At 43.6% G+C, this 72,089-nt stretch overlaps 1 protein-coding gene across 1 annotated transcript; it reads right to left on the reverse strand.

The window, feature by feature from the left end:
• Positions 1-15,361: 15,361 nt before the first annotated feature.
• On the reverse strand, positions 15,362-30,496 carry LOC142742947 (solute carrier family 12 member 3-like). The gene is made up of 26 exons (XM_075853215.1): positions 30,083-30,496; positions 29,777-29,935; positions 29,609-29,684; positions 28,697-28,792; positions 26,955-27,094; positions 26,735-26,845; positions 26,509-26,620; positions 26,170-26,300; positions 25,975-26,059; positions 25,727-25,881; positions 25,481-25,588; positions 24,904-25,027; positions 24,327-24,428; positions 24,037-24,192; positions 23,827-23,926; positions 23,632-23,743; positions 23,319-23,441; positions 22,154-22,260; positions 21,454-21,536; positions 19,101-19,160; positions 18,901-19,005; positions 18,647-18,758; positions 18,438-18,524; positions 18,080-18,197; positions 17,029-17,096; positions 15,362-15,983 (listed from the first exon to the last, which is right to left on the reverse strand). Exons 1-26 carry the CDS (start codon positions 30,491-30,493, stop codon positions 15,842-15,844), a joined length of 3,183 nt encoding a protein of 1,060 aa, XP_075709330.1. The 5' UTR covers positions 30,494-30,496; the 3' UTR covers positions 15,362-15,841.
• Positions 30,497-72,089: the final 41,593 nt, after the last annotated feature.

Here is a 72,089-nt window from a genome sequence, read left to right on the forward strand (position 1 = left end):
AATACGATTGCGCTATCGATTTGGTACCAGGAGCTAAGCTCCCTAAGTGTAGGATATTTAATCTCTCTTGTCCCGAACGTGAAGCCATGAGAGAGTATATCCAGGAATGCATGGCCAAGGGTTACATTCGCTCCTCTACTTCTCCGGTAGGTGCTGGCTTCTTCTTCGTAGGGAAGAAGGATGGTGGTCTTAGGCCATGCATTGACTACCGTAACTTGAATAAGGTCACTGTAAGGAACCAGTATCCCCTTCCTTTGATTCCTGATCTCTTCAATCAGGTTCAGGGGGCCCAATGGTACTCTAAGTTTGATCTACGGGGGGCGTATAACCTTATCCGCATCAAAGAGGGGGATGAGTGGAAGACTGCGTTTAACACGCCCGAAGGTCATTTCGAATACCTCGTCATGCCCTTTGGGTTGTGTAATGCTCCCGCGGTCTTCCAGAATTTCATAAATTAGATTTTAAGAGATTACCTGGGGGTATTTCTTGTAGTGTACCTTGATGACATCCTAGTGTTTTCCAAGGACTGGTCCTCCCACATTGAGCATGTCAGGAATGTGCTCCAGGTCAATCGGGAAAACAAACTGTTTTCGAAGACCGAAAAATGTGTGTTTGGGGTGCAGGAGATACCATTTTTGGGTCAAATCCTCACTCCTCATGAATTCCGCATGGACCCCGCCAAGGTCCAGGCTGTGGCGGAATGGGTCCAACCTGCCTCCCTGAAGGCGTTACAGTGCTTCTTGGAGTTCGCTAATTATTACAGGAGATTTATTGCTAACTTCTCGGTCATCGCTAAGCCTCTTACGGATCTCACTCGCAAGGGTGCTGATCTCCTCCGCTGGCCTCCTGAGGCTGTCCAGGCTTTTGAGGTCCTTAAAGGAACAGTGTCATCACAAATAATTTTTTTATATGTTAAAGATGTTAGTGCTTTAATAAAAACGTTTATTTTCATTTGTGTGTTTGTGTTTTACTGTTTCTTATTTTTACACTTTTTCTTCCCTATGGGGGCTGCCATTTTTTGTTCCATTTCTGTGTGTGTCGATTAACGACACACACAGACATGGAATACGGCAGCCACAGTCCCATAGGGACTGCGAACGGCTCCCGTCCCATTGACTGCCGTGTACGGCGTCTGTGTGGGAACTGCGCATGCGCCGCTCCCACACAGTCCTATTCGAAATTGGCGCCGTCCGGCGCCATTTTCCTGTGGACCGGAAGTCGCGGCCGGACAGTAATATTACTACTTCCGGTCGCGGCTTCCGGACTTGTGCACATGGAACAGCGGCAGCAAAGGGAGCGGACGGGCCGGAGGGAGCCGCGGCGGCAGGAGCAGGTAAGAGATTTCAATGTATGTTAGTGTTTGTGTGTGTTTACTACTGTATGTAAACCTACTACACTGTGGGTTACCTCAAAAAATGGCGACACACAGTGTAGGAGGTTAAACCTTTCAAACCCCTCGTTTATCCCGGCACTAGTCAGGATAAAGGAGGGGGGGATGCTGAGAGCTCACTAGAGCGAGGGCTTTTAACCCAATGTTGCAATGCTGCAATTTTGGGAACAGCTCCATCTAGTGACCAAAAATGGGTAGTATTATAAATTAGAAATAATTTATAATATTACATGGACTCATGCAAAAAAATAAAAAAAATTTGAACAATGTTTAATCACCCACACACTAAATGTTTAATTTTTTTTAAAAAAACATGTTTTTCTGGCAACACCATCCCTTTAAGAAGTGCTTTATCTCGGCCCCGGTGCTGGTTCAGCCCAACCAAATGGAGCCATTTATCGTGGAGGTTGACGCGTCCGAGGTGGGAGTGGGGGCTGTCTTGTCCCAGGGTACCAGGTAAAATTCACTGAAGTGATAAATGAGTAAAATGTATAATTTTTATTTCATAGTTATCTAAAAACAGGGGTACAATCACCACTGTGAAAAGCCCAACCGTGTATTTAAAAACGTATTAAACAGAATACTCCCAGTCCTAGTTCGTTTGCGAACCCTTAATGACTGGGTATGTAAACAGAGATATGAAAATATGGAATCAGCGTATAACATTGGTAAAGCAGTGGTTTGGACCCTCGTTCACACAGGAGCCTGCGTTAACCGCACCAGATTCTCCCAATGTACAGATGCACAACAATGCCACTGCCCCCTACGCAAAATTCCCTCACTTCACCCGACCCTACGCGTTTCTATACTTATCATCAGGGGTCTGTCAGTCTGGCCAGGATGCCAGCGATATATCTTCAGCAGCAGATATTCTACTGCACAACACGGAAGCATGCACGCATAGATGTCAGCGGCATGCTTCACTCTGGGACTCTGAGTCACTATGAACTGAATACTCCGCCCCCTTGCTCCGGCAGCATACATCAAACAGCAAATCACACTGGCCCAGCACATCCATGATGCTAAACCATGTGACTCCCGGCTGTCAGCTGACATACCCGGAAGTAACAATGTAAACAACACAGAGCATGCGGACTCAATGGGAGGCTGTAGAAGTATCTATTTACTACACAAAGCCTCATGCTATTCAAGGATGGAGTATAACACTATAAGGTTGGATATATGTTGCGGATCAGCTCAGGGCCGCAATTGGACTACCACGATAGGAGCACCTACCCTGAAAATACATAATATATGGATAGAAGAACAACGTAATTGTAAACCTCACTTAAAACATTTGACACACTCCTGGACTCAATTGCCATACCTGCTACTTATTGATTGATATATTACAAGTGACTACACTGGGACTAGGAATGCATTACCATACCCCCACCCAGAGGACCAAAAAAGCCCTATGACTTGATATGGATAGCATATTAAATAAAACAGGTATAATTTGTTTGCTCGTTTAAACCTTCAGGATGTACGCAAGCCAGTCTGTAGATCCATTGGGCCTCTTTACGCAGAATGAGGTTATCCCAATCCCCTCCCCGTTTAGGAGGACGTACCAATTCAATTGCCTGAAATTTTAAACATTCTGCCCTGCCTTGATGTTTTGCATGCACATGTTTTGATATGGAAGTATCTCTTTCATTTGTAACATCTCCAACATGTTCCCTAATCCGGCGCCGAAACTGCCGTATCGTCTTGCCCACGTAATTCAGTGGGCACGGACATGTGATTAAATAGACAACTCCAGCCGTTTTGCAGTTCACAAAATCTCGGATATCATACTCAACCTTGGTGGTAACACTTTTGAATTTTTTTCCACTTTGAATGAAATCACAGGCTCTACAACTACCACATCTGTGTGTACCCGGTATCTGCCTGTCTAACCAAGTACCCTTTTGGATTATTGGATCAAAACAGCTCTGCATCACCCTATCCCTGATGTTTTTACCTCTACGGAACGTGGCTGAAGGCCATTGTGTTATCTGATCCGCCAAGTCCGCATCGGCTCCTAGGATACGCCAATACCTCTTGAGGATTTCCATGATCTCAGATTGTTTGGAGTCAAAAGTACCTATGAGCCTAGTGACCCTTTCCTCTTGACGTTGTCTAGGGACTAAAAGGCTCTGCCTATCTGCATCCCTCGCTCCCTCATAGGCCTTTCTAATTACCCCCTTAGGGAAGCCCCTCTCCCTCAATCTGTTTGTGAGGTCATGTGCCTGTGACTCAAAATCGTCCATTGAACTACAATTTCGGCGTACTCTCATGAATTGGCCTCTGGGAATCCCACGTTTGAGGGGATAGGGGTGACAACTGTTCCATTGTAGGAAACTATTGGTTGCTGTCTCCTTTCGGTGTACTTTAGTATGTATTGTGCCTTCCTTAGTTTTAATTATCTTAAGATATAGAGCCTGTGATTTCATTCAAAGTGGGAAAAAAATTCAAAAGTGTTACCACCAAGGTTGAGTATGATATTCGACATTTTGTGAACTGCAAAACGGCTGGAGTTGTCTATTTAATCACATGTCCGTGCCCACTGAATTACGTGGGCAAGACGATACGGCAGTTTCGGCGCCGGATTAGGGAACATGTTGGAGATGTTACAAATGAAAGAGATACTTCCATATCAAAACATGTGCATGCAAAACATCAAGGCAGGGCAGAATGTTTAAAATTTCAGGCAATTGAATTGGTACGTCCTCCTAAACGGGGAGGGGATTGGGATAACCTCATTCTGCGTAAAGAGGCCCAATGGATCTACAGACTGGCTTGCGTACATCCTGAAGTTTTAAACGAGCAAACAAATTATACCTGTTTTATTTAATATACTATCCATATCAAGTCATAGGGCTTTTTTGGTCCTCTGGGTGGGGGTATGGTAATGCGTTCCTAGTCCCAGTGTAGTCACTTGTAATATATCAATCAATAAGTAGAAGGTATGGCAATTGAGTCCAGGAGTGTGTCAAATGTTTTAAGTGAGGTTTACAATTACGTCGTTCTTCTATCCATATATTATGTATTTTCAGGGTAGGTGCTCCTATCGTGGTAGTCCAATTGCGGCCCTGAGCTGATCCGCAACATATATCCAACCTTATAGTGTTATACTCCATCCTTGAATAGCATGAGGCTTTGTGTAGTAAATAGATACTTCTACAGCCTCCCATTGAGTCCGCATGCTCTGTGTTGTTTACATTGTTACTTCCGGGTATGTCAGCTGACAGCCGGGAGTCACATGGTTTAGCATCATGGATGTGCTGGGCCAGTGTGATTGGCTGTTTGATGTATGCTGCCGGAGCCAGGGGGCGGAGTATTCAGTTCATAGTGACTCAGAGTCCCAGAGTGAAGCATGCCGCTGACATCTATGCGTGCATGCTTCCGTGTTGTGCAGTAGAATATCTGCTGCTGAAGATATATCGCTGGCATCCTGGCCAGACTGACAGACCCCTGATGATAAGTATAGAAACGCGTAGGGTCGGGTGAAGTGAGGGAATTTTGCGTAGGGGGCAGTGGCATTGTTGTGCATCTGTACATTGGGAGAATCTGGTGCGGTTAACGCAGGCTCCTGTGTGAACGAGGGTCCAAACCACTGCTTTACCAATGTTATACGCTGATTCCATATTTTGATATCTCTGTTTACATACCCAGTCATTAAGGGTTCGCAAACGAACTAGGACTGGGAGTATTCTGTTTAATACGTTTTTAAATACACGGTTGGGCTTTTCACAGTGGTGATTGTACCCCTGTTTTTAGATAGCTATGAAATAAAAATTATACATTTTACTCATTTATCACTTCAGTGAATTTTCAAATGTTCATATTTGTGGGAGCACAATATATATCGTTAAAATACAGTGAATTATCCCAGGGTACCAGGTCCCTCACCCATCTCCGTCCCTGTGCCTACTTCTCCAGGAAGTTTTCGCCCACTGAGAGTAACTATGATATTGGCAACCGCGAACTCTTAGCCATTAAATGGGCATTTGAAGAGTGGTGCCACTTCCTGGAGGGGGCTAGGCACCAGGTAACGGTCCTTACCGACCACAAGAATCTGGTTTTCCTAGAATCTGCCCGGAGGCTAAACCCGAGACAAGCTCGATGGGCGTTATTTTTTACCAGATTCAACTTCTTGGTTACCTATAGGGCTGGGTCTAAAAATATTAAGGCTGATGCACTGTCGCGTAGCTTCATGGCCAGCCCTCCTTTGGAGGAAGATCCTGCTTCTATTTTGCCTCCAGGTATAATCATTTCCTCTATTGATTCTGATTTAGTCTCTGAAATTGCTGCTGATCAAGGTTCAGCTCCCGGGAACCTTCCTGAGAACAAGCTGTTTGTTTCCCTGCAATTCCGGCTAAGGGTACTTAGGGAAAATCATGACTCCGCACTATCTGGTCATCCAGGCATCCTGGGTACCAAGCACCTCATTGCCAGAAACTATTGGTGGCCTGGGTTGCCTAAAGGCGTTAAGGCCTACGTCGCCGCTTGTGAGGTTTGTGCTAGGTAGGTCCAAGACTCCCAAGTCCCGACCAGCGGGCTTACTACGTTCTTTGCCCATTCCCCAGAGACCTTGGACCCATATCTCCATGGATTTTATCACCGATTTGCCTCCATCTCAAGGCAAGTCGGTGGTGTGGGTTGTAGTAGACCACTTCAGTAAGATGTGCCACTTTGTGCCCCTCATGAAACTACCCAATGCTAAGACGTTAGCTACCTTGTTTGTCAAACACATCTTGCGTCTCCATGGGGTCCCTGTCAATATTGTTTCTGACAGAGGGGTACAATTTGTTTCTTTGTTTTGGAGAGCCTTCTGTAAAAAGTTGGAGATTGATCTGTCCTTCTTCTTTGCCTTCCATCCTGAAACTAATGGCCAAACTGAGAGGACTAATCAGTCTCTAGAACAATATTTAAGGTGTTTTATCTCTGACTGTCAATATGATTGGGTCTCATTCATTCCCCTCATCGAATTTTCCCTTAATAACCGGGTCAGTAACTCATCAGGGGTCTCCCCCTTTTTCTGTAATTTTGGGTTTAATCCACGGTTTTCCTCCGTTTCACCTGGTAGTTCCAACAATCCCGAGATAGAGGTCGTTCATCGGGAACTGTGCACAGTCTGGGCCCAGGTTCAGAAGAACCTAGAGGCGTCCCAGAGCATACAAAAAGCTCAGGCAGATAGAAGACGTTCTGCTAACCCCTTGTTTATGGTGGGGGATCTGGTGTGGCTATCGTCAAAGAACTTGCGCCTTAAAGTCCCGTCCAAGAAGTTTGCTCCCCGGTTTATAGGACCGTACAAGGTCATTGAAGTCCTCAATCCTGTCTCGTTCCGACTGGAGTTGCCCCCATCTTTTCGAGTACACGACGTGTTTCATGCCTCCCTCCTTAAACGCTGCTCCCCATCCTTGGCTCCCTCGAGGAAACCTCCTGTCCCCGTTCTCACCCCTGAGGGGGTAGAATTCGAGGTGGCCAAGATTGTGGACAGCAAGATGGTCCAAGGCTCCCTCCAGTACCTGGTCCATTGGAGAGGATACGGGCCTGAGGAGAGGACTTGGGTTCCCGCCCGGGATGTTCACGCTGGGGTATTGGTCAGGAGGTTCCACCTTCGTTTCCCCAATAAACCAGGTTCATCCAGAAAGGGTCCGGTGGCCCCTCATAAAAGGGGGGGTACTGTTAAGGATCTGCCAGGCTCAGCTTCTATGTCTACGCCCATAGGTAATCAGTCTGCACCTGCTTCTATGTCTGTGAGACTGACTCCATCTTCCACCACTCAGGATGGCAGGCTTAGGAGTGGGAGAGCCTATCACTGCCTGGCCAGACGGAGCTAGCTCCCGCCCTCTGTCTATTTATACCTGCCTTTCCTGTTCCTCCTTGCTTGTTATTTTTCTCGTTTGGTTTCCTGGCCCTGCTGCAGCTTCCTGAACTATTTGTCCCTGCCTCATATTGATCCTGGCTTACTGACTACTCTTCTGCTCTGCGTTTGGTACCTCATACACTCCTGGTTTGACTCGGCTTGTTCACTACTCTCCTGCTCTGCGTTTGGTACCTCGTACACTCCTGGTTTGACTCGGCTCGTTCACCACTCTTGTTGCTCACGGTGTTGCCGTGGGCAACTGCCCCTTTTTCCTTGCTTCTGTGTACCCTTGTCTGTTTGTCTGTCGTGCACTTATTGAGCGTAGGGACCGTCGCCCAGTTGTACCCCGTCACCTAGGGCGGGTCGTTGCAAGTAGGCAGGGACTGAGTGGCGGGTAGATTAGGGCTCACTTGTCTGTTTCCCTACCCCCATCATTACAGTCATCAGTTAAAAAGAATTTGAAAAAGTCCATCTCACTGAGCCCTGCCATGTTAAATTTGATCCCTGGGCTGCCCGTGTACTCAGGGATTTGGGGTTCATAATTGTCTGGTGTGGGGGTCCAAATGGGGTCACTTCGCTCAGGGGTATCAATTGTTTCGGGGTCACTTGTCTCGGTGGTTTCAACTGTGGTGGTGGTCCTGGGGCGTCTCCTAAAGGGTCCCTCCTCTTCATCACTGGATGAGGAGGTCGACAAATAAAACAGTCTCACCATCCGACGAGTCTGTGTCGGAGGCAAGAAATGAAAACGCCTCTTCGGCAGTAAATGTCCTTTGGGACATGTTTGTTGTGCTTAGACAAAATGTATACAGCAAAAAAAATAAAAAAATACCTAACTGGGAGCAATAGACTGCTACCAAAACTAGCACAAAAGTGTGTTTTTTTTGTTTTTAGAGAACAAGTGGACTTCCCTGACACTAAAACTAACTAGGCGAACCCCTAACACTAAACATAACTAGATTTTATGTGAAATTCCCTAACGCTAAAGCTAACTACGGCGCCGATTCCCTGACACTAAACCTATCTAGTTTATTCCGAGCTTCCCTGACGCTAAATCTAACTAGATTATTCCGAACTTCCCTGACGCTAAAGCGAACTACGATGAAGGGTGCCTGACGCTAATCCTAACAAGATTTTATGTGAACTTCCCTGAAGCTAAACCTAACTACGGTGATGGATCCCTAACGCTAAACCTAACTACGGTGACGGATTCCTGACGCTAAATTCCCTGACGCTCTACCTAACTACGCTTTTTGAAAGTTCCGTGACACTAACTAACCCTAAGGGTATGTTCACACGGCAACGCCAATTACGTCTGAAATTACGGAGCTGTTTTCAGGCGAAAACAGCTCCTGAATTTCAGACGTTTTGACAAGCGCACGCATTTTTTGGCGGCATCTTTTACGGACGTAATTGGAGCTGGTTTTCATTGGAGTCAATGAAAAACGGCTCCAATTACGTCCCAAGAAGTGACATGCACTTCCTTGAGGCGGGCGTCATTTTACGCGCCGTCTTTTGACAGCGGTGCGTAAAAAAAAAGACGGTTTGGAGCAGTTTTTCCGGGCGTAATTCGAGGCGTAAAACGCCTGAATTACGTCTGTAAATAGGGGGTGTGAACATACCCTTACAATGTAGTATTTATGGATTCCACATCCAATACCAAGTACAGCTCTATCAGACTTTACACAACTTTCAAGTGACTCCTATTATAAGGCTGGAGATTTCCAGCCATCTTGATAACAAGGAGGACAAGGTTCATCAAAAGGACTTGATGCACGAGTCTTCCCAGGCAAACCAGACCTGACCGTTGTAGTTGAACTCTCAGATACTTTATACACATGACTTTGGTACACAACATTTGAAACAATTACAACCATGTCAGTGGCCTGAACAGGGCAGAAGGTATGACATTATATGGTCAGTGAAGCGTGACTACTTAGCCCGTGTACAAAGCCAGATAAACATTGACATGACAAATTTTAATAAAAAAAAAAAAAAAAGTGTACTACATAGATGAATTTCACACTGAACACCACAACTAGTAGGTAACATACTAAATAGTTAATGTTCTATACAGCTGAATGCTAAAATGTTACTTAACAAAACTTCTCCTAATAAAAAAACGAAATATATATATATGGGAATACCTAAAATTCTATTTCCAAACAATGGACTATAAAAACTATTTTTGCGTCGACATAGCTGTATAAGGTCTTGTTTTTTGCGGGACAAGTTGTATTTTTTTAAAAGGACTATTTTGGGGTACATATAATATATGGATTAACTTTTTATTGACTTTTTTTGGTGGGGTAGTGTAAAAAAAACGGAAATTTCAACACTTTTTTGCGTCTTAAATTTATGCCATTTGCTGTGTGGTATAAATAACTTATTCAGCAGGTCGTTACGATTGCAGCGATACCATATTTATATAGGTTGTTTATGTTTTACTACTTTTACACAATAAAAACACTTTTTTTCAAAATTATTTGTTTTTGTGTCGCCATAATTTAGGAGTCATAACTTTTTTTCCGCCGATGCAGTTGTATTAGGGCTTTTTTTTTTTGCGGGAAGACTTGTGGTTTTTATTGGTACCATTTTGGAGTGCATGCAACTTTTTATCAAATTTTTTTGAAGGTTGGATGAACTCACAACAGCAATTCCGGCATTGTTTTTTTATTTAATTTTTTTACGGCGTTCACCGTGCAGGTTAAATAATGTAATTGTTTCATAGTTGGGGTCGTTACGGACGGGCGATACCAAATATGTGTAACTTTTTTTCATAATAAAGTATTTTGTAAGGGGAAAAAGAGGGTTCTTCATTTTTTTTTAACTTTTTTTAGTCCCACTAGGGGACTTCACTGTGTGATCTTTTTTTTTTTTTTTTTTTTTTTAAACAATAAATTTTTAGAGAATTTTGCAAAGTTTTTACAAATCAAAGTACAAACTGATGACCTCTAAACAATGCGAGATCATCAAAGACCTAATGAAACATCACAAATATCATGTCACGAAATTATTGCATCACTGTATCAAGCAGAGAAAGGAAAAAAGAGAAAAATTTTTGACAATTCTCCTACCAACAAGGATAAAAAATTAGAGATAGTTAAAGAAGATATTTAGAAGTACTCCAAGGCCTCCAGGAGTTCACAATTTTGTCATGTCCCTTACACTGTGTGATCTTTTGATCGCTTTTATAATACACTGCAGTACGCCTGCATTGCATTATTGCCAGTCAATATAATTGCATGCCCTAACAGGGAATCCCTAGAGGCAGACCTGGGGGCCTTTGTTAGGCCCCCGGCTGCCATAGAAACCAATAACACCCCACGATTGCATCGCGGGATGCCAGTGGGGTGAGAGAGGGAGCCCCGCTAGTGGTCTCCGATCGTTGCCCTGAGGCCCAAGGCTGCTCGCATCACCCGGGTTTCAGGAGCTCACTGCCCGATGCGGCAAAAATTCTTCTGAAGTGCCGCCGTGAAAAGGCAGCACTTCAGAAGAACTACCACGAACGACGGTCGTTAAGGGGTTAAAGCAGGTAAGCCAACATTCTGGTGTAAAAAAAAAATGCTGGTTTTGATCTGCGAGATCACGCTATGAATGACAGCAGTAGTGTGATCTCGCGAGATCACGCTGTGCAGCGATTAAGTCCTACACAAACTTTAAAGTGTCGGGAGTGTGAATACACATTGCGTCCTGGCTGGAGGCGATGTCTATTCACTGTTAAGACACTTCAGTAAAGTCAATGTGGATATATGTGACAGTACAGCATGATCTCGCTAGATCACGCTGTGCTGAGTACAAATGGACATGAATGGAGAGAAGGGTATGACGCGGTTTGGTCAGGGTCATCCACTTCTCTTTACAACGCCCACTTGGTCAAAAGTTAAAAAACGCCCAGTTGGGCATTAAGAAAGTAATTAGCATAAATCTAAAATTGCTCATAACTTGCTAAAAAATTATCATTTTTCAAAATAAAAAAGTGTTGTTATCTACATTACAGCGCCGATCATATTATGTAGTAGATAGGGCAATTATAATGTGGTGACAGAGCCTCTTTAACCCTTTAACGCTCCAGGACATACTATTATGTCATGGTAAGTGCATCGTTCGCGCTCCATGACATAATAGTATGTCATGCATTAAACAGAGCGCCGCTCGCGTTCACGAGCTGTGACAGCTGCTGTTTCCGACAGCAGGCTATCACAGCTCAATGTGCCGGGACCAATCGAGATGGTCCCGCATTCACGATCGCCGCTATTGGTTAGTCACTGACGAACTGTCCAATAGCGGTGATCAGTGTCTAAACTTCCTCTCCCTGGCATCACATCCTGCACCCACCCTAAACGTCTCTGTTGGAGTTAGAGAGGCGTCCAGAGTGGTTGTGTGCACAAAGAGAGAGCAAAAAAGTTAATTTTTTTTAATTTAGTTTTTTAAAACTCACTTTTTTCTACTTCCCACTTTATCCACTACCCTCTCCTGTTCCCTTCCTCTTTGTGGTCCTTCCACGTTTTTGGTCAGTGATCTCCTATCACTGACCACTTCTTAGTCTTCAGGACCAAATGTCTTGGTCCCTGGGGAATATTTTTTTCTTTATAAAATATATAAAACCGAAAAAATATATAAAAATTTAAAAATCAAAGAAAAAAGTTAGATTAGACAATTTAACTGGTTAGTTTAGTATTAGGGTATATTCACACGGGATTATTTTCAGCTGTTTTTCAGGCCGTAAACGCCCCAAAAAAGCGGGTGAAAATACGGGGGCTGAACGCCTCCTAACATCTGCCCATTGATTTCAATGGGAAAAATGGCGTTCCGTTCCCACGTTTTTAAAAACGGCACCTAAAAAAACGCCCCGTAAAAAAGAAGTGCATGTCACTTGTTGTGCCGTTTTTGGTGGCATTTTTTATTGGGTCAATAGAAAAAAAGCTCCGAAAATGGCTGTAAAAACCGCATCAAAAAACGCTTGATGCATAACAAATGGTTGAAAATCAGAGGCTGTTTTCCCATGAAAACAGCTCTGTATTTTACAGCTGTTTTTTGTTAAGCGTGTGAACATACCCTTAGGCTCTCTGCAGTAATTGTTGTAACAAAGGTCAACTAGCATGTTGAGGGAGAGACTGATCGGGCATGTTGGATTTCAACATACCAGATCCTTTGTTCCCAGAGGAGATCAGCCACAGCTAGAGGAGTCTGGTAGTGGCTTATTTTTTAGCCGAGCATGCATGTGTATGGGGCAGTCAAGAGGAATAGCTGATGAGCGTTCTGCTGATAGCTATCTAACGTGTATGGCCACCATTAGGCTATATTCAGCCGAGAGAGATTTGCGCTCAAGAAATCACCAGCAAATCCACATAGAATATTTACACAATACACATTCAGATTTTAATTTGGGTTTGACCCTTTGAAATGGGCGAAATCCACCATTTTTTCACAGCAATTAAAGTTTATACCTGTTCCCGTGTAAATGAAAAGTGGGTTATATGGCCAAAAATGGCCACACTTCAAAGAGTAAATAAACATGCGGCAGATTTTTGCAGAGATTTCTGCAACTGAAAATCTATCTTATATATGTGATTACGGGATAGATTTGGGAATACTGCAGCATTTTCATGGATTTCTGCAAGAACCGTACAGATGAGTTGGACAGCCGCAGACATTTCTGCAACTAAACTGCCAAGTGGGAATATAGCCGAAAAAGCCCAACTGGAGTTTGCCAAAATACATGTTGGAAAGCCACAATCCTGAGAGAATTTTTTTTTTTTCAAATTATGAAAGCAAACTTGAATTGTGTGGTGAATTACAAATTTTCTTCCCAGAAAACAAAAGCAAAGCTTATAAGGAGAAAAGGTCACTATTAGGGCTGGGAGATTTACCCCTTGTAAACCGCAGCACCGCCCCCTCCCTTGTAGATCACGCCACTGTAGCTGCCACTAGGAGCTGAATCCCTGGCCAGAGGTTGCCGACGCTTTGGCCGGGGATTCAGTTCCTAGTGAGAGCTACATACGCGATCTATAAGGGGGGGGGGGTGCTGCGATGTACAAGGGGGGGGGGGTGCGATCAACAAGGGGGTGCTATCTACAGTGGGGAGGTATTTACAGGGCGCTGTGGCTATGTACTAGGAGTCCCTGCTTCCCCGCGGAACTGCTGTACCGTGCCGTGTAATTTTGTTCAGTACAGTACAGCAGTTCGTGGGGAAGCAGAGACAGAACGAGGCAGACCAGGAAGTGGCGGGGCAGAGCTTCCTCCTGCAGCTCGGTGCGATGGCACCACTAAAGAAGTTAAAAAACAAAATCATGAAAGTCCTTAAGGGCGAATTAATCAAATGAATTTGATTAATCGCCCAGCCCTAGTCACTATCCTTAAAGGGGTATACTTTAATTTTCAATTCTGTGCAGAAACACTGCCCGAAAGCCCAATCATGTGATGCAAGAAGCTGTGTAGTTTCCTTCTACATGATGATGCACCAACACAGCCCCACGTGACTTCTGCAATCCCTTCTCTTGTTGTTGTCAGCGCATCATCAATCAGGTGACCTAGAGGGGCTGGCACTGTGACTTCTACTTTCTTAAGCCAGCCCCCTCCTTAGTCTCAGCCGCATTCACAGCCTATCAGAGACAAGGAGTGGGCGGGCAATATGCTACAGTCAGGTAAGAGAAGCATAATGGGATATGTAGACTATCAGCGCAGGCTGAATCACTAAGGCTTCATTCACATCTGCACTAGGGCCCTGACAGACACAAATGGTGACGGATCCCGTGCCAATGGTTTCCGTTTGTATCCATCGTGCAAGGGTTCCGTAGTTTTAAAGTTAAAAAGCGGCTCGTAAAAAAAAACCCCCTTAAAAAGGAGCATGTCACTTCTATGTCAATGGAAAAAACGCTCAAAAAAACGCCTCAAAACACGTGTTCAGCTTCAAAAACGACTGAAAATCAGAGGCTGTTTTCTCTGAAAACAGCTGTCATTTTCAGCATTTTTTGACTTTGCGTGTGAACATACCCTAAAGATTTACCAGTCTGTGAGTTTTGATGACGTTTGGAGAGCTCCTTGGTCGTCTTGTTGCTTAGTGGTGTTGAAGACTCAGGGACCTTCCAGAACTGGTGTATTTATATTGACATCATGTGACAGATCATGTGACACTTTGATTGCACACATTATGAGACTTCTAAAGTTTTATTGGTTTGACCAGACCTTATTTAGTTTTTTCAGTTTTTAGTAATTTTTTTATATTTTTTTAAACAAGGTATTTTTTTATTATCCCCTTGCAATAATTTGGACTATTTGGTCAGGTCCATTACATAAAATCCAATTTCAAATCCATTTTAATTCCAGGTTGTAATGCAAAAAACAGACAAACAAACAAACAAGGGGGTTGAATACTTTTGCATGACACCTCGTGTACAAGTAAAGGGTTACTTGTAGGGTTACTGAAGAAGTTAACTGCCAGGATCATAGTATTCCCCAATCCCACCAGTGTTACCAGAAGTTTTACAGCCATGCTTCCACCAGCACTAATGTGGGCACAGTGGAAGTATCCGTGATCACCGTGATGTAATACTACGTCAATGTGTCTAAACTACCGAAGGCCCAATATGTACTATTATGTCAAGGTCCGGAAAGACGTTAATTTACTCTTAGGTAGAGAATACTGGCCATACAACAGCATAATTCTGGGGACCGCACAATCAACATTTGTGTATGCAACTGATCTAAAGATTGTTGTAATGGAAAATAATAGTATTCTACGTATTAATTACAAGGCAACTTTTATTTACAGGATATTTTACAGGTTTACATAAAAGACAGGACACCGTACTTCTACTCTACTGTTCTGTATTTCTCAAAGTATCTATAATAATAGTAATTTGTGGTACAGGATAGCTTTATGTCATATAGGCCCCAAAGGTAAGGTAAATTGATACCTTTTTTCACAGACGAGGAAAATTTTGGAAACCTATTTTTTCTTGTCAATTATAAAGGATATGTATTATACAGTACTCAGGTGTTATTACACACATATTCACTAATATATATTTCTTGGTTAAAGTGATACAAGATTCTTCTACAGTTATGAAACTTTGAACCACGGCTACATCTTTCATTTCTTTCTAAGTAGTATAGAATAATTTTATAAACTTACATCTACTGTAGTTAAGAAATGTCAATCATTTACGTAAAGGATGATTTAAAAAAAAAAAGCAAGTTCTGGCTCGCTGAGGTTTGCCAAGTGCTGTTTAAAATTCTGTCAGTTGCTTCGCACTGTCTCTTTACAAAAGGTACTAAATCTCCTTGCGGAGATCCAGCTAGTAGGGAGAATTTAGAGCAATGCTTCCTGGGAAAAAGTATGTAAACGAGCTGTTCTTCAGAAGTAAGAAATCACCGTCTAGGGAGAGTTTTCTTCCTTCAGGAAGAGAGCTTTTTTCATGCCGTCTCCTTGGTAACAGACTACGGTCAGCATTTACTCTAATGTAAAAAGGGACAGTTTGTAGTCTGTAGGACAGGATTTAAAACACCATTCTGCAAATCTCAGAAAGACTGACCTACTCTTTAAGATATGTAAACACAATTCTTATTACAAGTCAGGCATCCGCTTTATTCCAGGCTCACTGGCAGTATATTGTGAGAGTGTCCTGCTGATTACCGCGGATGAAGGCAATCGGTGGGATAATGTCTCGAGATAAGCTTTCAAGCCATGCCATGTAGAGGGAACTGGGACAGGCTGATTTGATAGCAATTGGGAGACTTCTGTAATATGAATAAGAGAGGAATATAGTATTAACACTTGACTAATAATTGATACATCATAAAAATTTTAAATGTGATATTTTGTATGTATTTGGTATTATCTGTCAGATTTGTGTACATAAAGTTAAGCAATGATAGGTGAATAGAATATATATACAGGATTAGATATAGGGAGATTCACGGAAGGGCACTATATTATTAAAGAGTAAGGGTATGTTCACACGCAATGACCAAAAACGTCTGAAAATACGGAGCTGTTTTCAGGTGTAAACAGCTCCGGATTTTCAGAAGTTTTTGTAGCAACTAGCATTTTTCACGGCGTATTTTACGGACGTTATTGGAGCTGTTTTTCAATGGAATCAATGAAAAACGGCTCCAAAAACGTCCCAAGAAGTGACATGCACTTCTTTTTCGCGGGAGTCTTTTTACGCGCCGTATTTTGACAGCGACGTGTGAAATTAAGGCTCGTGGGAACAGAACACCGTAAAACCCATTGAAAGCAATGGGCAGATGTTTGTATGCGTATTAGGGGCGTTTTATCATGCGTAATTCGAGGCGTAAAACGCTGCGTGTGAACATACCCTTGGCTGTGTTCACATCACTGTCTGTGTTCTGCTGAGGGGTTCAGTCTGAGGTTTCCGTCGGGTAACCCCTCAGTGGAAAGGCAAACGGAAACCTCAGCTTCCGTTTCCCTCACCATTGAACTCAATGGTGACGGAAACATAGCTAATGTGTTCCATCTGTCACCGTTGTGACAGGGTTCCGTCATTTTGAGGCAATCAATAGCGCAGTCTAAAGTATTTTTTCTTTAGTATCAAAGCTCCGGAAACAAATTAAAGCAAATAGCTTTTGTGAAGGGTCCTATGTGTGACATATTCTTTATACACTGCAATATTACTGTGTATAGGCAAGACATTTTTGCACCATTTTTCTGGTTTTAAAATTGATGTGGCACCAACAATTTTTGTATCACTTTCAAAAATAAAACAGATTGGAATAATAGATAATTGTACATCAAAGAAAATTCTGATGGTTCATCACTTACATAGCGATAAGAGCAGCATCCTGGGAGTTTTGCTGAAGAATCTCATTTATTCTGACATATCGTTCCGACTGAAAAAATAAAGAAGTCGTATTAATAAACCTTTTTTTTACTACCGTTCACTAGGAAATGAGCTGCAGTACCAGATACAACCCATAGACAAGAGTGGTGCTGTTTCTGGTTTAATTGCAGATTTTCTTTTTTAGAATTCATACAATACTTTAATTTACAAGAAACAGAAAGGCCTTCTATCAACGACACTGCGATAATAGGCAACTGTATGTAACAAGGCGATAACACACTGGCTATAACTACAGTTATAGATTGGTGCCAATGTAAACACATGTAGTCACAACATTAACATCCAATTAGAAACAACACGTTTTGTGACACTGCGCAGAAAATAAATCAGTGTGCAATAAATAAAAGGGCTATTTATAAATGATAGAGCTATTTTATACGACCCTACTACTCGATATTAAAATATAAAGGAAAAATTTATATAATCGGTAATGCCTGGTGCAGGGCATGATGGGGCAGTACATGGCACATTGGTTCTCTCTTTTGTGTTCTTTGAACCCCTGTATCATGTACAGACCCCTCAGGCCCTGCACTAGGCATAAATCAGTGTATAATTTTTCACCCAGATTTTTTTTTAAATCTATACAGTGAATTTATTATATAGCATAGTAACATAAATTTGCATCATAGATGTAATATCAGAACCAAGCTCTAGACCAATGTGAGCTTTTATTATAATGCTCACTTACCAAAAGATGACTACGCAAAGGCATATAGAGGAAACCGTAAACACACTTTATCATATACCAATTAATCAAGCTGAAGGACAGTATCGAAAATTATTAAAATAGCAAGAAACATATTATATATATAAATATATACTATGTAGATGATTTCTAGAGAAGCACTGTTCCTACGAAAACTCTTAATGAACGTTCCCTTAAAAATTGTAGTTTTAACTCTACATACGCATACAAACTGATGGGAACCATGGATATTTGGTAGAAAGTCAAACCTACTTTGTGATATTTACCTTAGCTGTGTGGTTTAGAAGGTCCTTTTCACTGATACCCCAAAGAGGGACCTCTAGATCATTACCTCTCTGGTCATCAACGTTATACGGAGCAATGAGGTCCTCAAACAACTGCATGCTGTATGCACAGAGGAAAAGGTCAATCAAAGCCTCTTAAGATGGTCCTAATTAAGGATTTTTGTATTTCCATATCACCACGTCAAATTAGATTTTCATATAAACCTTGTCATAAACGTATATACGGAACCAGCATTATATACCATTTTTTTATTTTACAATATACTAATCATTAGAAATCAGATAGTTTAATGTAAAATGATCCCTTTAAATAAGCAATATTGGAACCCCATGTTCTTACTTTTTGGGATGTGGCTTCTGATCAATGTCTGTGAGCACTACAACATCTTGGAATCCCAGCCTGAACTTTTCCAGCAATAACTGCATTCTGCAGGGAGAAATTGGATAAGGAAAATTGAACTGAGGGTGCTCTTATTGTTCTATAGTCATCCTTCACTTGACTAGCCTTTTTCTCTTGCCCCCGCATATAGCATGGCAGTAATAGCTTACTCTTTCCTCTCTTCTTCTGCATTTTCCTGTGTTCCTCTGATGTAGACGTGGACTCTGCATTGGCTCCAACGTTTTCTCCGAGTCAGCAGGTAAGGAATGAGAAGGGTGAGGCCTTGAGAATAGTTAAAAGGAGAAAACAAGCAAGAGCTTTTGGTTAATATAAAATATTTTTTCATGTGATGGATTATATAGATGTCTATATATATATATATATATATATATATATCAAATAAATATTATACAATTGTGCTCACCTCCATCATCGTATAACCAATAAATGTGGATGCTTTTCCTGCCCTGACTGCTCTGAAACTCAGTGTTCGTTTGATTCATAATCTCTGGTGCTATGGTAGGAGGCTCTGGAAATAGGGAACATAAATTATGATTAAAATTTTTATCACAAAAAAAGAATAATTTCAACTTTCCCCCATTGTATGAAACAGAGAGTCTTTACCTTTTTCTGCTTCTGTGTCGGATATGACCTCATCATCAGAATCCTGGAATGCTAAGTTATCTGTAGGACAAGAAGGCCATTCAGGAACATTTATGGATTGCGCTATTAATAGTTAATACATTATATTGATATTCACATATGGAATTTACCAGCAAAAGAAATTACATGGCAATCACTTGATTCCGAAGCCTATGAAATGAGCTTTCCCGTTCTTTTATAGTCGGAAAGATATAGAAACCATTTTAATGATTCTGCAATATCTAAATGATCTGGTTTGGTAAAGCTGCCACAGAATCAGATGTCCTATTTCTAAAATATCAAAGCATCTAAAACACCATATGCTGAATTGAGGATCATCAGAGGAACATAAAAACTTCATATAAAGAAATTCCCGTGCACAATAGTGGATCAACATCATCAGAAAGCCAATACATGCAATAATTGGTCTGGAATCTGTCTGCTTTGTAATATGTGAAGAAACATTGTTTATTAAGTATGGTTGAGTAATTCCTTTCTGGATATACTCCATGTGGACACAATATAGCTGAATGCAGCTGTGTAACTGGAACGCGGGCTCATTGAGACGTGTTCAAGCTGGAACTGTGGTGTATGCTGCAAACACTATATAACAGCTACTACTACTATACCGTACACTATATACTCTAGACCAGGGGTCTCAAGCATGCGGCCCGCGGGCCGCAAGCGGCCCCTGGGGCTGTCATCTGCGGCCCGCGGGACACAGCCGCTAGTATCGGCTCTGATCCGAGACTCTGGAATTCCCTGACATCGCTGTCCATGTTTGGACATACGATGTCTGGGGCTTCCCCAGAGGCGGAGTCCTGTGCAGTGCGCTAGTATCGGCTCTGCTCCGGGACTCTGTGGAATTCCCTGACATCGCTGTCCATGTTTGGACACACTATGTCTGGGGCTTCCCCAGAGGCGGAGTCCCGTGTAGAGCGCTAGTATAGGCTCTGCTCCGGGACTCTGTGGAATTCCATGACATCGCTGCCCATATATGGACAGTGTGTTGGGGTCTTCCCCAGAGCGGAGTCCCGGGCAGAGCGCTAGTATAGGCTCTACTCTGGGACTCTGTGGAATTCCCTGACATCGCTGCCCATATATGGACAGTGTGTCAGGGTCTTCCCCAGAGCGGAGTCCCAGTGATGTCAGGAGCACAGCTGGAGTCCCAGGAAGAGCCTACTAGCGCTCCGCCCGGGACTCCAGCTCTGGGGTTGCCCCTGACATCTCTGTCCATATATGGACAGTGATGTCAGAAGCAGAGCTGGAATCCCAGGCAGAGTGCTAGAAGCGGCTCTGCTCCGGGACTCCAGCTCTGGGCAAGCCCCTGACATCACTGTGGTAGCATCTGCGGAGGGCACTGTGGCAGCATCTGCGGAGGGCACTGTGGCAGCATCAATGGAGGGCACTGTGGCAGCATCAACAGAGGGCACTGGCAGCATCTACAGAGGGCACTGTGGCAGCATCTACAGATGGCACTGTGGCATTCTCTACAAGTCGGTGTGTAGCAGTATGTACAGAGGACACTGTGGCATTATCTAGGGGTGTGTTGCATTATCTACCTAGGGCACTGTGGCATTATCTAGGGGTGTGTTGCATTATCTACAGAGGGCACTGTGGCAGCATCTACAGAGGGCACTATGGCCTTATCTAGGGGTGTGTTGCATTATCTACAGAGGGCACTGTGGCAGCATCTACAGAGGACTCTGTGGCAGCATCTATAGAGGACTCTGTGGCAGCATCTACAGAGGACTCTGTGGCAGCATCTACATAGGGCACTGTGGCAGCATCTACAGAGGACTCTGTGGCAGCATCTACAGAGGGCACTATGGTCTTATCTAGGAGTGTGTTGCATTATCTACAGAGGACTCTGTGGCAGCATCTACAGAGGACTCTGTGGCAGCATCTACAGAGGACTCTGTGGCAGCATCTACAGAGGACTCTGTGGCAGCATCTACAGAGGACTCTGGCAGCATCTACAGAGGGCACTGTGCCACTATCTAAAAAGGGGCTGCCCAATCTTGACATGTGAGTCTGCCAAACGCTGCTAACTGAGCCGCCGGACTGCATTTAGCGACACCTAAACTGGAAAGCTGGATTGTTTAAATAAGCACGTGGAGAAATATCTAAAATGTTAAACCTAGCGGTATTATTATAGTAATATAGTGTTATAGTAGTTCAAATAACTAATTGATTAACAATAATTTTGTATTGTATCAAATTTGAAAGTAATGCGGCCCGTCAACTTCCAATTTTTTCTATATGCGGCCCACTTACCCGGCCAAGTTTTACACATTTTCTTGGTACCTTGTAATGTATCCTCTTTCCTACTTACATTGTCCCTGCACCTGCTGTGACACGTCAAGGCCGTTCTTTATATGTAAAACGCACACACCATATTGACAGTCAAATGAGTCACTGTGAGAAAGAGTAATAGTTATTTGCACAGTTACACAATTATAGTACAGTACAGAAAAGTGAATCCCAAATTATAGAATCAAGATAACTATTGTTTATCGATTATGCGCTTTTCGTCCACCGAAAACAATCATGTTTGACAACGACCAACCCCACAATCTCTCTGGAACTCCATCTGATGTTTCAAAATTTTTTCCTGTCGTTTGTCGTCAAGTGTCGTTGAGACTGTACAGAAATCTTTGTGTTGTACGGCTGATGATATGTAAAGAGCATGAACCAACAAATTCCGGCAATGAATGGTCTTTTGAAAGAAGTGAGCGTGGACAAACTCTCATCGTTGGTTAATTTGTATAAAATTTCCCGCACGCAAGATTTTCCCGTCCAGTAAAGATTTTACGCAGATATCAGTTTCCGTCTTTTCAGCTAGAAATCATTACACATCTGTTATCGTTGTCTGTTTTGCCAATCGATCCCGATTAACTACAAACTAGGAGTTGGCGATCGTTTGGCTGTACAAAATCACTAATGTAAGTCAGAGAAGGATTGCAGTGACCGCAGACTCAAATACACAACCTTCAGAATAAGGAAAAAGGCTTTACAAATAAGACTCCACTTACTTAATGATTCCCACATATTCTTCTAAGCATTGTCCTGGAATCTTTTGCCAGTTACTCTTGTAACCCAGCACCACAGTGTTGGGTTTTAAACGACCAAGCCCAGAGACCTGTATGGACAGAACAAATTTTGATTTTCTGTATAGAGAAAACATATCTGTTTATCCGTTGTCAGCAAGTGTTTATCAGAAGAGTAATTAAAATTTTCCCACACTAGGAAATGCTTAATGATCGTACTTAATGACTGTGGGGGTCTGAATATTAGGACCCCCACCAACTGCAAGAATGAAGAGGAACACAGGGCTTTGTGGTGTGCCGAGGCTCCGTCTGAAATTTCTTGCTCCACAGCACCATTCTCAACTAAGCGCTGTGCAGGTAACGCAGCAAAGTCCCATTTAATTGAATGAGGTTAACTTCCAGTTGTTTGCACAGCACCTGGTCGGCAGTGGCATTGCACAGTCGTCAGTAGGGGTCATTGATCACGGAGTGATCAGAAAGTGATGGCATATCCTAGCAATATTAGGAAAACTAACATAGGGGGAAGTTAGGAAAAAACTTTTTAGAAAAAGTAGTTCCACTATTAAAGGGAATCTGTCAGCAGTTTTAAGGCCTCAAAATTGCTGACAGAGCGATTTAGGGGAGGGCATTTTAAACATACCTTTTGTAATTTGCATGACCAACAAAGTGATGTTTCATTCCCTTGGCATGCGGATCGCAAGGGCCACTAAGACAAGACTTGAGGCGCAAGTGCTCCTGCACTGCACGCTGCAAACCCCGCCCCTCTGCTCTAAATGACAGCTCTAGCAGTCTTCTGATTGGCCACTAGAGAGTAGAGAATAGCACTTGCGTTCGCTGTGTCGGGGGAATCAAACGTCAGTTTATAGGTCATGTAAAAAAATTATGTTTAAAATGCCCTCCCCTATATCACTCTGTCAGTAGTTTTGAGGCCTAAAAACGGCTGACGGATTCCCTTTAAAGTCATACGTTTTTTGAGAAATATAGGCATTCAACAAAATTGCACTTATTATTAGTCCTATGCAAGTCAAAGTGATAGAAGACGATGAATTAACTGTCCTGTAGACAGGGTTGTAAACCTTTGTGGAATATGTTAGTGCTATATAAATAAAGTTTATTATTATTATTAATGAAGGTGATGAACTCTCTGTACCTGCATGAGACTTTTGGCTCCAGCTTGTAGTGTACTTTCCTGAATCACACTGTAGAATGATCGCACCTTCCTCGTGTTCAACCAACGAAGGTGTCCCTCTGAGTCTGGTACCTTGTCTGAGTCCTGTCAGTAAAACAAATATTAAAAATGCAGCTCTTTCTTTTTATAAAATGTTTTAACCCTTTAAATTCACGGCACCAAACACAACATTTAATGTCCCAAAACAACCTCAGCTCCACAAATACAGTTTCCAAACTCTTATATATATGGGATATATTACATGTACCTCAATGCTACATTAGATAATACTCACAGTTACAACATTACCACAGATCATTAAACTCGTATTCTTAGTCACAGAGCTGACAAAGTCAACCAGGGCCGGGCGGAAGTTGGGGGGTCCAGTCAGTACAAGACACTGTGGCCTGGGAGTAAAATAAAAAAGTAGAAGTTAATGCATTGTACAGAGTTCATACTATATCAGATGATTCAGCATTATATTTAGTACCTGAAGTTCTTGACATGTTCTTGTACTTCTGTCAGGCTCACACTATAGGTTAGTGCCATGTTGTAAGCTCCAGCCTGCACAGAAGATCCCCAGTTCACATCTAATGGTAGAAGAAGAAAACTTAATACTACCGTGCTAGATATTTATTGGAAAACATTTTGCCATATTTCCGTTTCCTTCTAGTCATGGAATAAAGATTATCATTCTCACCTGGTTTTTTGTAGGTGACATAGCCTAGGAGTACGACAATGATCACTACTGCAATGATAGCCGCCCACCATGTCAGGAGAAACATAATGACCACTGACACTACAGCACCAAAAAGGGAGGTCCACTTGTTGTAGTAACGGAATGACGGCCGCCATCCTGTAAGAAGTTAGAAATAAACCATGAATAACATATGGAACAACTACGACAATCACATATGTCATTGAGAGAAATGGAAGAATTATTAATAAATAATTTAAGTAGAAAAGATGGAAGAAAAGCTTTGACTTTACCTGGAGAATTGGTGATGGACGCATGGAAGCAACTAAAGTTGATGAGGGCATAGGAACACAAGAAGAAATTGGAAATAATGGGGGCGATTGTGTTTAGCTCAGCTGTGGAGAGACAAGAGTTAAATGATAAAAGCTATTATTTCCAGGAAGAAAATGCCATCTAATAACTGGAAAATTAAATCTCATAAAATCAGTCAAAATAATTCACTGCATAGAAAACATTTCCAGCCAAAAATCTGCCAAACTGAATCTTTAAGCTTGCTGAAATTTGCTGCATGATATTAAAATTCTGTCAATGACTCCTCAGTGTATGTATTTATGTTGTGTCTTGGCTTTATTGCATTCACTTATATCATATAATATATTTACTGCCACATATTTGTATTAATATTGTACAAAATCGTTTTTTGTTGTCATGTATAATATATGAACTCATGTTTAAAGTTAATATTCCATATTCCCACAGAGAAGGGAAAATTGGGGCCCATTATTAGATATTGTACCGGTTATCATCAGTACATTGTATTATTGTAACAGATCGTTGTACATCCCAGGACAGTTTGTAGAATACACTTACCAATAAGAATAAATGCAATGGCAATAATAAAAGCCAGAATGTATCCTCGGATAGGCTCATTGTTCTTCCCAAATCCCTTACCAAAGAATCCAATAAAGGGGTATAGCCTATCCTTACACAGGCACTGCAAATATATATTCTTGGGTTAGAGGCAAAGAAATGTGCATAAGAGTGGTATTAAAAATAATCAAACTGTACTTAGAATATACTGTATTGGTACCATATCGTACTATGTCTACTCCCCGCAGCCATAGATATTTGCTTTGAAATAAGAATATATGTAGTGGTTCATCTCAGGGTTCATGTTCTAGTAGGCCGGGAGTAACCTGTGCAGCTGCCCAGTAGGTGAGGAGTCCAACTTCCACCCAAATGCAGCTAGCAGCTACCTACCGTCAATAAGATTGCATGTAAGGACTTTCACTGAGTGACATTATGGGGGAGTTCTATGATTAGATATTAGGGAGTAGAGGGCCGATATACTGTTCTTGTAAAGGGGCCGTCTGCTGCCCCTGCTAGGAGGCGCATAATGAAGATAGAACATTTCACCAATCAATGTATGTTTCAAGAATCCTCATACCTGGAAGACTTTGGGAGCAGACACCAGGCAGGCCAGAGCAGAGGACAGAGTGGCTGCAAAGATTCCGGCTGTGATGAGGGGGCTGAATGCAGATACCAGGCTCATTGTCTAGGAAATACAGCAATTTATGACAAAGTAATACATTTTTTTTCTGCATTTTCTTTTAACATCTATGACTAAATAATTGAACAAGGCAAACATAGAATTAAATGATAAAACAATCGGGATCTCATCACATTTTCTTACCTGATAATGGTTTGCTAGGCCGTAGTAACAAGTCTCATTTTGTTGACATTCATTAAAATCCCAGCCAAACTGACAGCTGAGTCCCTCACAGTCTGTGTCATTTAGAGATATTGTGTCATTTACAATGCCAGAGGCATCACGGAGGACACAGGAACCTGTATAGGTATATGAGGAAGAAATGGTTTAGAATGGACAAATGTTGACTTTGGATAGAGAATATTTTTGCTTTAAAAAGCAAAAACACTGACCTATAGTAGCTGAAATAGCAAGGTATGACACTGTAGTCCAAAATATGGCCATCAATGTTCCTTTGGGTATGGCCACTGCTGGGTCCTGAAATATAAAATATGTAACAATAGGTACATTGAGTCTTGAGCATATGCTGGTATAACTTTATCTAAATAAATATACATTCATAAACACACAAAATCAGAACTCTATACCTTAAGGTCTCCTGAGATGTTTGCACCAGCAAGAATGCCAGTAGCAGATGGAAAAAATATAGAAAACATTCCAAAGAACGTTCCAGTTTCCCCACGCCAGTTGGGAACAATGTTTTCCAAGAAGATAGACCCTGTGAGTACACCAAAGGACTGGTTACATTACATATGGACATAATCACTGATGACGTATCTGGTTGGGCTCTGATGGAGAATTGTCACATAGACAAAGCCTTTGGCAAGCAGATCTAGGAGGTTGCCTGAGCTTTTTCTCATCCTCTTACCACATTTATATGCCTTTCAATATGACAGTCTCACAGACTGTTTTCTATGGGTTCTCACCTTGGTAACTGAAGAATCCTTTAGACTGTCTCTCTTCACTGGGTGGTAAGATAGTCCCCACAATGTAGCTTACAAATGATATCATGATGACGAAGAAGAAAACAATTTGTGCCTAGGGAAAGTTGTGGAGAAAAATATCAGTTCATGTGTACTAAATTAATATTAAGGCTGGACACATCTAATGACGCTAAACTTAATGTTTCAAAATGTATTCTAAGATACAGACCTTTGCTTCCCATTCCATTCCAGCTAAAGAGATGAAGAGAAGAACTGTCACTGTAATGACACCTATGATCCTGATGTCATTGACAGGGTCAACAATTACAGCATTATATTCCTAACAAAACAAAAGATCTATAGACAGTTAGAAACACACGCTTCATCAATAAATACAGTATATTCTTATGTTTAGAATTTGTACACCTTCAAAGCACAACTAAACTTACTATAAGGAGGTCTCGAACAGTCTCCGAAAAACCTACAGTGTGCATAGCAACTGCAACTGCATTAGCAAAAGCAAATATGAGTCCAATAGAGCCGCCCAATTCTGGGCCCAAACTTCGAGAGATGAGGAAATATGTTCCCCCTGTAAGCCAAGGAAATAAACTTTAAAAATAATAGTATGGAAGAGGAGATGGATAAATAGCACTTTTCTTGTAACACATTCGAGGAATGAAGAATATGATTGGAAAGCAAGTTATCAATATTTAAAAAATTCTGCAACATGTTAAAATCCCATATTAGCTTTCAATGTCTGAACCATCATAGATACATTATAACTATTATGGGACTGTGTTCTTTATGCCTTGTCATAAAGTTTACAGGAGTGTACTGAACCTTAAAGAGGCTCTGTCACCAGATTTTGCAACCCCTATCTGCTATTGCAGCAGATAGGCGCTGCAATGTAGATTACAGTAACGTTTTTATTTTAAAAAAACTAGCATTTTTGGCCAAGTTATGACCATTTTTGTAGTTATGCAAATGAGGCTTGCAAAAGTCCAAGTGGGTGTGTTTAAAAGTAAAAGTCCAAGTGGGCGTGTATTATGTGCGTACATCGGGGCGTTTTTAATACTTTTACTAGCTGGGCGCTCTGAAGAGAAGTAACATCCTCTTCTCTTCAGAACGCCCAGCTTCTGACAGTGCAGATCTGTGACGTCACTCACAGGTCCTGCATCGTGACGGCCACATCGGCACCAGAGGCTACAGTTGATTCTGCAGCAGCATCAGCGTTTGCAGGTAAGTCGATCTTACCTGCAAACGCTGATGCTGCTGCAGAATCAACTGTAGCCTCTGGTGCCGATGTGGCCGTCACGATGCAGGACCTGTGAGTGACGTCACAGATCTGCACTGTCAGAAGCTGGGCGTTCTGAAGAGAAGAGGATGTTACTTCTCTTCAGAGCGCCCAGCTAGTGAAAGTATTAAAAACGCCCCGATGTACGCACATAATACACGCCCACTTGGACTTTTACTTTTAAACACACCCACTTGGACTTTTGCAAGCCTCATTTGCATAACTACAAAAACGGTCATAACTTGGCCAAAAATGCTCGTTTTTTTAAAATAAAAACGTTACTGTAATCTACATTGCAGCGCCTATCTGCTGCAATAGCAGATAGGGGTTGCAAAATCTGGTGACAGAGCCTCTTTAAGGAATCAGGCAGTGCTCAAGTCTAGTCTTCACCCCATGGAAGCAACAGAGTACAGCTGTGGACCACATATGAGGCAGTAAAGTAATGAACAGTCAACCAGCTAAGCATTTCACACTGTCACTATAAAGGCTCAACGTCACAGCTCGCATAAGCTGCCGGTCTCCCCTAAATTCATATTTCAATTAATAAGAATATTTTTCAGGGAATTTAACAAAAGGGTCTACTTTTTTCCAGAAACAAAACCACACTTGCTCTTGGGCTGTAGCTGTTATTGCAACTCATTCTCATTCAGTTTCCGTTTATTTTGCGGAAACAATAGTGTAGTCGACTACGCTATTGTTTTTGCAAAAACACCCGAAACAAACGAAAACCAACTGCAACTGAAGCATTACCATTGAAATCAATGGTAATGCAAACGGAAGCTATAGTTTCCATTCGGCTTACTGTTCATCGGTTCCTCCAACGGAAAGGTTGAACAGAATCCATGAACGGAAGCCCAATGCTAATGTGAACAGGGCCTAAGGTATGACAAAACGTACCTGATTTAACCTTGCCATTAGTAGAGATAGCAGAAATGGACAAACCAGTGATAGATGTCACTACCACAGACATCAGAATGATCAGCCATGTGAGACCTAAATCAATAAATAAATAAATAAATAAATAAGGGAAATTAGACTGCGTCGAGAGCTTTTCTTTGTATATTTCATATATTAAGTGTATTAATCCAGTGAGTATATAGCAGTTGACTAGCTTGTATATACACTGACAGGCAGAGCGCTCTAATACTATATTACTAAAAGGGGCAATTTTAAGAATTTCAGAGTAGGGATACCAAAGGCGCAGAAAAAATGGGATCTTGAGAGATCACATTAACACCAAAAATTCTGCAGTCCTTCCCTGTTACCAAATGCTACATCGCATCTATAATACATGGGTAGTTTGATCTTTGTCTTAGTCATGCTTTTTGCCGATATTGACTTTATGTCAGTCTGATCTGAGCATGGAGGATTTTTTTGGGAGAAGATTGTTATAGAGGCTTTTCCCTCCATAGAAGAATAAACTATTATCTCATTCTTTTACCTCACCCTTATCCCCTCCAAGCCTTCCTTCTCTCTTTCCTTATTCCATTTATTTTCTCATAATATTTAATTAGGATATTTTACAATATTGATCTGTATGCACAACAAATTAAAGTAGCAAGTGAGCTTCTGGAGTAACCTTTAATGAGCTATTGCAAATAGTGTCATAATAAAGTCTGACCTTTGTATGTAAGTTCCCATGATGCATGGATAGCAGTCTTTAGGAACTTTATTGATTAGATATAAATTGTCTTTTTTTATCCATTGAACTCTTAATCTCCAAATATATATATATATATATATATATATATATATATATATATATATATATATATATATATATATATATATTTATATTTATCTCCATACCTATTCCAGCTTGTGCTGTGATCCATGGTAACCTCAAATACAAGATGACTCCCCAGATATTTAACATGCACCGGATCTGTAGAGGGAAAATAAACAAAAAGTATTGCACATGTTTTGATTTTGAAAAATAGAAGATGCTTGTCTGTTGTTCTAAAGAGTTATCCCTACCATTACACCCTTTATCCATCCAAACCGAACAGGTTCTAAATTGGTCTTCTTTTTCTTTATTGTAACCTCTTCATCATCTACCTCCGGTAATTCAAGCTTTTCTTTGTCACAACTTTCTACATCTTGATCCAAGTTGACTGAAACCATTTGCAGTTCGTCCTGAGAAAATCACAAAGGAAATTACCCATGAATGTGGTGATAGGAAGTGAAGTAGAATGGGACTGAAAAAAGAACACTTTACAATATGAATGTTATAAAAAGCAGACAAGACAGTGAACCACAGCATATGACAATGTGCTGACTTACCACTATGGCATTGCGAAGAATATCAAGAGAGGGACGACTCCTTTTCAGTCTTCCAGGGGCTACAGAGTTGACATAATGTTCATGCCTTGGTGTGGCATCCAGAGTATTGTAGGCCATTTGTTTGTGGGCAATCAATTTATTACACACTGGCAGGTTTGCAGGATTTAGGCAGATACCAGCTGACAATGAATTGTTTGTCTCTCTGCAATTTCCAATCTCTTCAGGTTCCTGAGTTTCCGTGGAGCATGGAATCATCTGAAGTCCTGTATTAAAGCCATCGATCGACTGGTTAAGGTGGTTCAGAGCTTCCTGTACATTTTCTTCTGGTACCTCTAAAGCTTGCCCATCAGTAGTTGAGGTATATCCAGAGGAGAGGTCATCGCTGCCGGATGAGCATTCTAGAGACTCCATACTATCAGATGTGTTTGTGAAAGCCATTTTTGTATTGCTTTCTGGGGAATAACCTGGAGTTTGGCAAATGCAGTCATCATGTACATGTACATGGCCGTGCCTGATATTTTTTATTTTAGTCTCAGCAGCATGAGTACATTTGTTATGGGGTTGTTTGGGACTTGGTTGCCTATTTTCAGAGCAAGAAACCTTATAAGAAACCTGCTCACTGGATTCAGGGGTATTGGTAGGAGCCCAGCTACCACGGTGCCCAGACATGGATGTTCTCTCTATAGTAAATCTGCCAATGGACAATGGAGTGCCTTTGGGGCAGTCCATAAGCCTCAAACAGAAGATCTGCTGGAGCTGTATATATTCTCTGTAAAACAAAATGTAGTTATTAATCATCTCATAACACATTAACATTGAAAAAGAAGCATAAGTACATCATTGAGATTACTGTATAACCCATTACAGATTCATTATAATTTACGGCAGAAACTGGAGTAAAATATATCTAAAATCTACTCCAGCTCATAACTGGCATCGATTTCCCTTTCTGGTACACAGAAAGCTAGAGATGCGCCTAATTTATTAAGAGGCGTACATCTCTTAATAAATTAAGCGCATTTTACTACAGTGCTCTTTAGATTAAGACTGGCGGATGAAATACCAGTCTTAATAAATCGGCTGCTTTGTGTTTCATTTTTTTTCTTAAATTTAATAAACATTCAATTTTATAAAGTACAATGTACATTGGTTATTGACTTTATATAGCGTCGATATTGCTGATGTAAACCATTCTATTTCATAAAAATCTGAGTGATACATATCACCCTGAAACATTTTAACATTGACATAAATATTTAAATTGATGCCTAATAACATATTCATACACCTGTAAGGTAGCAGCTTAAAATGGCGATGGGAAACAATAGAAGTAACCTTATTTAAATGCATGCCAGCAATAATTATGAATGTTGTTATCCGGATCCAACGCATTCTGAAAACAGTAAATTACTTAAACAATCGGTTTAGTAATGGTACAAACAGCACAATAATTTAATATTGATTCAAAAAACATACTACAAAAATTGGAGCTGTCAATGGACCTTAAGAGAGTACTGAAGTAACACAAAAAGTTATGGATGGGAACAAAGTAAAAACAATTACACAAAAAAACCCACATAATTTTGGGGAAAAAGTAAATTGAATCCTGTTTTTGACTTGTTGAGATCAACATATCCACATGGAGCCATTTAGTGGATCACACAATAGTGTATAATATCGAAACCAGAAGGTTTCAAAACCAAACAACAGGTTGTTTTTTTTAAATATTTGCTGAATGGATGGTAAGAAATTGGAATATTACTCAAAGTGAAATAACCAGTGAACAGCACACAACCAAAACATTCATGCTTACTAATAAAGGGTTTTACCTGAAGATCTTTGGATGTTCTTCTTCTACTTGAGATTAAAATTTTCTACTATAACTATATGAATATCCAATCTCCAAAACTGAAGAATAAGCTCAAACCTGGAGATCTTCGTTCTCCAGGTCCTGGTGAGAAAATAATCAGGGTGATGTACCTCTTCAGGCTCCTTGCTCTATGGATAAGAAACTGTCCAACGTGTTGTGTGAAGCCTTATATCCAGTGGAGAAGACAATACACCTTGCATAACCCTGCCCCTTGACCTACACTTAATGAAGTTAGACATGATGCCACCATCAGAATCACAGCATCCTCCCACGTCCTACATTTCCCACCTCTGTAAATAAAGTGAAGAAGATTTTACTTTTTGTCATTGTCCAGAGCATGGTGCCCTTGATGGACCCAATCTACATAGTACATAGCTTGTACCACAGCTACTAAACGGCGTGGTTTCTGGTGTCCACATTTAAGTGAGATGTGAATGAGTTTCTGTACTGTCTGAATTGAACAATAACTAATTAACTGGCCAACAATTCTTAGAACAATTACTCTCATGCACATGAAGATGATGCACAAACTGGAAACTAGAATATACATGTTTAGCAAATCTAGACAAAACAATATATATATAGCCACAGTTGTAGTAATGTTGTATGAAATGATCAATAATGACCCCTCATAATGATAACTCGTGTATTTATTGCTGAGATAATCATTGATCAAAGTCTTTTCAATTATTTATTCACTGTACGGCACATTCTGGTCATGAATTTTCACTAGATAGTAAAGGATTGGCAAATTGATTTACGTAATTCTGATGTTTATGGGACACTTAGCTTGTGTATTGTGCACTAGTCAAAAAATGTCATATTGTATTTCATGGCTATTAACAGAAATGGTTGCATCCGTGGTCAGTTTAAAATGAACACATATACAAAGATACAACAATATTATAATAGTTGCATAGACTTATTAAGCTGGATTCACACACAGCATTTATGGCAGGTTTTCGCTGTATTTTTAATAGCTGGTAATCAATCGGAAAATAGGAAGTTCTTAACACAGATTTATCAATGCATTTACTTTACTTTCCTGGCGTAAAAACATTGAAAAATACGGACCCACATTATCAAAAGCGGCCTCAGTTCAGTCAATGTCCAGGGTAACCCTCTAAGGACCCGGCCCGTTTTGGCCTTAAAGAGTAACTGTACTTTCAAGAAAACATTTAAATGGTATAGAGACATATCAGAAGTTTTGATCAGTGAGGGTCCGAGTGCTGAGACTCCTACCGTAGCTGAAACAAAGGTGCAGAAGTGCTCATCTGAACGCCCTGCACGCCACCGTCGCTGAAACAAAGTTAAAGAAACGGTCAGCTGAGTGCCCTGCATCTTTGGCTGTGATCGACGCTCTTGGTCAGGCTAAAGAAGGGCTCATGGACTTTCTATTTGAGCCTGTCTTAAGCCTGACAAGGAGCGTCGATCACAGCCAAAGACGCAGGGCACTCAGCTGAGTGCTTCTTTAACTTTGTTGCAGCGACGGTGGGAGTTTTAAGCACTCGGACCCCACCAATCAAAACTTGTGATGTGTATCTTTGACAAATCTAAAGTTTTTGGAAAGTACAGTTTCTCTTTAAGGGCCAAGCAATTTGTCTAGTATTTTCATCCTTGCATTCCAAGAGCCATAACGTTTTATTTTTCCGTCACTGTAGCTGTACGAGGGGCTTTTTTTTCCGCGGGATGAGTCATATTTTTTAATAGAATTATTTTGGGGCACATATAGATAATTAACTTTTATTTATTTTTTTGAGGGGGAATGATAACAAAAAGCAATTCTGCCATTGTTTCTTGAGTTAAATTTACAACGTTCACTATGCAGCATAAATAACATGTTATATTTATTCTATAGGTCGTTACGATTGTTGCAATTATATATATGTGTTTTGTTTTTTTTACACTTTTACAAAATAAAACGACTTTTTACGGAAAGAAATGTTTTTTGTTTTTTTATATAAACACTTTTTTTTATTTTTTAAATAAACTTTATTTTACTTCGATTCATTAAATTTTCAGTCCCACCAAGGGAGTTCATAATGCAATCTTCTGATTGCTTATATAATGTTTTGGTATACAAAGTATACCAAAACATTATTGTCTTTCAGTTATAATTGACAGCCAATTTATTAACCGGCATAGGAGAAAGATAATATAGTGCTCAGTGTGCCAGTATTATTAAGTCTCCCCAATTGCATTTTTAGGATTATTTTTGTAGCGTCCTAGACGATTGTGGCATTTTTCCCCCCCAAAATGTACCATGTGTTTCCATGTGTGTAATATTTTGTGCTTTTTTTTTCCCCTTGACGTCAATTTCAAAAAAATAAATAAACCTAATACTCCAAATGCCTGTTGTAGTTTTTTATGGTCTTTTTTGGTTTGTTTTATAAATGCATAAAAAAAAAGTGTGAACGAGCCCTAATTCACCGCAGCCCCACGACAGTAGCAAGGAGGAGTTTAAATGGGCAATTGACTGGCTGTTTCCGTCTCTCTCATAGAATTTGAACGGAGCAGCCGCATTCATACTAGCAATTGTTGGGGGTCCCAGTGGATAGGATAAATGTTCTTTGCTGCAATACTCCTTAAAATTAGTTCTCTGGTTGTGCAGTTATTTTTTTCTTACTGTATCACATTCTATTTAGTGGTACTTTTTGTGAACAATTTACTCTGTTTTCTGGGTTATCTAATATTATCAGCTCTGACAAGGTCCTTTTTATTTGTTGAAAAAATGATCTAGTATATAAAAGTAAAATCACAAAATTCTACATATTAAAAATAGGGATGAATTGTACCAATAACGAAAACAAAAATATATAGTTGAATCTATTCATCTATTTCATGTAGCAAATTAATATACATATAAAATAATACAAATAATAATATAAATATATAATACTAAATACATACATACATTTAATATTAATATTAATACTACATACTACAAATATTAATACTACATACATACATACATTTAATATTAATATTAATATTACATACTAAAAATAATAATACGACATACTACATACATTTAATATTTTTTTAATTATAAATTGCATTACTGCTACAGTTAAGGGGGTTTTACAGTGTGCGATTATCGGGCAGCGAGCATTGATAGAATGCTCATTGCCAATAAATGCCCTCTGTAAACACAGCAGCGATCAGCAGATGAACGAGCAAACGCTCATTCATCTGCTGGTCGTATCCTTTTAAAAAAGTAAAATATTATCATTGTCAGCAGCACATCTCCCTGTGTAAACAGGGAGACGCGCTGCCGACATGATAATAATGTATAGGGAAGAGCGATCGGAGTAACGAGCGCTCGTCCCCATACATAGCTCCTCGTAACAGGAGCAAACAAGCGCTGATCAACGACTGTCTCGTTGATCGGCGCTTGCTGCACTGGCCAAAAACGGCCGGTGTAATAGGCCTTAAATGTTGATAGCTTGTTTTCATGGCCTTCTAATGACTAGGTGAAAAACTACAATGTGATACAACTGTATATCAAAAGGAATAAAAATAATTGTATAGTTAAAGATTTAAAGGACACTAGAGGGCCTTTTACACCGGCCGACACTCGAGACATCGTTGATCGGCACTTGTTTGCTCCTGTCACACGGAGCTATGGATGGGGACGAGCGGTCGTTACTCCGGTCGCTCGTCCCCATACATTATTATCATGTCGGCAGCGCGTCTCTCTGTTTACATACCAAGATGTGCTGCTGACAACGATAATATTTTACTTTTTAAAAATGATACGACCAGTAGATGATCGGTCATCTGCTGATCGTTCCCCTGTTTAAACAGGGCTATTATCGGCAACGCTCGTCTGCCCAATAATCGTCCTGTGAAAACCCCCCTTAAACATATAGTACATGATAGCTCACCTACATTTCCTGTGTAGTGAATTCTATTGTTTGCAAACAACCATCTTGGCTGGGAAGAAGCTGATTGTAATGTATTTCAATGGAATTACTGACAGGATATTCAGAAATATATCTGCCTCCATGATATTTACTTTATTTCCAGGAACTTCAGAAACATTTACATGCATATGTGTGAATGATATTCACAGCATGTGTATTTAACAATCTGCATTTGTTTCTAAACTGCGTTTTTTGGCGAGTGTACCACGATTAGCAGTGATGTCTGAAATAGTTCAGTTGCCGTAGCAAACCCAGCCTCAAAGACATGGACTGTGATGTACTATGCACTGCAGTAAAGGAGCCATGGCGCTTTAGTAATGGGGACCCCCATTGATCACATATTGAGGTGAGGCCATCAATGTTATTTCTAAGAAAAAACCTAACACTGCAGAAGCTCTTGGTAGGACACAGGTGTTGCTTACCACAGACTTTGCGCAATGATGACTTCTGTAGTCTGCTGCCGATGCCCATAGTCATGATCCTTTTTATAAGATGGATTCTACAGGAGTATTTCCAATAATAGCTTTACATTTGGAATTTGCGAGAGTCATAACTTGAAGCTCCAGTACCACAATGCACAATCTGTAACAGGACCCCCACCTACCAAGTTCTATTTATTGTACTGATGTCCTGTTGTGTAGCCGAGGGGCTTGTGGGGCCCCGTTAGGCACCAGGGCTAGTGTGTAACTTACCTCTGCACCCCCTATAGCTGCAACCCTGGGAGTTGCTATTCAAGTAGATCTCTAATAAATTTGGGGATTAATACACACAACAAAGGAGGCAAGCAACATTAGTATATGGCTATGTTCATTTCTGCGCCAGAGCCTCCGTTGCTGATTCCAACATATTTCTTGGGAAAAATAGGGATGCATGCAGCATTATTTTTCCCATCAAAATAATGTACACTATGCCGGAACCCGATGGATCCCATTGTAAGTCCCATAATACTTCGGATCCGGGAGAGTGTAATGGCTTCTGTTATAAATGGAAGCCAAAATGCATATGGGAACAGAATTATGTTGAAAGAGGGGAAAAAGAAAGATCGGCACTGTAAAAAATATGTTTTACCTTAAAGTGGTATTCCAGAGAGAGACATTTATGGCATGTCCATAGGATCTGTCATAAATGTCTGATTGGTGGGGGTTTAACCACTGGGACCCCCATTTGAGAAAACATGACCCTTGTCCTCCGTTGCTGCACTGAAGCCATGTCAAAGTGGGAAGAGATAGGTGGCGGATCTGCCGAGCAAGTCTAGGGAGAATGATGGAAAGACTTTCCTTATCTCCCCTACAAGTCTATGGGAGATATGGAAAAAGAACGGTTTGAAAAATTCTTATGACTATCTGATGGACATCTCCATCAGTGCAGTCATCGTACCTCACAAGTTTGATCTTAGCTTTATCTATATTGTAAATGTTGAACAGGTAACATTTAAATTTACCAATAATGCTAAAGATGAGGATGACTATTATGTATGCACAATTTATTTATATCAGCGATAAACTTTGTACATTTAGACTAGACAGGAATTGATACGATTGCATGAAAAAAGAATCATAAGATTTATTGGTATATGTTACGGTCTATTTGGTCAAATCACTGTTCATTGCAATTACAGCAAAATTGTGGCGAAAGGCTGCAGTTTTTGTGAAGGTGCAGCAAAGCTCCCGGAAATCACAGCAATAAATCTTGATTTGACTGCACCATGTGAATAGACCCTTAACATAGCTTTGATCCATGATTGTCCCAATGAAGTGCATAACTAAAGGTCCTTTTACATGGCCAGATTTCCTGTCAGGTAACAAGTGTCGATAATAGCATGTACATTTAAATGGAGCAATGATCGTGAGTGTGGGGTCAATCGTTTATTCAATTGTTCGTCCCTATACAGTTTGCATATTGTCGAGATCGGCCAACAAACAAGTGTTTGCTTATTTGTCGGCTGAACGCTGGCTAGATTGGAAATGATCACTTGTCTGAACACTCATTTGGCCAATCATCTGCCTGTGTAAAAGGGCCTTAAGAGAGCAACTTGATGTTATGATATGTGTATTGTAATTAATTATGGTAATGTATGTTAAAAGTTAAATAATGATATATATATCACCTCTACAATTTACAGATTTTTGCAAGGTAAGGAGCCATGGCTTTCAAGTCTCCCTTATATATAATATGATCAACTGAAATTCTTTGAATCCTTACAAACATTCATTGGACATGGTTTTACATTTTGAAGTAGTGTTAATCATAAATATCTAATTGCTGAATTCATTTGTATTATCTAACAATAATTTACCATGATTGCCTAATGGATTTAATAATAATAGATTTTCTAAATATATGACCAAAATATAAAACACGTTTGTATGTATGGCCTGAATAGTCTTAGATAGGAATAATATTAATGTTGGATAGATAGATAGATAGATAGATAGATAGATAGATAGATAGATAGATAGATAGATAGATAGATAGATAGATAGATATGAGATAGATAGATAGGAGATAGATAGATAGATAGATAGATAGATAGATAGATAGATAGATAGATAGATAGATAGATAGATAGATAGATAGATAGATAGATAGATAGATAGATAGATAGATATGAGATAGATAGATAGATAGATAGATAGATAGATATGAGATAGATAGATAGATAGATAGATAGATAGATAGATAGATAGATAGATAGATAGATTGATAGATAGATAGATATGAGCTAGATAGATAGATAGATAGATAGATAGATAGATAGATAGATAGATAGATAGATAGATAGATAGATAGATATGAGATAGATAGATAGATAGATAGGAGATAGATAGATAGATAGATAGATAGATAGATAGATAGATAGATAGATAGATAGATAGATAGATAGATAGGAGATAGATAGATTGATAGATAGATAGATAAATAGATAGATAGATAGATAGATAGATAGATAGATAGATAGATAGATATGAACTAGATAGATAGATAGATATGAGATAGATAGATAGATAGGAGATAGATAGATAGATAGATAGATAGATAGATAGATAGATAGATAGATAGATAGATATGAGATAGATAGATAGATAGATAGATAGATAGATAGATAGATAGGAGATAGATAGATTGATAGATAGATAGATAGATAGATAGATAGATAGATAGATATGAGATAGATAGATATGAGATAGATAGATAGATAGATAGATAGGAGATAGATAGATAGATAGATAGATATGAGATAGATAGATATGAGATAGATAGATAGATAGATAGATAGATATGAGATAGATAGATAGATAGATAGATAGATAGATAGGAGATAGATAGATAGATAGATAGATAGATAGATAGATAGATAGATAGATATGAGATAGATAGATAGATAGATAGATAGATAGATAGATAGATAGATAGATAGATAGATTGATAGATTGATAGATAGATAGATATGAGATAGATAGATAGATAGATATGAGATAGATAGATAGATAGATAGATAGGAGATAGATAGATAGATAGATAGATAGATAGATAGATAAATAGATAGATAGATAGATAGATAGATAGGAGATAGATAGATTGATAGATAGATAGATATGAACTAGATAGATAGATAGATAGATAGATATGAGATAGATAGATAGATAGATAGATAGATAGATAGATAGATAGATAGGAGATAGATAGATAGATAGATAGATAGATAGATAGATAGATATGAGATAGATAGATAGATAGATAGATAGATAGATAGATAGATAGATAGATAGATAGGAGATAGATAGATAGATAGATAGATATGAGATAGATAGATAGATAGATAGATAGATAGGAGATAGATAGATAGATAGATAGATAGATAGATATGAGATAGATAGATATGAGATAGATAGATAGATAGATAGATAGATAGATAGATAGATAGATAGATAGATAGATAGATAGATAGATAGATAGATAGATAGATAGATAGAGAGGAGATAGATAGATAGATAGATATGAGATAGATAGATAGATAGATAGATAGATAGATAGATAGATAGATAGATAGATAGATAGATAGATAGATAGATAGATAGATAGATAGATAGATAGATAGATAGATAGATAGATAGATAGATAGATATGAGATAGATAGATACTATGGAAGTCAAAGAGAAAACTTCAAGACGCTTTGAGACTCATAGATCCAGATGAACAATCTCAGGAACCTCTGTATGTTTGGTGGCTATGCTTTAGACCACTTGCCTTCCTTCCCCCATGGACACCTGTAACTTCTGTTTGCATAGGAATCAGCGTTTAGTTTGTGAGCACTGGACCATGGGAATATTTTCAGGGTTAGAGGTCAAACTGACCCTTGTATTGTCTATCTGAGAACAACAAACTTTTCTAATGTTTTTGATAACAAACTCCAAAAAGTGTTACCTGTATATTTTTGGATACATGGCTTATCCAGACGTTTAACAATATCCTACAGGTTTATCACTAAATAGGATAAAGAACAATGATCTGGACATTTATTGCTCTAGTGGATAAGAAGCTTTTACCTGCAAGGTTATCTGTCTGATGAAAAGGTGAGAAACAAGCAATTGTTTGCAGGTATCAGTATTATCTGTTTGATTTTGAGTGATGCTCTGCAGGTGAATGAAACACATTGGTATGGCTGGCTTAACTGCAGGTGCAAACTACAGTCACCATCTCTTTTTGATATCTATGGTCAGGGGCGTAACTATAGAGGGTGTAGAGGTAGCGGTCGCACATGGGTCATGGATCTTGAGGGCACTATTCAATGCCCCTCACACTGCCACAATGCAGTTATAAGTGTCTCTATATGGCATGAGCAGGTAACATGCACCAATGTGCAAAACCATTATCCTCTTGATCCAGTTTGTAAGGCTCCGCAGCTTGAGGTTGTTAATTCTCCATCAGAATTCTGTGGTTTGCCAGAAACAAATATAATATAAATAGTGACCTTATTGTCTGGCACGCTGTAATTGTCTGTGTGGCTATTACTGGTCTGAGAGTCTATACATGTGTTTCTAGGAGGGTCAGCTTATTTGTTTTTCGCTGCAGAATAGAAAAGAAGGCTCTTTGCTCTTCTTATCTGTGCCCTCTTTTACAGCCTTTATTTCATGGGTAAGTGAAGGGGGTGGTGGATTGTTTGGGTAGGATGCTCCAGAAATGTTTCTGATCCCCAATTACTTCTACTAGAATAATCATTTTTAGAATGCTGCAGGGGCCTGTGGAAAGATTCGTAATACAAATCTATGTGTAAATGCAGTAATTCAATTACATAAGTCTAGTTATGTGTTTAAAAATCCCCCTTCAATTCTGAAGATCAGAAGAGAAAGTGAAAAGTCGGAGATTAATTAAAAATGTTGTTTGCATAATTAGATTCAGATAAAAATTTACTGAGACTTTTCGACTTGCTTGCGTTAGGCAATGTTTTTCCATATGTCCTATTAGGGCATGCAAAGTTTAAAGAGGGGGTCTCTTACTTGGGATCCCATTCTACTAGCCAGAACTGAGAGCCACATCAAATCCAGGGCTACGGAACTGAAGGACTGCAGCTGTTTATTCAAAAACAATGGGCCAATTCGTTGTAATGGATGACATGTTATGCAGCACTGACACAATGATCTCCCCCAAAATAACAACTGATCAAAAGGGGTCCGAGCACTAGGACTCCTCTCAGCTGCTTGTCTGGGGAAGTTCCATGATCTGTCCAAAGTGAACATCCCCTTTAACAAGAAAGCTAACAAAACACACAAGCAGTGTACACATCATACATCAACATGCGTCATACAATGTAACTCACTGGGGCTATGCACACAATTTGTGAGATTTGCAAAGCAAAATATACCAGAAGTGGAGAACATGGTGTGCACCAATTATTTTTAATGTGTTTTAGACATTTGATATGTTGTGCGCCAAATATTCATGTAAATGTATAGCAGCCGTGAGGTGGTGTAAGGAAGAGAAAAAGTACCTAACATTTCTAGTGAGTTTTGCCACATGCAGCACTTTGTTCGTTTTGGGACAATTTGTACCATTTTTGCTAGCTTGTAAGTTCATGCACCCCTCAACACTAATTATAAATCTCTCCCATTGTGTATGAGTAAATAATGTAATGAAATGGGAGAACTGCATCACGTCTATAAATGTGCACATTGCTTAGAGAGTTATTCCCATCTCAGACATTTATGATATAGCCACATGGGATCCGCACCTATGTGTGAACGGCACCTATGTAGAGAATGGGAGTCCCACGATCCATATCTCGCTTAGATCCTTAGATCCTGCATGACTATCATGGCTCCATTATAAATAGAAGCCTTGACGCTAGAACAGAGCCTTATTCCTGTACACTGGTGTTTTGCTTTGCGTACAATGCTAGGCTCAGCTTGATTTTAAGGGGTTCTCTCATGAAGACAACCCCTTTTTTAAAAGAAGCTTATATACCCCCCCAGTGATCAACTGTTATCGTTGGGGGAAGACGTCCTCACACTTCCCCTGCAGTGGCCGCTGCAGGTAAAATGTAGCATTACATGTCAGCCATTCGTACAAGACGACCATGATGAGACAACCCCTTCAAAAATTTAGTCAAGAAAGTGGTAAAAAAAAGGGAAGAGAATATCACATATTGAATATTTCTAATTTCATATATAGTCCCACATATTTTGTAGCACTGTACATATGAAACTGATTAATCTATCAGTATGTTTTTGCCATTGGGATTTTTCCCCTGAATAATAGGGATATGGTATATCCAAGAATTAATATATAGCTTGTCCTGTTCCTGGAAGATTGTGTTATAATATAACACATTTTCTGATTCGTTTAGTACAACTGTGCATTTTTTAATGCAGTGGTCGGCAACCTGTCGATCGTGATCGACAGGTTAATTGCTGATGGTTTCCGAGAAGATTGGTCGTCAATGGCACTGACAGGCGCCACTATTCATTTTTTCATTTCAACTTTTACTTTCAAAATTGAAAGCAGAGGGCACAAATGGAGGGAATTGGGCCCCACTGGAGTTGGTGGGCTTTCATGTTTGGAGGAGGGGCTGTGAAGGATTTGCCTGGCACAGCTTCTGTGTCGACGCCCGTGGTTAATCAGCCTGCATCTGTTCCTAGGTCTGCTAGAGTGACTCGATCTGCTACCACTCAGGCTGGTAGGCTGAGGAGTGGGAGAGCCTATCGCAGCCTGGCCAGACGGTTCTAGCTCCCGCCCTTCAAATAGACAATGTTTTCCATGCCTCCCTCCTGAAACGCTGCTCCCCGTCCTTGGCTACCTCGAGGAAACCTCCGGCCCCTGTTCTTACCCCTGAAGGGGTAGAATTCGAGGTGGCCAAGATTGTGGACAGCAGGATGGTTCAAGGCTCCCTCCAGTACCTGGTCCATTGGAGAGGATACGGGCCTGAGGAGAGGACTTGGGTACCCGCCTGGGATGTTCACGCTGGGGTATTGCTGAGGAGGTTCCATCTTCGGTTCCCCAATAAGCCAGGTCCACCTAGGAAGGGTCCAGTGGCCCCTCATAAAAGGGGGGTACTGTAAAGGATCTGCCAGACACAGCTTCTGTGTCAACGCCCGTGGTTAATCAGTCTGCATCTGTTCCTAGGTCTGCTAGAGTGACTCGATCTGCTACCACTCAGGCTGGTAGGCTGAGGAGTGGGAGAGCCTATCGCAGCCTGGCCAGACGGTTCTAGCTCCCGCCCTTGGTCTACTTATACCTTCATTTGCTGCTTGTCCTTTGCCTGTGATTCTCTTGTTTTCTGGCTCTGCTGTTCCTGCTGTTACCATTGACCTCTGCTTCATATTGACCCTGGCTTGACTGACTATTCTCCTGCTCTGCATTTGTTACCACGTACACTCCTGGTTTGACTCGGCTCATCTACTACTCTGTTGCTCACGGTGTCTCCGTGGGCAACTGCCCCACATCCCTTTGCTTTTGTGTTCCCTTGTCTTGTTTGTCTGTTGTGCACATATTGAGCGTAGGGACCGTTGCCCAGTTGTACGCCGTCGCCTAGGACGGGCTGTGCAAGTAGGCAGGGACTGAGTGGCGGGTAGATTAGGCCTCATCTGACTGTCTCCCTATCCTGACATTACATAATCACAGGCCCATTTACCTTTTCTACCCTGGTCCCTGAAACACTATGGACCCCCTTGAGGCCCTGGCTCAGCAAATGCAGGGTCTCTCCCTACAGGTCCAAGACCTGGCTCAGAGGTGCAACCAGCGTGATGCTACCCAGGTAGTGCCCTCCACCCCACCTCTGGAACCCCACCTCAAGTTGCCTGACCGGTTCCCAGGGGACCGGAAGACTTTTTTCTCCTTTCGGGAAAGTTGTAGGCTCTATTTCCATTTAAGGCCCCACTCCTCAGGTTCTGAGAGCCAGCGAGTGGGTATAATTATGTCCCGGCTCCAGGACGGCCCCCAGGAATGGGCCTTCTCCTTGGCCCCTGACGCCCCTGAACTCTCTTCTGTTGACCTTGTTTTTTACGCTCTCGGACTCATCTATGACGAGACTGACAAGACTGCCTTTGCCGAGAGCCAGCTGGTGACCTTACGTCAGGGCAAGAGACTCGTTGAGGAGTACTGTTCTGACTTTAGGAAGTGGTGTGTAGCTTCTCGGTGGAATGACCCTGCCTCGAGGTGCCAGTTTAGATTGGGTCTGTCGAACGCTCTGAAAGACCTGTTAGTTAGTTATCCCTCTTCTGACTCTCTAGATCAGGTTATGGCTTTAGTGGTACGTCTTGACCGACATCTCAGGGAACGACGACTTGAGCGTTTTTGTGCATTCTGCTCTGGCTCCCCTATGATGACCCCCGAGGTTCCGTTGCTTCGTTCTTCCACGGAAAACTCGGATGAACCAATGCAACTCGGGGCCTCCATGTCTCTCCAACAACGTAGAGAGTTCTGCAGGAAGAATGGTCTCTGCTTCTATTGTGGGGATGACAAGCATCAAGTGAACGACTGTCCTAGACGTAAGAATAAGCAGCCGGAAAACTTCCGCGCCTATGTGACCATCAGGGAGGTCGCTTGGGCGCACAGGTATTTCCCGTTTACATGAAACCTAATAAGATCTTGCTTCCCTTTCAGGTCTCTTTTTACGGTAGGTCTGCCACTGGCAGTGCCTTCGTGGATTCAGGGTCTTCTGCTAATATTATGTCTGTGGAATTTGGTAAGTCTCTAGCCATGCCATTGATTGATTTGCCTAAACCTGTCCCGGTAGTGGGTATCGACTCCACCCCACTTGCTAGTGGTTATTTTACGCAGCATACCCCTGTTTTTGAACTCATTGTGGGCTCCATTCATTCGGAGCAGTGTTCGGTGTTGGTGATGCAGGGATTATCGTCCGATTTGGTTTTAGGCCTTCCTTGGTTGCAGATGCATAATCCCACGTTTAACTGGAATATTGGGGATCTTACTAAATGGGGTAATGAATGCATGACGTCCTGTTCTTCTATTAATTTGATTTCTCTCGCTGAGGAGGTGAACACTCTACCTGAGTTTATTCAGGATTTCGCTGATGTTTTTTCTAAAAAACCTTCCGAAGAGTTACCTCCATAGAGAGTACGATTGCGCAATCGATTTGGTACCAGGAGCTAAGCTCCCTAAAGGTAGGATATTTAATCTCTCTTGTCCCGAACGTGAAGCCATGAGAGAATATATCCAGGAAAGCCTGGCCAAGGGTTACATTCGTCCCTCTACTTCTCCGGTAAGTGCTGGCTTCTTCTTCGTAGGGAAGAAGGGTGGTGGTCTTAGGACGTGCATCGATTACCGAAACTTGAATAAGGTCACTGTAAGGAACCAATATCCCCTTCCTCTGATTCCTGATCTCTTCAATCAGGTTCAGGGGGTCCAATGGTTCTCTAAGTTTGATCTTCGGGGGGCTTACAACCTTATCCGAATCAGAGAAGGGGTTAAGTGGAAGACTGCGTTTAACATGCCCGAAGGTCATTACGAATACCTCGTCATGCCCTTTGGGGTGTGTAATGCTCCCGCGGTCTTCCAGAATTTCATAAATGAGATTTTAAGAGACTACCTGGGGGTATTTTTTGTTGTGTACCTTGATGATATACTTGTGTTTTCCAAGGACTGCTCCTCCCACATTGTGCATGTCAGGAAGGTGCTCCAGGCCCTTCGGGAAAACAAACTCTTTGCTAAAACCGAAAAATGTGTGTTTGGGGTGCAGGAGATACCATTTTTGGGTCAAATCCTCACTTCTAACAAATTCTGCATGGACCCTGCCAAGGTTCAGGCTGTGGCTGAATGGATCCGACCTTCCTTCCTGAAGGCTTTACAGTGCTTCCTGGGGTTTGCTAATTATTATAGGAGATTTATTGCTAACTTCTCTGTCATCGCTAAGCCTCTTACGGACCTTACTCACAAAGGTGCTGATCTCCTCCACAGGCCTCCGGAGGCGGTCCAAGCTTTTGAGGTCCTTAAGAGGTGTTTTATCTCTGCCCCAGTGCTGATTCAGCCTAACCAGATGGAGCCATTCATCATGGAGGTTGACGCCTCCGAGGTGGGAGTGGGTTCTGTCTTGTCCCAGGGTACTAGGTCTCTCACCAATCTCTGTCCCTGTGCCTACTTCTCCAGGAAGTTCTCCCCCACTGAGAGTAACTATGACGTTGGCAACCACAAACTCTTAGCCATTAAATGGGCATTTGAAGAGTGGCGCCACTTCCTGGAGGGGGCTAGACACCAGGTAACGGTCCTTACCGACCACAAGAATCAGTTTTTTCTAGAATCTGCCCGGAGGTTAACCCCGAAACAAGCTCGATGGACATTGTTTTTTACTAGATTCAACTTTGTGGTCACCTATAGAGCTGGGTCTAAAAATATTAAAGCTGATGCGCTGTCGCATAGCTTCATGTCCAGCCCTCCTCCGGAGGAGGATCCTGCTTGTGTTTTGCCCCCAGGTATAATCATATCCTCTATTGATTCTGACTTAGTCTCTGAAATTCCAGCTGATCAAGGTTCAGCTCCTGAGAACAAGCTGTTTGTTCCCCTGCAATTCCGGCTAAGGGTACTCAGGCAGAATCATGACTCTGCACTATCTGGCCATCCAGGCATCCTGGGTACCAAGCACCTAATTTCTAGAACCTATTGGTGGCCTGGGTTGCTTAAAGACATTAAGGCCTAGGTCGCCGCTTGTGAAATTTGTGCTAGGTCCAAAACTCCCAGGTCCCGACCAGCGGGCTTACTATGTTCTTTGCCCATTCCCCAGAGACCTTGGACCCATATCTCCATGGATTTTTATCACCGATCTGCCTTCATCCCAAGGCAAGACGGTGGTGTGGGTTGTAGTAGACCGCTTCAGTAAGATGTGCCACTTTGTGCCCCTCAAGAAACTACCCAATGCCAAGACGTTAGCTACCTTGTTTGTCAAACACATCCTGCGTCTCCATGGGGTTCCTTTCAATATTGTTTCTGACAGAGGGGTACAGTTTGTTTCATTGTTTTGGAAGGCTTTCTGTAAGAATTGTGAGATTGAGCTGTCCTTCTCCTCGGCCTTCCATCCTGAAACTAATGGCCAAACCGGAAGGACTAATCAGTCTCTAGAACAATATTTAAGGTGTTTTATCTCTGACTGCCAAGATGATTGGGTCTCTTTCATTCCCCTCTCCGAATTTTCCCTCAATTACCGGGTCAGTAACTTGTCAGGGGTCTCCCCCTTTTTCTGTAATTTTGGATTTAATCCACGGTTCTCCTCCGTTTCACCAGGTGGTTCCAAAAATCCCGAGGTACAGTAGATGTCGTTCATCGAGAACTGTAAACAGTCTGGGCCCAGGTTCAGAAGAACCTTGAGGCGTCCCAGAGCATACAAAAAACTCAGGCAGATAACAGACGTTTTGCTAACCCCGTGTTTGTGGTCGGGGATCTGTTGTGGCTGTCTTCAAAAAATGTGCGCCTTAAAGTTCCATCCAAAGAGTTTGCTCCCCGGTATATAGGGCCGTACAAGGTCGTTGAGGTCCTTAACCCTGTTTCCTTCCGGCTGGAGTTACCCCCGTCTTTTCAAATAGACAACGTTTTCCATGCCTCCCTCCTGAAACGCTGCTCCTCGTCCTTGGCTACCTCGAGGAAACCTCCGGTCCCTGTTCTTACCCCTGAAGGGGTAGAATTCGAGTTGGCAAACATTGTGGACAGCAGGATGGTTCAAGTCTCCCTCCAGTACCTGGTCCATTGGAGAGGATACGGGCCTGAGGAGAGGACTTGGGTACCCGCCCGGGATGTTCACGCTGGGGTATTGATCAGGAGGTTCCATCTTCGGTTCCCCAATAAGCCAGGTCCACTTAGGAAGGGTCCAGTGGCCCCTCATAAAAGGGGGGTACTGTAAAGGATCTGCCAGACACAGCTTCTGTGTCAACACCCGTGGTTAATCAGTCTGCATCTGTTCCTAGGTCTGCTAGAGTGACTCGATCTGCTACCACTCAGGCTGGTAGGCTGAGGAGTGGGAGAGCCTATCGCAGCCTGGCCAGACGGTTCCAGCTTCCGCCCTTGGTCTACTTATACCTTCATTTGCTGCTTGTCCTTTGCCTGTGATTCTCTTGTTTCCTGGCTCTGCTGTTCCTGCTGTTACCATTGACCTCTGCTTCATATTGACCCTGGCTTGACTGACTATTCTCCTGCTCTGCATTTGTTACCACGTACACTCCTGGTTTGACTCGGCTCGTCCACTACTCTGTTGCTCACGGTGTCTCCGTGGGCAACTGCCCCACATCCCTTTGCTTTTGTGTTCCCTTGTCTTGTTTGTCTATTGTGCACATATTGAGCGTAGGGACCGTCGCCCAGTTGTACGCCATCGCCTAGGACAGGCTGTGCAAGTAGGCAGGGACTGAGTGGCGGGTAGATTAGGGCTCACCTGACTGTCTCCCTATCCTGACATTACATAATTACAGGCCCATTTACCTTTTCTACCCTGGTCCCTGACACACTATGGACCTCCTTGAGGCCCTGGCTCAGCAAATGCAGGGTCTCTCCCTACAGGTCCAAGACCTGGCTCAGAGGTGCAACCAGCGTGATGCTACCCAGGTAGTGCCCTCCACCCCACCTCTGGAACCCCACCTCAAGTTGCCTGACCGGTTCTCAGGGGACCGGAAGACTTTTTTCTCCTTTCGGCAAAGTTTTATTCTCTATTTCCATTTAAGGCCCCACTCCTCAGGTTCTGAGAGCCAGCGAGTGGGTATAATTATGTCCCGGCTCCAGGACGGCCCCCAGGAATGGGCCTTCTCCTTGGTCTCTCTTCTCCCCTGAACTCTCTTCTGTTGACCTTTTTTTTTCCGCTCTCGGACTCATCTATGACGAGACTGACAAGACTGCCTTTGCCGAGAGTCAGCTGGTGACCTCACGTCAGGGTAAGAGACCCGTTGATTAGTACTGTTCTGACTTTAGGAAGTGGTGTGTAGCTTCTCGGTGGAATGACCCTGCCTCGAGGTGCCAGTTTAGATTGGGTCTGTCGAACTCTCTGAAAGACCTGTTAGTTAATTATCCCTCTTCTCACTCTCTAGATCGGGTTATGGCTTTAGTTTTACGTCTTGACCGACATCTCAGGGAACGACGACTTGAGCGTTTTTGTGCATTCTCCTCTGGCTCCCCTATGATGATCCCCGAGGTTCCGTTGCTTCGTTCTTCCACGGAAAACTCGGATGAACCAATGCAACTTGGGGCCTCCATGTCTCCCCAACAACGTAGAGAGTTCCGCAGGAAGAATGGTCTCTGCTTCTACTGTGGGGATGACAAGCATCAAGTGAACGACTGTCCTAGACGTAAGAATAAGCAGCCGGAAAACTTCCGCGCCTATGTGACCATCGGGGAGGTCGCTTGGGCGCACAGATATTTCCCGTATACATGAAACCTAATAAGATCTTGCTTCCCTTTCAGGTCTCTTTTTACGGTAGGTCTGCCACCGGCAGTGCCTTCGTGGATTCAGGGTCGTCTGCTAATATTATGTCTGTGGAATTTGCTATGTCTCTAGCCATGCCATTGATTGATTTGCCTAAACCTGTCCCGGTAGTGGGTATCGACTCCACCACACTTGCTAGTGGTTATTTTACGCAGCATACCCCTGTTTTTGAACTCATTGTGGGCTCCATTCATTCGGAGCAGTGTTCGGTGTTGGTAATGCAGGGATTATCGTCCGATTTGGTTTTAGGCCTTCCTTGGTTGCAGATGCATAATCCCACGTTTAACTGGAATATTGGGGATCTTACTAAATGGGGTAATGAATGCATGACGTCCTGTTCTTCTATTAATTTGCTTTCTCTCGCTGAGGAGGTGAACACTCTACCTGAGTTTATTCAGGATTTCGCTGATGTTTTTTCTAAAAAACCTTCCGAAGAGTTACCTCCATAGAGAGTACGATTTCGCAATCGATTTGGTACCAGGAGCTAAGCTCCCTAAAGGTAGGATATTTAATCTCTCTTGTCCCGAACGTGAAGCCATGAGAGAATATATCCAGGAAAGCCTGGCGAAGGGTTACATTCGTCCCTCTACTTCTCCGGTAGGTGCTGGCTTCTTCTTCGTAGGGAAGAAGGGTGGTGATCTTAGGCCTTGCATCGATTACCAAAACTTGAATAAGGTCACTGTAAGGAACCAATATCCCCTTCCTCTGATTCCTGATCTCTTCAATCAGGTTCAGGGGGCCCAATGGTTCTCTAAGTTTGATCTTCGGGGGGCTTACAACCTTATCCGAATGAGAAGGGGATAAGTGGAAGACTGCGTTTAACACGCCCGAAGGTCATTTCGAATACCTCGTCATGCCCTTTGGGGTGTGTAATGCTCCCGCAGTCTTCCAGAATTTCATAAATGAGATTTTAAGAGACTACCTGGGGGTATCTCTTGTTGTGTACCTTGATGATATACTTGTGTTTTCCAAGGACTGGTCCTCCCACATTGTCAGGAAGGTGCTCCAGGCCCTTCGGCAAAACAAACTCTTTGCTAAAACCGAAAAATGTGTGTTTGGGGTGCAGGAGATAACATTTTTGGGTCAAATCCTCACTTCTAACAAATTCCGCATGGACCCTGCCAAGGTTCAGGCTGTGGCTGAATGGATCCGACCTGCCTTCCTGAAGGCTTTACAGTGCTTCCTTGGGTTTGCTAATTATTATAGGAGATTTATTGCTAACTTCTCTGTCATCGCTAAGCCTCTTACGGACCTTACTCACAAAGGTGCCGATCTCCTCCACTGGCCTCCGGAGGCGGTCCAGGTTTTTGAGGTCCTTAAGAGGTGTTTTATCTCTGCCCCAGTGCTGATTCAGCCTAACCAGATGGAGCCATTCATCATGGAGGTTGACACCTCCGAGGTGGGAGTGGGTGCTGTCTTGTCCCAGGGTACTAGGTCTCTCACCCATCTCCGTCACTGTTAGGGATCTGCCAGGTACTACGTCTAGGTATACTCCTGGGATTAATCAATCCACACCTGAGGCCAGACCTGTTCGACTGACACCATCTCCCACCAACCAGGGTGGCAGGCTCAGGAGTGGGAGAGCCTATCGCGGCCTGGTCAGTCTGAGTTAGCTCCGCCCCCTGTCCTTTATTACCTGCCGTGTTCTCTTCCTCAGTGCTTGTAATTCTTCTGGATTCCTGGCCTCACTGCTGCTTGCACCAGCCTGCTCCTGCCATGCTTCTGCCTTGCTGCAGTTCCGCTTAACCTGCTTTGCTTTGCCCCTGGCTTGCTTCCTTCTCCGTGCTCACTTTGGTATACTCCACTTCATCCTGGTCCTGACTACTCATTCACCGCTCCGTTTCCTCGCGGCGTTCCGTGGCTACTGCCCCTTCCCTTGCGTGTTCCCTGTTTGTTCTCCCGTGCACTTAGACAGCGTAGGGACCGCCGCCCAGTTGTACCCCGTCGCCTAGGGCGGGTCGTTGCAAGTAGGCAGGGACAGGGCGGTGGGTAGATTAGGGCTCACTTTCCCTTCACCTCCTTCCTGCCATTACATAATTACAAGCCCTTACCTAGTCTACCATCTCTCCTACGCTGACGCTATCATGGACCCCCTTGAGACCCTGACCCAGCAGATGCAGGGCCTCTCCCTACAGGTCCAGGCCCTGGCCCAGAGGGTCAACCAGGGTGACGCTGCCTTAGTAGTACCCCTCACCTCACCTCTAGAACCCGACCTCAAGTTACCTGACCGGTTCTCAGGGGACCGTAAGACGTTTCTCTCCTTCCGGGAGAGTTGCAGACTGTATTTCCGCCTAAAACCCCACTCCTCAGGTTCCGAGAACCAGCGGGTGGGTATCATCATATCCCGACTCCAGGAAGGGCCCCAAGAGTGGGCCTTCTCCTTGGCTCCTGACGCCCCTGAACTTTACTCTGTTGATCGTTTTTTCTCTGCCCTCGGACTCATTTACATTTACGACGAGACTGACAGGACTGCTTTAGCCGAGAGTCAGCTGGTGACCTTACGTCAGGGTAGGAGACCGGTTGAGGAATACTGTTCTGATTTTAGAAAGTGGTGCGTAGCTTCTCGGTGGAACGATCCGGCCCTAAGGTGCCAGTTTAGGTTAGGATTATCTGACGCCCTGAAGGATCTGCTTGTTAGCTACCCCTCTTCTGACTCCCTTGACCAGGTTATGGCCCTAGCAGTACGACTTGACCGACGTCTCAGGGAACGTCAGCTTGAACACTTCAATGTGCTCTCCTCTGACTTTTCTGCGATTCCCCCCGAGGTCCCGTCTCCTCGCCCCTCCACGGAGGACTCGGAGGTACCTATGCAACTTGGGGCCTCCATGTCCCCTCGACAACGTAGGGAGTTTCGCAGAATGAATGGTCTCTGCTTCTACTGTGGGGACGACAAGCATCTACTGAACACCTGTCCCAGGCGCAAGAATAAGAAGCCGGAAAACTTCCGCGCCTAAGTGATCATCGGGGAGGTCACTTGGGTGCACAGGTATTTCCCGTTAATGTGAAACGCAATAAAATTTTGCTTCCCTTTCAGGTCTCGTTTGCTGGCCGGTCTGCCACGGGCAGTGCTTTCGTGGATTCTGGCTCATCTGCTAATATCATGTCTGTGGAATTTGCTATGTCTCTAAAGATGCCTTTTATTGATTTACCTTATCCTATCCATGTAGTAGGTATCGACTCAACTCCCCTTGCTAATCGTTATTTTACTCAGCATACTCCTGTTTTTGAACTCCTGGTTGGCTCCATGCATTTGGAGCAGTGCTCTGTACTGGTGATGCAGGGATTATCGTCTGATCTGGTATTAGGTCTTCCCTGGTTGCAGTTGCATAATCCCACGTTTGATTGGAATACTGGGGATCTCACCAAATGGGGTAGTGAATGTCTTATGTCATGTCTTTCTGTTAACTCTATTTCTCCCCGGGAGGAGGTAAACACGCTTCCTGAGTTTGTTCAGGACTTCGCCGATGTGTTTTCTAAGGAGGCCTCCGAGGTGTTGCCCCCCCATAGAGATTACGATTGCGCCATCGATTTGGTGCCTGGTGCCAAGCTTCCTAAGGGTAGGATATTTAATCTTTCATGTCCTGAACGTGAAGCTATGAGGGTGTATATCCAAGAATGCCTGGCCAAGGGTTTCATTCGCCCCTCGACTTCTCCTGTAGGTGCTGGCTTCTTCTTCGTGGGGAAGAAGGATGGTGGTCTTAGGCCGTGCATTGATTATCGTAACCTGAATAAGGTCACCGTAAGGAACCAGTACCCACTTCCTTTGATTCCGGATCTTTTCAATCAGGTTCAGGGAGCCCAATGGTTTTCTAAGTTCTATCTACAGGGGGCATATAACCTTATCCGCATCAAAGAGGGGGATGAGTGGAAAACTGCGTTCAACACACCCGAGGGTCATTTCGAATACCTGGTCATGCCCTTTGGGTTGTGTAATGCCCCTGCTGTCTTCCAGAATTTTATTAATGAAATCCTGAGAGATTACCTGGGTAATTTTCTTGTTGTGTACCTTGATGACATACTGGTGTTTTCCAAGGACTGGTCCTCCCACGTGGAGCATGTCAGGAAGGTGCTCCAGGTCCTTCGGGAGAATAATCTGTTTGCTAAGACTGAAAAATGTGTCTTTGGGGTACAGGAGATACCATTTTTAGGGCAAATCCTCACTCCTCATGAATTCCGCATGGACCCTGCCAAGGTTCAGGCTGTGGCGGAATGGGTCCAACCTGCCTCCCTTAAGGCGTTACAGTGTTTTTTAGGGTTCGCCAACTATTACAGGAGATTTATTGCCAACTTCTCGGTCGTCGCTAAGCCTCTTACGGACCTTACTCGCAAGGGTGCTGATGTCCTCCATTGGCCCCCTGAGGCCGTCCAGGCCTTTGAGACCCTCAAGAAGTGCTTTATCTCGGCCCCCGTGCTGATTCAGCCCAACCAAGAGGAGCCATTTATTGTGGAGGTTGACGCATCCGAGGTGGGAGTGGGGGCCGTCTTGTCCCAGGGTACCAGCTCCATCACCCATCTCCGCCCCTGTGCTTACTTCTCTAGGAAGTTTTCGCCCACGGAGAGTAACTATGATATTGGCAACCGCGAACTTCTAGCCATTAAATGGGCTTTTGAAGAGTGGCGGCACTTCCTGGAAGGGGCCAGACACCAGGTAACGGTCCTTACGGATCACAAGAATCTGGTTTTCATAGAATTGGCCCGGAGGCTTAATCCTAGACAAGCTCGGTGGGCACTATTCTTTACAAGATTTAATTTCTTGGTTACCTATAGGGCTGGGTCCAAGAATATTAAGGCTGATGCTCTGTCACGTAGTTTCATGGCCAATCCTCCTTCCGAGAAGGATCCTGCTTGTATTTTACCCCCTGGTATAATCGTTTCTGCCACGGATTCTGATTTAGCTTCTGATATCGCGGCTGATCAGGGTGCAGCTCCCGGGAACGTCCCTGGGGACAAACTGTTTGTTCCCCTGCAATACCGGCTAAGGGTACTCAGGGAAAACCATGACTCCGCTCTATCTGGTCATCCTGGCATCTTGGGCACCAAACACCTTATTACCAGAAACTATTGGTGGCCTGGGTTGCCTAAAGACGTTAGGGCTTACGTCGCCGCTTGTGAGGTTTGAGCTAGGTCCAAAACCCCTAGGTCCCGACCTGTGGGCCTACTACGTTCCTTGCCCATTCCCCAGAGACCTTGGACCCATATCTCCATGGATTTTATCACCGATTTGCCCCCATCTCAGGGCAAGTCGGTGGTGTGGGTGGTAGTAGACCGCTTCAGCAAGATGTGCCACTTTGTGCCCCTTAAGAAGCTACCTAACGCCAAGACGTTAGCTTCTTTGTTTGTGAAACACATCCTGCGTCTCCATGGGGCCCCAGTCAATATCGTTTCTGACAGAGGGGTACAATTTGTTTCCTTATTTTGGAGAGCTTTTTGTAAAAAGTTGGAGATTGATCTGTCCTTCTCCTCCGCCTTCCATCCCGAAACTAATGGCCAAACGGAAAGGACTAACCAATCCCTGGAACAATATTTAAGGTGTTTCATCTCGGACTGTCAATTCGATTGGGTCTCATTCCTTCCCCTTGCGGAATTTTCCCTGAATAACCGGGTCAGTAACTCGTCAGGGGTCTCCCCGTTTTTCTGTAATTTCGGGTTTAACCCAAGGTTCTCCTCCGTTTCCCCTGGTTGTTCCAATAATCCTGAGGTAGAGGATGTTCATCGGGAACTGTGCACTGTCTGGGCCCAGGTTCAGAAGAACCTAGAGGCGTCCCAGAGCGCACAAAAGATTCAGGCGGATAGTAGACGTTCTGCTAACCCCCGGTTTGTCGTCGGGGATTTGGTCTGGTTGTCGTCCAGGAACTTGCGCCTTAAGGTCCCGTCCAGGAAGTTTGCTCCCCGATTTATTGGACCTTATAAGATCATTGAAGTCCTCAACCCTGTATCCTTCCGTCTGGAGCTGCCCCCATCCTTTCGCATACATGACGTCTTCCATGCCTCCCTCCTTAAACGCTGCTCACCGTCCTGGTCCCCCTCGAGGAAACCTCCTGTTCCCGTTCTCACCACTGAGGGGGTGGAATTCGAGGTGGCCAAGATTATGGACAGTAGGATGGTCCAGGGCTCCCTCCAGTACCTGGTCCATTGGAGAGGATACGGGCCGGAGGAGAGGACTTGGGTACCTGCCCGTGATGTTCACGCTGGGGTATTGATCAGGAGGTTCCACCTTCTCTTCCCTACTAAACCGGGTCCTCTTAGTAAGGGTCCGGTGGCCCCTCATAAAAGGGGGAGTACTGTTAGGGATCTGCCAGGTACTACGTCTAGGTATACTCCTGGGATTAATCAATCCACACCTGAGGCCAGACCTGTTCGACTGACACCATCTCCCACCAACCAGGGTGGCAGGCTCAGGAGTGGGAGAGCCTATCGCGGCCTGGTCAGTCGGAGTTAGCTCCGCCCCCTGTCCTTTATTACCTGCCGTGTTCTCTTCCTCAGTGCTTGCAATTCTTCTGGATTCCTGGCCTCACTGCTGCTTGCTCCAGCCTGCTCCTGCCGTGCTTCTGCCTTGCTGCAGTTCCGCTTAACCTGCTTTGCTTTGCCCCTGGCTTGCTTCCTTCTCCGTGCTCACTTTGGTATACTCCACTTCATCCTGGTCCTGACTACTCATTCACCGCTCCGTTTCCTCACGGCGTTCCGTGGCTACTGCCCCTTCCCTTGCGTGTTCCCTGATTGTTCTCCCGTGCACTTAGACAGCGTAGGGACCGCCGCCCAGTTGTACCCCGTCGCCTAGGGCGGGTCGTTGCAAGTAGGCAGGGACAGGGCGGTGGGTAGATTAGGGCTCACTTTCCCTTCACCTCCTTCCTGCCATTACAGTCACTGTGCCTACTTCTCCAGGAAGTTCTCCCCCACTGAGAGTAACTATGACGTTGGCAACCACGAACTCTTAGCCATTAAATGGGCATTTGAAGAGTGGTGCCACTTCCTGGAGGGGGCTAGACACCGGGTAACTGTCCTTACCGACCACAAGAATCTGTTTGTTCTAGAATCTGCCCGGAGGTTAAACCCGAGACAAGCTCGATGGGCGTTGTTTTTTTTACTAGAATCAACTTTGTGGTCACCTATAGGGCTGGGTCTAAAAATATTAAAGCTGATGCGCTGTCGCGTAGCTTCATGGCCAGCCCTCCTCCGGAGGAGGATCCTGCTTGCGTTTTGCCCCCAGGTATAATGATATCCTCTATTGATTCTGACTTAGTCTCTGAAATTGCAGCTGAAGGTTCAGCTCCCGAGAACCTTCCTGAGAACAAGCTGTTTGTTCCCCTGCAATTCCGGCTAAGGGTACTCAGGCAGAATCATGACTCTGCACTATCTGGCCATCCAGGCATCCTGGGTACCATGCACCTCATTTCTAGAACCTATTGGTGGCCTGGGTTGCTTAAAGACGTTAAGGCCTACGTCGCCGTTTGTGAAATTTGTGCTAGGTCCAAAACTCCCAGGTCCCGACCAGCGGGCTTACTATGTTCTTTGCCCATTCCCCAGAGACCTTGGACCCATATCTCCATGGATTTTTATCACCGATCTGCCTCCATCCCAAGGCAAGACGGCGGTGTGGGTTGTAGTAGACCGCTTCAGTAAGATGTGCCACTTTGTCTGCTAGAGTGACTCGATCTGCTACAACTCAGGCTGGTAGGCTGAGGAGTGGGAGAGCCTATCGCAGCCTGGCCAGACGGTTCTAGCTCCCACCCTTGGTCTACTTATACCTTAATTTGCTGCTTGTCCTTTGCCTGTGATTCTCTTCTTTCCTGGCTCTGCTGTTCCTGCTGTTACCATTGACCTCTGCTTCATATTGACCCTAAAACAGGAAATAAAAAGAGACACGGTGCCACATGGTGCAAAGTAAAAGTAAGATAGGGCAAGGGAGCAAACTTTGTTAGGAATAAGCTCACCTGGCCCAAAGGACACCAATGAGTGTCAAAAGGGTAGTAGGGCTGCTGCTGCCAGGTCCAAATCACATCAAACAGAGTTTGTTGTCCAGAGGATAATTGTAAAACATAAAAAATAGGACCATCGGCGCTGCACGGATAGACTGAAAGATGGAAGACTTAGATAACCATCATGGCAAAGTTTTAATGGAAGGGCTACACGTTTCAACACCGAACTGGTCTTCAGATACTGGCCTGATGAAGACACCAGTTTGGTGTTGAAACGCGTAGCCTTTCCATTAAAACTTTGCCATGATGGTTATCTAAGTCTTCCATCTTTCAGTCTATCCGTGCAGCACCGATGGTCCTATTTTTTATGTTTTACATTTATCATATTGACCCTGGCTTGACTGACTATTCTCCTGCTCTGCATTTGTTACCACGTACACTCCTGGTTTGACTCAGCTTGTCCACTACTCTGTTGCTCACAGTGTCTCCGTGGGCAACTGCCCCACATCCCTTTTCTTTTGTGTTCCCTTGTCTTGTTTGTCTGTCATGCACATATTGAGTGTAGGGACCGTCGCCCAGTTGTACGCCGTCGCCTAGGACGGGCTGTGCAAGTAGGCAGGAACTGAGTGGCGGGTAGATTAGGGCTCACCTGACTGTCTCCCTATCCTGACATTACAGTCGCATTGGGGAAATGGCTTATGGCCTTAGGATTGCATCATCAGAGCCAGTGGTTATTTAAGGGTGGCATCAATCGATCAACAGTGGATGGTGGCATCACTGGAGTGGGCATTGGCTTTAATATGGCTTCAATTGTGTGTGGTGGTTTGAAGGTAGCATCAGCAGAATGGGTTGGGGCCCTTAGGCTGGCATGAATGAAAGTGGTGACGATCTAAGGATTGCATTAATGCAGGAGATGTGCTCCTATGATTAGGGTTTAGTAAATATTGGGTTTACTCTGGAGGTTGGCATTAACATATGGGGTGAAGTCTAATAACTTGGTGGTTTGTATTAAGTTGTGGTATGGGCTATGATAGTTGCAGGTTGGCAATAACATATGTTTTGTGTTCTGATGTCTGGTGGTTTTTGAATGCTGGCATCAATAGAAGGGGTGTGTCCTGAAGATTGTAGGTTGGCATCAACAGATTGGGGTCCATGTTGACGTGCGTTCAGACAAATTTATTGGGTTTTGAAATTTGGCACCATAGAATAAGGTTGACAGATAGTTGGCATGCCCAGGATGGTATATATAGTAATATTATTTTTTGGGGGACTATAGTGAGGTCACTATTATATCTGAAGTACTGCATTTTAGGTCTGTGGGCAGCACAGCAGGCACAGTATTATTGGTTGCAGCAGGATTACTCTGTTAAGGAACCAGAATGAAGAGTTTGTGTTGAGAAGGTGGGAAGGAGGATGGAAAAGTCAGAAACCTAAGATGTCTGGACAGCAACTGCAGCAAACGAGTTGTGGCTGGAAGAAGTGTTCGGGGCAGTCTGGGCCACGAGGAGAAGATGAGGAAAGAGAAGACGTCACCTGTAATTGTTGTGTACTCTGCCTGTGACTGCGTTTGATCAGTGCTTTATGTTGAGTAGCGCTGAATTTAATTTAAAAAGTAATATTCATCCAGGGACCGTGTCTATAAAGACCCTAGCGACGCGCCTGATAACTTACACATCATTCCCACCAGCTTCCGTTCACAACTCAATACCAAGTAGATCTCAAGACCCTCCCAAAGTTTCAACAGTGTATCTCCACCTCGCTAAAGTTGCCTAACCTTGTATTTAATACAGTTCAGACATTGAATTCCGGGGTGTGACAGAATATTTGGGATCAATTATGAAATTAAAATATTAAGAACTCATTACATAGAAAATAATTAATATTTCCCACATCACCATACCAAGATTTCATAAGCTTAAGCACAGTAAAGTTGTGTTTATATGCCTCTTATGCAATAACCAGACAACAAGTGGAGGGTATAGGTGTGCAGGGGGGGGGGGGTATTCATACAATGCCATTGTGTTTAGTCACAAATTATTTAACAAGGTCACACTTTGATAGGTCGGTAATACACAATACAACACAAAGATTTACCTTTAACAGGTGATGCCCTCAGTGGTATTTGTCTATTAGACTGTTATCAATGTGTATAGCATTGTACTTAGGAAACCAATCACACAGACATCCCAGTAATTTCTAATTGGGGTTTCCAATACTATGACTATTTGCACACTAGTGAAAACAGTGACCAGATCATAAATGTATGTTTTACCAGGTCAGATAACTTTTGGATGAGATGGCTCAGATCATTCTGCCGAATTACATTTAGAGATTATGCGGTAAAATTGAAGAATTTTAGATTCCAGTAAAAATCACTATGACTCCATCTTTGTGATATTGTTCGGGCACCATTAGTACAATAGTCGATCTTTAAGAGCCCATTATCATGGCATCTCCCACTTTTGTGAGCCTTTGCTATCAAACATCAGAATATTACTGCTTTTTGGTCACCAAAAGTCAAATTGCTTGTATTTCCTAAGGGAAGTCATAAAAGAGCGGTTATCCCAGTAAAAAGAATTGTCAGTGAGATGCAGGATTTGCCAATTATTACGACCCAAAGACCATGCATAAGGATTATGTCCCCTCCCATCTCTGTATATATATATATATATATATATATATATATATATCAAATTTATTTTTACTTATGGAAAGAGTCAGTTCAGAGCCAAGGCAGTGCTCCAAGAATGTGTACAGAATGTGTAATGTAGCTGTCTAAACCATTATTGTAGCAGCTTATCTGTTGTCTGGTACACTGAGAAGAAAGGAGATAGCCAGGAGAAAGGGTGATTTCATGGATTTAATGAAGCAGTGTTCTATTACTTTCTACATGACAATAACGCACGCTAGAGCCAGTATTGACTTGATCGATTAGACATTTTATCATAAGTTTATTAATCATCATATGCTAACAAGTTTTGTTAGGCCTAGTTCACATTTGCGTTTCCAGGCTCCCTTAGGGGCCTCCGTTGCAGATCCGGTCAAAAATACCAGAAACAGTAGCGCAGCATGCTGCGTTATTGTTTCCAGTAAAACCACGGATACCCAACGAAAACCCGGCGAAACCTATTAAAGTCAATGGGTTTTGCCGGCTACCAGTGGTGTCCATCATGCAACCGAACCAGTGCTTCCAGTATTTCCATTGTTCTGCACATCTGACGGAGCAGAGCAAGGGAAACACCGACGCAGGTGTGAACCCAGCCTTACATGTATACTTTTTCTTCAGGATGTCCCTTCCTATGTTTACATGCTCGGGCTTCTCAATAGTGTGTCTCAGTATGAACAAAGCCCAATAAATAGAGACGATAAAGAACTGTCAAGCTTTATTGTCTCTTTTCTGTCCTCAGCTCAGTACCAGTTTGTCCCTTGGCTCAAATGTCGACCTTTACACTAGAATAATACTGTACTAAGAGACAGCGTAGAAGGTGAAAAGAATCTTGGCAGCAGTCACATAGCCTGTGGTATTTTCCCTAAAAATACATTTATATAGAGAACCTTTTTAACAACAGAAAATGAGTTGGTCATAAGGAACATTAGAGAGACTGTCTAGTCCCTTGACTATACTGTCATTCTGGGCCACCCATAACCTTACTCAAAAATTGGTGGGTGTATTAAAGAAAGAAAAAAGAATACTCCCCTAGGGGCCATTCCCTGTGACTCTTTTTTCTTGCATTAGAAGGCAGTAGGCAGGCTGACTTTGGTTAGTGACATCACCAGTGACATCGCCAGCTATGCCTGCCAGTTCCATCTAATTACAGGGGACAACAGAGTCTCAGGCTATCACTTCTTCAAATTGCCAATGAGAAGAGGCAACTTTTTCCACCATGGGGAAACATTTTGGTTGCATCTGAGTTGCGAAAATGCCATGAATGGACCACAACCCGTAGTCGCCATGGAGTCTTAGCTTGCCACTAGACATAAAATACATAATCAGTTTTGACTGGAGTGTCCTGGTCATTGTGAAGCTGTAGCCAAACTGTCTTTGACCGTGTGCTACATTTTTCTAGATCTTCTATGCAACTAGCTATATGGGATAGAACTAATTCTAAATACTAAACAATCATCTGCATACAGAAATACACATTTCTTTTCATGGCTAATCCTTCTGCTCTTACAAGAAAATGTATAGTGATGTCAATATTTACATATAAAACAGTACAAGGTCGACATTAAAAAATGGGTCCAGTCAAATAAGAATAAAAGATGCTCCAATCTGGAAGCCAGTTTAATAAATAAATACATTAAGGAATAAAAATGACCTAATACTTGTAGTGTTGTTATTGGAAGGAGACAAAATATAACAAAAATATTGCACCATTAAGGTGGTTTTACACTGGGCGATTATCGGGCAGAAAAGTGTTCATAAAACTCTCGTTGACGATAATTGCCCTGTGTAAACAGGGCAGCGATCAGCAGATGAATGAGCAAACACTCGATCATCTGCTGATCGTATCGTTTTAAAAAAGTAAAATATTATCGTTGTTGGCAGCACATTTCCCTGTGTAAACAGGGAGACGCGCTGCTGACATGATAATAGCGTATGGGGACTAGCGATCGGAGTAACAATTGCTCGTCCCCAAACATAGCTCCGTGTGACAGGAGCAAACGAGCGTCTAGGGCCTTTACTTTGGACAGGAAAAGTCTTTGCATCTATGACTAGTTGTAGCTGTAAAAACAAGCTGCAAGATCTCCAGAGAAATCTTATCATTCCTGTGATTGTCCAAAGTGAACCATCTTAGGTTACTTCACTAATACTAATACACACAAGGTGCTATACTACCTTTCCATTCTAAGCAAAACTGCTAGGCAAACAGTAGTGCTCAGGTCTGCTCACCTTCAAAGCTCAGATTAGATGTCTTGACAAGATATGTCCTCACTGGGAGGGAGGTTGTTTGCTGAGCAGGAGGGGGTTCCCGTTTCTTTTGTTTGCAAGTGGTTGACTTTAAGAGTCCATTCAATTCTAAACACATACAAGTGCCTATAACCTGTAGTCACAGCATTCTCCCATTTCCTTCTTGTGTTTACTTTAAATGACTGTAATATTCAGATACAGTTGTATTCCGTCATGTTATGAAGGTTAATGTTATTATTAAGAGTTTCGACTGTCTGAATGCTGGTGTCATCATCGATAATATCTGAATTGTTATAGATATTGTTATTAGGGAAGGAATTATAAGTAAAACCAATAGAAACCAAAATATTTGGTAATGCCATTATTATTAACATAATAAAGAATGTTCACCATATCCTGAGCTGTTCTGCAGTCCTTGGATTCATAGATATCTCAACAAAGTTTAGGTGGAGTTGCTTGCCAACATACTCGTGCAAAAAATCCTGCCTTGAGATTTATCAACTGTGAACAGGTATCAATCAAAATTCTTGAGAAACATTTACATGGCAGATATTTTCTGTCACTAATATTTACATAGAGCAATACTAAGTCATAGGCACGTACCAGTATTGTTAGGCCTCATGCACACTTCAGTTTTTTCCTTCAGGGTGCTATCCGTTTTTGTCACTGATATCACCCAGAACCCATTCATTGCAATGGCCCCATGCACACTTCCGTTATTTAAACGGATCCGTTGTTCCGTTCCGTGCAAAGTAGAGCATGTCCTACTTTGCTCAGTGATTCAGTGACCGTGTGGCCCATAGAAGTCAATGGGTCAGTGAAAAAAACGGATGGCACACTGAAGGCTTCCGTGTGCTGTCCGCTTTTGACTGATCCGTTGCCATAGCAACGGCTGGGTGGGAAAAAGTTCACAGACTCAGTCTACAGTAGCCAGTCAGTTCTGAAGATGGATGTGGAAAGAATGATAGCATTGGTGCAGGATCACCCAGAACTGTGGGATACGCGCACAGAATGCTACCACGACCGTTATAAAAAGGACGCCGCGTGGGAGGAACTTGCCAAGGAGCTTTTGACACGCAGATAGCAGAAGGGAACTATTGCCCAGCGTCACAAAATAAGTAAGTAAATGCACACATTGCACTGCTTGTCTTCTGAGCATGCTTTTCTTTTGTTCCATTGTATGTCATTCTCAGTAGGTAAACTTTACACACCCACAGTAATATTATTTTCGCATTGACCTGCTGTCTTATAACATGTGCTTTGCAATCCCAAAATTCTGACCGGTATAGACTTTGCACAGTTTCAAGTGTGTCAGAGGGTAGCGTAGACCTTGCACAGTTGTATTCTGTATTATTTCTAGTAGAGATGAGCGAACTTATGAAAAGTTCGGTTCGGCTAGTTCGCCGAATTTCACGAAAAAGTTTGATTCGGACCGAACTAGTTCTGACCGAACCTGTAATTTCCGTGCGCCGAGCATGGTACTGTCCAGGGTGCTGATAGAGTTAATGGGCTGCACTAACTCTTTCAGCAACCTTGACAGTACCATGCTTGGCGCGCGGAAAATAAAATTTTAATGTAATAAAAAAATATATATAAATACGTTCATACTTACATTCCTCCTGTCCGGCCTCCAGTGATGATGTTTCATCCATGTCACCGCTGCAGCCAATCACAGGCTGTAGTGGCGGTCACACTCGTCACGTGACCGCCTCTGCAGCCAATCACAGGCTGCCGCGGCCTCTGCAGCCCATCACAGGCTGCCGCAGCCTCTGCAGCCAATCACACGCTCCTCTCCTGAAATACCATTAAACTCTGTGGACAGGTCAGGATCCTGTTTCTTTTAAATGCTGCACTGTAGCGCAACCTTATATCATGGATCGAGCGGGTTCCCCAGCAGAATTTAAAAGAATCAGGATCCTGACCTGTCCACAGAGTTTAAGGCAGCACAGAGTATTTCAGGAGATGAGCACGGCCGGGCACGGCCAGCCACGGGCAGCCGGTCGTTTTTCCGAGCCGTGCTCCCATTATAAAGTATAGGAGCACGGCCCGTAAAATAAAAAAATAGAACATGTTCTAGCTTTTTAACGGCTCGGGCACCTTCCTGTGAGAAAACGGGAAGGTACCCGTGGCTAACAAAAGTCTATGGGCCCGCTATTTCGGGTCGTAATTACGACCCGTAAATCCAAAGTAAGCCAAGCAGAGTAATCTCAAACTGTTCTCTATGCTCTGAAAGCTAAGAAAACAGCACCAAAAACTTCTTGTAACCTTTCTATGGGTGTTTCCTGGGACATGTGACAGGTTCAAGTGAAGTTCACATCCGTTTTTTAAACGGAAACACAGAACGGAAACGGAGTGCACACGGAAACAAAAACGGACACACGGATCCATCAAAAACGGCCTCTAAAACGGTGATGGAAGTGTGCATGAGGCCTTAATGGTCAGTGAAAAATCTACTGGTGAAGTTCTTCTTAGGCTACATTCACACGAGCGTATCTGATTTGTGTGTGCAAAAAAAAGGAGCGTATTTCCTACATTTCATGTCCATGTGCCATCAGTGTGCTTTCTGTGTTCCATCAGTGTGCTTTCTGTGTGCCATCAGTGTGCTTTCCGTGTGTCATCAGTGTGCTTTCTGTGTGGCGTCAGTGTGCTTTCTGTGTGGCGTCAGTGTGCTTTCCGTGTGGCATCAGTGTGCTTTCCGTGTGCCATCAATGTGCTTTCCGTGTGGCATCAGTGTGCTTTGAGTGTGGCATCAGTGTGCTTTCCGTGTGCCATCAGTGTGCTTTCAGTGTGGCATCAATGTGCTTTCCATGTGCCATCAGTGTGCTTTCCGTGTGGCATCAGTGTGCTTTCTGTGTGGCATCAGTGTGCTTTCCGTGTGGCATCAGTGTGCTTTCCGTGTGGCATCAGTGTGCTTTCTGTGTGGCATCAGTGTGCTTTCCGTGTGCCATCAGTGTGCTTTCTGTGTGACATCATTGTGCTTTCTGTGTGCCATCAGTGTGCTTTCCGTGTGCCATCAGTGTACTTTCTGTGTGGCGTCAGTGTGCTTTCCGCGTGCCATCAGTGTGCTTTCCGTGTGGCATCAGTGTGCTTTCCGTGTGCCATCAGTGTGCTTTCCGTGTGGCATCAGTGTGCTTTCTGTGTGGCATCAGTGTGCTTTCCGTGTGCCATCAGTGTGCTTTCTGTGTTCCATCAGTGTGCTTTCTGTGTGCCATCAGTGTGCTTTCCGTGTGCCATCAGTGTGCTTTCTGTGTGGTGTCAGTGTGCTTTCCGTGTGCCATTAGTGTGCTTTCCGTGTGGCATCAGTGTGCTTTCCGTGTGCCATCCGTGTGCTTTCCGTGTGGCATCAGTGTGCTTTGTGTGTGGCATCAGTGTGCTTTCCGTGTGCCATCAGTGTGCTTTCAGTGTGGCATCAGTGTGCTTTCCATGTGCCATCAGAATGCTTTCCGTGTGGCATCAATGTGCTTTCTGTGTGCCATCAGTGTGCTTTCAGTGTGGCATCAGTGTGCTTTCCATGTGCCATCAGTGGGCTTTCCGTTTGGCATCAGTGTGCTTTCTGTGTGGCATCAGCGTGCTTTCCGTGTGGCATCAGTGTGCTTTCCGTGTGGCATCAGTGTGCTTTCCATGTGCCATCAGTGTGCTTTCCGTGTGGCATCAGTATGCTTTCTGTGTGGCATCAGTGTGCATTCTGTGTGGCATCAGTGTGCTTTCCGTGTGCCATCAGTGTGCTTTCCGTGTGGCATCAGTGTGCTTTCCGTGTGGCATCAGTGTGCTTTGTGTGTGGCATCTGTAAGGCCTCGTGCACACTTACGTCACCGTTTTCACGGCCGCTTTTGACGGGTCCGTGAACCTGTTTTAGCGGCCGTGTGGTTTCCGTGTGCACTCCCGTGTGCACTCCGTGTTTCCGTTTCCGTGCGCCGAGCATGGTACTGTCCAGGGTGACAGTGCCAGGCTCGGCGCGCGGAAAATACAATTTTAATGTACTAAAAAAAATAAAAAAATAAAAAGTTCATACTTACATTCCTCCTGTCCGGCCTCCAGCGATGACGTCCAATCCATGTCGCCGCTGCAGCCAATCACAGGCTACCGCGGCCTCTGCAGCCAATCACAGGTTGCTGCGTCACAAAAGAAGGTCGGACTGGAGGAAGAAGAGGGACTCGTCCCCAAGACAACGACCGGGTACGTATGAACTGCTTTTTATTTTATTTTTAATCAGCAGCCTCTTCTCTCTATCAGTTATTGATAGAGACAAGTGGCTGCCGATTAGTGTAATATTTTTCGAATGTTTTTCTGCCCGCCCGGCGGTTGCTAGGCAACGGCTCCATCACACACGGACGGCACACGGATGCCTTCCGTGTGCCTTCAGTTTTTTTGACGGCCCCATTGACTTGCATGGGCCTCACTGTCACGGAATCCCGGACCAAAGTAGGACATGCTCTACTTTGGATCGGAAAGGAGCAACGGACCGTCAAAAAAACTGAAGTGTGCATGGCCCCATTGAAATGAATGGGTTCAGGGTGCTATCAGTGACAAAAACGGATAGCACCCTGAAGGAAAAAACGGAAGTGTGCATGAGGCCTAAAGGATTTACCAGACACAGCATCTGTGTCGACGCCCGTGATTAATCAGTCTGCATCTGCTCCTAGGTCTGACAGAGTGACTCGATCTGCTACCAATCAGGCTGATAGGATGAGGAGTGGGAGAACCTATCACAGCCTGGCCAGACGGAGCTAGCTCCCGCCCTCGGTCTATATATACCTTCATTTCCTGCTTTTCCTTTGCCTGTGATTCTGTCCTTTTTCCTGGCTCTGCTGTTCCTACTTGTACTATTGACCTCTGCCTCAAATTGACCCTGGCTTTACTGACTACTCTCCTGCTCTGCGTTGGTACCTCGTACACTCCTGGTTTGACTCGGCTCGTTCACTACTCTTGTTGCTCACGGTGTTGCCGTGGGCAACTGCCCCATTTCCCTTAGCTTTTGTGTACCCTCGTCTGTTTGTCTGTCGTGCATTTATTGAGCGTCGGGACCGTCGCCTAGTTGTACCCCATCTCCTAGGATGGGCCGTGCAAGTAGGCAGGGACTGAGTGGCGGGTAGATTAGGACTCACCTGACTGTCTCCTTACCCCCCTGCCATTACATAATCACAGGCCCATATACCTTTTCTACCCTGGTCCCTGACACACTATGGACCCCCTTGAGGCCCTGGCTCAGCAAATGCAGGGTCTCTCCCTACATTTCCAAGACCTGGCTCAGTGGTGCAACCAGCGTGATGCCACCCTGGTAGTGCCCTCCACCTCACCTCTTGAACCCCACCTCAAGTTGCCTGACCGGTTCTCTGGGGACCGGAAGACTTTTTTTCTCCTTTCAGGAGAGTTGTAGGCTCTATTTCCTTCTAAAGCCCCACTCCTCAGTTTCTGAGAGCCAGCGAGTGGGTATAATTATGTCCCGGCTCCAGGACGGCCCCCAAGAATGGGCCTTCTCCTTGGCTCCTGACGCCCCTGAACTTTCCTCTGTTGACCTTTTTTTTTCTGCCCTCGGGCTCATCTATAACAAGACTGACAAGACTGCCTTTGCCGAGAGTCAGCTGGTTACCTTACGTCAGGGTAAGAGACCCGTTGAGGAGTACTGTTCTGACTTTAGGAAGTGGTGTGTAGCTTCTCGGTGGAATGACCCTGCCTTGAGGTGCCAGTTTAGATTGGGTCTGTCGAACGCTCTGAAAGACCTGTTAGTTAGTTATCCCTCTTCTGACTCTCTAGATCAGGTTATGGCTTTAGCGGTACGTCTGGACCGACGTCTCAGGGAACAACAACTTGAACATTTTTGTGCCTTCTCCTCTGGCTCCCCTATGATGGCTCCCGAGGTTCCGTTGCTTCGTTCTTCCACAAAAAACTCGGATGAACCAATGCAACTCGGGGCCTCCGTCTCTCCCCAACAACGTAGAGAGATCCGCAGGAAGAATGGTCTCTGCTTCTACTGTGGGGATGACAAGCATCAAGTGAACGATGTCCTAGGCGTAAGAATACTCCAGCCGGAAAACTCCAACGCCTAAGTGACCATCGGGGAGGTCGCTTGGGCGCACAGGTATTTCCCATAAATATGAAACCTAATAAGATCTTGCTTCCCTTTCAGGTCTCTTTTGAGGGTAGGTCTGCCACCGGCAGTGCCTTCGTGGATTCAGGGTCTTCTGCTAATATTATGTCTGTGGAATTTGCTATGTCTCTAGCTATGCCATTGATTGATTTGCCTAAACCTGTCCCGGTAGTGGGTATCGACTCCACTCCACTTGCTAATGGTTATTTTACGCAGCATACTCCTGTTTTTGAACTCCTTGTTGGCTCCATGCATTTGGAGCAGTGCTCTGTACTGGTGATGCAGGGATTATCGTCCGATTTGGTTTTAGGCCTATCCTGGTTGCAGATGCATAATCCCACGTTTAACTGGAATACTGGGGATCTTACCAAATGGGGTAATGAATGCATGACGTCCTGTTTTTCTGTTAATTTTATTTCTCTCCCTGAGGAGGTGAATACTCTACCTGAGTTTATCCAGGACTTCGCTGATGTTTTTTCTAAAAAGGCCTCAGAAGTGTTACCTCCTCATAGAGAATACGATTGCGCAATCGATTTGGTACTAGGAGCTAAGCTCCCTAAAGGTAGGATATTTAATCTCTCTTGTCCCGAACGTGAAGCCATGAGAGAATATATCCAGGAAAGCCTGGCCAAGGGTTACATTCGCCCCTCTACTTCTCCGGTAGGTGCTGGCTTCTTCTTCGTAGGGAAGAAGGATGGTGGACTTAGGCCGTGCATCGATTACTGAAACTTGAATAAGGTCACTGTAAGGAAACAGTATCCCCTTCCTTTGATTCCTGATTTCTTCAATCAGGTTCAGGGGGCCCAATGGTTCTCTAAGTTTGATCTTCGGGGGGCTTATAACCTTATCCGAATCAGAGAAGGGGATGAGTGGAAGACTGCATTTAACACGCCCGAAGGTCATTTCGTATACCTCGTCATGCCCTTTGGGTTGTGTAATGCTCCCGCGGTCTTCCAGAATTTCATAAATGAGATTTTAAGAGACTACCTGGGGGTATTTCTTGTTGTGTACCTTGATGACATACTTGTGTTTTCCAAGGACTGGTCCTCCCACATTGAGCAGGTCAGAAGGATTCACCACGTCTGGGGCAACCTGCGGCATTTGTGTCATCCGCCACGTCCTGTGTCATCTGCCACGACCTGAGGGATTCCCCACATCTGGCACAACCTGTGGCACCTGCTGTCATCCGCCACGTCTGGCGTTACCTGCTGCACCCACCTCCATCCATGCTAGAGCTGCGGACACTGTCTGGACTATTCAGGTACCCTTGTGTGGGACTTTGTATTTCTGGGGTTCCCTGTTATTTGGCCAGCTGCCTTCCTGCTACGGTGGTGCGGCCTAGTGGGTCCACATACCCACAAACCGTGACAGTACGCTCAGGCCATTGACCCCGCTGGTCAACCTGAGACCTTGACGACACAAGCCATGCTGGCCGAGATGCAAGACCTCCAGTCACTGCAAGACCAACTCCTCCTGTCGGTGAAGCCATTGCCCATCGGCTGCTTGCTCCAACCACAGTCGTCACCGCACCCATTACTGCTGTTCCTCCTGCTACACTTCCTGTCTGTACCAGTACCGATCCCCTGTGCTTCTTGCCGCTACCTCCACCCTATGACGGAGACCCGAGGACCTGCAGGGGATTTTCGAATCAGTGCCAGATCCACTTCAGACTACATGCCATGTCCTTCTCTTCGGATGATGTCAGGATCGCCTTCATCATCTCTTTCCTTACTGGCAAAGCCCTGGCTTGGGCTAATCCTCTGTGGGAACATCAGCGAACAGAGACCAGTGATTTGCAGTGCTTCTTTCGGACCTTCCGCTTGATCTTTGAGGAACCTTGGAAAGTTTCTTCGGCTGCTGCATCCCTGCTGACCCTACACCAGGGAGACCTCTCTGTGGGCGAGTATGCCATTCAGTTCCGTATCCTGGCTGCTGAGTTAACCTGGAACAACGAGGCTTTGGTGGCCACATTCTGGCAGGGACTGTCTTCGGGGATTAAGGATGAGCTGGCCGCTCGCGATCTGCCATCTACCCTGGACGATCTTATCCTACTTGCCACCCGGGTTGACATGAGGATCCGGGAGCATTCCCAAGAGGTTCTTCGGGAGAGAGAACTTCCTAAGCTGGATTCTACTTTCCAGCAATCCTCCTCAGTCGTCCCACTAGAGGATCCTATGCAGATGAACCATGTGAAATTGTCTATCCAGGAGAAACAACGCAGATGCACTTCTGGACTTTGTCTGTATTGCGGCCTCGGAGGCCATATTGTGCGTTTGTGTCCCCAGAGCCCAGAGAGACCCCATTGCGTAGGATTGGTTGGAGAGACAACCCTAGGTGGAACGCTACCTAATAAAGCATTCTGTGAGAGGACGCATTTGGTTTCCGCCTATCTTGACTCTGGGTTTGCTGTAAACTTCATCCAAAAGGAGCTAGTGGATCATCTTCAGTTGCTCACTGTTCCCCTGGAGACATCTTTGGCTGTTGCCTCAGTGAATGGACTGCCTCTGCCTGATCCCATCGTTTCCAAGACCAAGCCGTTGAAGCTCCAGGTTGGAGTCCTTCATTCTGAACTAATTTCTTTCCTTGTTTTGCCCAAGGCCATCAATCCTGTTCTGCTGGGCCTGCCTTGGCTTCGACTACATGCCCCAGTCCTGGACTGGAATTCCAGAGAGGTTCTCCAATGGGGCTCCAAGTGCCTTGGTCGTTGTCTATTGCAGATCCACCCTGTCCAGCCTCCTCTACTTCAGTCATTGGCGGGACTGCCCCCCAGTTTGCTCAGTTTGCAGATGTTTTCAGCAAAAGGGAGGCTGAGACCCTGCCTCCACAGCGGACTTATGACTGCCCCATTGAACTGGTTCCTAATGCCTCTCTCCCCCGTGGCCCAGTATATACTTTCTCCTTGCCAGAGTCTTTATCCATGTCGGCCTATATCAAGGAGAATTTGGAGAGTGGTTTCATACGAAAGTCTTCCTCCCCGGCCGGGGCTGGGTTCTTCTTCGTTAAAAAGAAAGACGGATCCCTTCGACACTGCATTGATTACCGTGGTCTCAACCAGATCACGGTCAAGAGCAAATACTCGTTGCCACTTATATCCGAGCTGTTTGATCGCATACGAGGTGGCAAAAAATTTTCTAAGCTAGACCTGTGGGGGGCTTATAACCTGATCCGGAGTCGCCGGGGTGACGAATGGAAGACGGCATTTAACCCCCGTGACGGGCACTACGAATACCTAGTGATGCCCGTCGCACTGTGTAACGCTCCTGCAGTATTTCAGGAATTTGTTAATGATATCTTTTGAGATCAACTCTATGTCTGTGTTGTTGTTTATCTCGATGATATTTTGATTTTCTACCCAGATCCGACGACTCATCAGAGGCATGTCCGTC

Source organism: Rhinoderma darwinii, chromosome 1 (genome assembly GCF_050947455.1).
Source record: "Rhinoderma darwinii isolate aRhiDar2 chromosome 1, aRhiDar2.hap1, whole genome shotgun sequence".
In the NCBI taxonomy this organism is placed as follows: Eukaryota; Metazoa; Chordata; class Amphibia; order Anura; family Rhinodermatidae; genus Rhinoderma; species Rhinoderma darwinii.

Bases quoted from the DNA above. Each gene is read 5' to 3' on its own strand.
- LOC142742947 (XM_075853215.1), bottom strand. From the start codon at position 30,493: ATGGAGTCTCTAGAATGCTCATCCGGCAGCGATGACCTCTCCTCTGGA. The intron at 29,936-30,082 runs GTAAGTCAGCAC...TGATTTTCTCAG, and splicing joins TTCTTCGCAATGCCATAGTG to GACGAACTGCAAATGGTTTC. The intron at 26,060-26,169 runs GTATAGAGTTCT...TTTATATTTCAG, and splicing joins ACATCTCAGGAGACCTTAAG to GACCCAGCAGTGGCCATACC.